The sequence below is a fragment of the Bos taurus genome, chromosome 13 (assembly GCF_002263795.3).
Source record: "Bos taurus isolate L1 Dominette 01449 registration number 42190680 breed Hereford chromosome 13, ARS-UCD2.0, whole genome shotgun sequence".
Classification (NCBI taxonomy): domain Eukaryota; kingdom Metazoa; phylum Chordata; class Mammalia; order Artiodactyla; family Bovidae; genus Bos; species Bos taurus.
The window spans coordinates 58155752-58227840 of NC_037340.1; the positions used below are offsets into that span (position 1 = coordinate 58155752).

A 72089-nucleotide genomic window follows, 5' to 3' on the forward strand; every position below is an offset into this window, starting at 1 on the left:
CTGCTTATTTAACTTCTATACAGAGTACATCATGAGAAACGCTGGGCTGGAAGAAGCACAAACTGGAATCAAGATTGCCAGGAGAAATATCAATAACCTCAGATATGCAGATGATACCACCCTTATGGCAGAAAGTGAAGAGGAACTCAAAAGCCTCTTGATGAAAGTGAAAGAGGAGAGTGAAAAAGTTGGCTTAAAGCTCAACATTCAGAAAACTAAGATCATGGCATCCAGTCTCATCACTTCATGGGAAATAGTTGGGGAAACAGTGGAAACAGTATCAGACTTTATTTTTATGGGCTCCAAAATCACTGCAGATGGTGATTGCAGCCATGAAATTAAGACGCTTACTCCTTGGCAGGAAACTTATGACCAACCTAGATAGCATATTCAAAAGCAGAGACATTACTTTGCCAACAAAGGTCCGTCTAGTCAAGGCTATGGTTTTTCCAGTGGTCATGTATGGATGTGAGAGTTGGACTGTGAAGAAAGCTAAGCACTGAAGAACTAATGCTTTTGAACTGTGGTGTTGGAGAAGACTCTTGAGAGTCCCTTGGACTGCAAGGAGATCCAAAGGAGATCAGTCCTGGGTGTTCTTTGGAAGGACTGATGCTAAAGCTGAAACTCCAGTACTTTGGCCACCTCATGCAAAGAGTTGACTCATTGGAAAAGACTGATGCTGGGAGGGATTGGGGGCAGGAGAAGGGGACGACAGAGGATGAGATGGCTGGATGGCATCACCGACTCGATGGACGTGAGTTTGAGTGAATTCCACGAGTTGGTGATGGACAGGGAGGCCTGGTGTGCTGCAATTCATGGGGTCGCAGAGTCGGACACGACTGAGCGACTGAACTGACCACCTGTACTCATTTCTGACTTGGGGCGATCCTTTGCCAGGATCCCTTCCCTCAGCGCTCCCCAGCCAGTCAGCCCCTCCCTCTCTTCTTTAAGACATTAGTTGCCCCTAAAGAGAACCCAGAGCTCCGCAGGGTAGGCGCTTGGGACTCCAGCTCTGCAGCTTCATTCCTCAGGGATCCCAGGAGCCTTCAGCCTTGGGCTCTCTGCTCTTGCAACTCCACATCTGCCCAGAAGGGGGCGGCATGGGCACGTGCATTCCCAGCCTGAGACCTGGGGGCGTTTTTTTTTTTTTTCTTCCCACTTTTTTTTTTTTTCCCTTTTCACTTTCTTTTTTTTATTTTTTTTTTTTTTTTTTTTTATTTATTTTTTTTTCCTCTAATTTTATTTTATTTTTAAACTTTACATAATTGTATTAGTTTTGCCAAATATCAAAATGAATCCGCCACAGGTATACATGTGTTCCCCATCCCGAACCCTCCTCCCTCCTCCCTCCCCATACCATCCCTCTGGGCCGTCCCAGTGCACCAGCCCCAAGCATCCAGCATCATGCATCGAATCTGGACTGGCAACTCGTTTCCTACATGATATTTTACATGTTTCATTGCCATTCTCCCAAATCTTCCCACCCTCTCCCTCTCCCACAGAGTCCATAAGACTGTTCTATACATCAGTGTCTCTTTTGCTGTCTCGTACACCGGGTTATTGTTACCATCTTTCTAAATTCCATATATATGCGTTAGTATACTGTATTTATGTTTTTCCTTCTGGCTTACTTCACTCTGTATAATAGGCTCCAGTTTCATCCACCTCATTAGAACTGATTCAAATGTATTCTTTTTAATGGCTGAGTAATACTCCATTGTGTATATGTACCACAGCTTTCTTATCCATTCATCTGCTGATGGACATCTAGGTTGCTTCCATGTCTTGGCTATTATAAACAGTGCTGCGATGAACATTGGGGTACACGTGTCTCTTTCCCTTCTGGTTTTCTCAGTGTGTATGCCCAGCAGTGGGATTGCTGGATCATAAGGCAGTTCTATTTCCAGTTTTTTAAGGAATCTCCACACTGTTCTCCATAGTGGCTGTACTAGTTTGCATTCCCACCAACAGTGTAAGAGGGTTCCCTTTTCTCCACACCCTCTCCAGCATTTATTATTTGTAGACTTTTGGATCGCAGCCATTCTGACTGGTGTGAAATGGTACCTCATAGTGGTTTTGATTTGCATTTCTCTGATAATGAGTGATGTTGAGCATCTTTTCATGTGTTTGTTAGCCATCTGTATGTCTTTTTTGGAGAAATGTCTATTTAGTTCTTTGGCCCATTTTTTGATTGGGTCGTTTATTTTTCTGGAGTTGAGCTGTAGGAGTTGCTTGTATATTTTTGAGATTAGTTGTTTGTCAGTTGCTTCATTTGCTATTATTTTCTCCCATTCTGAAGGCTGTCTTTTCACCTTGCTAATAGTTTCCTTTGATGTGCAGAAGCTTTTAAGGTTAATTAGGTCCCATTTGTTTATTTTTGCTTTTATTTCCATTATTCTGGGAGGTGGGTCATAGAGGATCCTGCTGTGATATATGTCGGAGAGTGTTTTGCCTATGTTCTCCTCTAGGAGTTTTATAGTTTCTGGTCTTACGTTTAGATCTTTAATCCATTTTGAGTTTATTTTTGTGTATGGTGTTAGAAAGTGGTCCAGTTTCATTCTTTTACAAGTGGTTGACCAGATTTCCCAGCACCACTTGTTGAAGAGATTGTCTTTAATCCATTGTATATTCTTGCCTCCTTTGTCGAAGATAAGGTGTCCATATGTGCGTGGATTTATCTCTGGGCTTTCTATTTTATTCCATTGATCCATATTTCTGTCTTTGTGCCAGTACCATACTGTCTTGATAACTGTGGCTTTGTAGTAGAGCCTGAAGTCAGGTAGGTTGATTCCTCCAGCTCCATTCTTCTTTCTCAAGATCGCTTTGGCTATTCGAGGTTTTTTGTATTTCCATATAAATTGTGAAATTATTTGTTCTAGCTCTGTGAAGAATACTGTTGGTAGCTTGATAGGGATTGCGTTGAATCTATAAATTGCTTTGGGTAGTATACTCATTTTCACTATATTGATTCTTCCAATCCATGAACATGGTATATTTCTCCATCTATTAGTGTCCTCTTTGATTTCTTTCACCAGTGTTTTATAGTTTTCTAGATATAGGTCTTTAGTTTCTTTAGGTAGATATATTCCTAAGTATTTTATTCTTTCCGTTGCAATGGTGAATGGAATTGTTTCCTTAATTTCTCTTTCTGTTTTCTTATTATTAGTGTATAGGAATGCAAGGGATTTCTGTGTGTTGATTTTATATCCTGCAACTTTACTGTAGTCATTGATTATTTCTAGTAATTTTCTGGTGGACTCTTTAGGGTTTTCTATGTAGAGGATCATGTCATCTGCAAATAGTGAGAGTTTTACTTCTTCTTTTCCAATTTGGATTCCTTTTATTTCTTTTTCTGCTCTGATTGCTGTGGCCAAAACTTCCAATACTATGTTGAATAGTAATGGTGAAAGTGGGCACCCTTGTCTTGTTCCTGACTTTAGAGGAAATGCTTTCAATTTTTCACCATTGAGGATAATGTTCGCTGTGGGTTTGTCATATATAGCTTTTATTATGTTGAGGTATGTTCCTTCTATTCCTGCTTTCTGGAGAGTTTTTATCATAAATGGATGTTGAATTTTGTCAAAGGCTTTCTCTGCATCTATTGAGATAATCATATGGTTTTTATTTTTCAATTTGTTAATGTGGTGTATTACATTGATTGATTTGCGGATATTGAAGAATCCTTGCATCCCTGGGATAAAGCCCACTTGATCATGGTGTATGATCTTTTTAATGTGTTGTTGGATTCTGATTGCTAGAATTTTGTTAAGGATTTTTGCATCTATGTTCATCAGTGATATTGGCCTGTAGTTTTCTTTTTTTGTGGGATCTTTGTCAGGTTTTGGTATTAGGGTGATGGTGGCCTCATAGAATGAGTTTGGAAGTTTACCTTCCTCTGCAATTTTCTGGAAGAGTTTGAGCAGGATAGGTGTTAGCTCTTCTCTAAATTTTTGGTAGAATTCAGCTGTGAAGCCGTCTGGACCGGGGCTTTTGTTTGCTGAAAGATTTTTGATTACAGTTTCAATTTCCATGGTTGTGATGGGTCTGTTAAGATTTTCTATTTCTTCCTGGTCCAGTTTTGGAAAGTTGTACTTTTCTAAGAATTTGTCCATTTCTTCCACGTTGTCCATTTTATTGGCATATAATTGTTGATAGTAGTCTCTTATGATCCTTTGTATTTCTGTGTTGTCTGTTGTGATCTCTCCATTTTCGTTTCTAATTTTGTTGATTTGATTTTTCTCCCTTTGTTTCTTGATGAGTCTGGCTAATGGTTTGTCAATTTTATTTATCCTTTCAAAGAACCAGCTTTTGGTTTTGTTGATTTTTGCTATGGTCTCTTTTGTTTCTTTTGCATTTATTTCTGCTCTAATTTTTAAGATTTCTTTCCTTCTACTAACCCTGGGGTTCTTCATTTCTTCCTTTTCTAGTTGCTTTAGGTGTAGAGTTAGGTTATTTATTTGACTTCTTCCCACTTTTAGAGCTTTTCCTTCTTGGTGCAAACAGTCCCCAGTAACAGCACCCGAAAAGGCTGCTCTTTAATCCCTTGCTGACAGTCCCTCTCCCAGGTAAGGATGGTGAAAGGGAGGAACTTCTTTTGAGTTCTGTTTTGGTGAACAGCGTTTTCCCCCTTGGGTTTGAAATGAAAAGAAATCTACACGTTCAGACAGACAAAATAAGTATGAATGCTGACTATGTGCCAGACTCTTCTCTCCCTGACTGCACAGCAGCCCCAAGAGGCGGTCACTACTGTAATCCCCTCTTTGGAGATGTGCAGGCTACCCGGGCTTAGTGGGGCTTAGAGATCTCCCTGTGGCTCCAGCTGGGTGTCCTGTCCGCTCCCTCTCAGCACTCACCAAGTGCCGAGGAGCTCATGGCCGCCCAGAGCAGCCCCCAGCCAAGGCGGTGGGAGTGGAGGATGAACACCCAGCTCTCTGTCTGCAGGTGAGACGAGCAGTGGATGCTGGGTGCCCCTCCCCTAGTTTTTAGGTGGGCTTGAGTGGGACTCCCTGGTGGTTGTTGGCCTTGATAACACCACCCTTGTCCATCATATGGCCACCAGAAATAACATTATTGGTGCTGTTAATTGAGCACTTAATGTATGCCAGGAGCTGTGTCGAGGGCTCTTGCAGAGTTTGACTTATTTGTTCCTTCGGCAGACCCATTTTATGCATGAAGAAAGGTCCCAGGTCCCAGGGTCACAGGATTCAGACCCAGGTGTGATGGCCTTAGCTAGCCGCATGAACCAGAGAGTGAAGCAATGGCAGGTGGAGTTTTTCCGGGTGTGAAGAATGAATGGATGCTCCCAGGACAGTCACTTTGGATGGCTCCAGGAAGCCTGATGTCTCGGGTGTTGGTGTGTCTGCAGGAAGCTGGGACGCATCCCAGGCTCTGAGAGTCACACCTGGAGCTGGAGGATTCCACCCCCACTCCATGCCAACTGTGGTGGAGGGACTTTTGTTCATCTTTCTGCATTTTTTCTGCATTTACTTACTTTTTTTTTTTAACCATAGGTGAGTAGGCATTGCTTCTCATAATTTGAAAAGAAAACCATAAAAAATCAAGACTTTCAGATGAGAGCACATTTAGAGATATATTAACTGAGAAAATGTAGCTAAAATGAGCTCTTAGCAGGATGCTTGGTCAAAAGTGGTTTCTGAGATGAAGACAAGTGGATGGCTGAGGGGTTGGATCTGGTTGATCAGTGCCTGCCCACTGTCCCCTCCAAAGGGCAGAGTGTGTTGCTCCCCTCTGAAAAGTCACACCCTCAAGGACCCAATAGTTACTGACATACTGTGCTGATCACATGTTATTAATCCTTTTACTTCCCACAGTAACCCCATAAGGCAGGTATTACTATTATTCCCATTTCTCATCAAGATGGAGGCCCAGAGGAGTTAAGTAATTTGCCAAAGGTCACACAGCACAAAGGAGTGGATCAGGATTCTAGCACCAGAATTTGGCCCCAGAGGCAGCTCCCGACCCCTTGGGGAAGGTGCCCCCTCTGACTGCCTGACACCCCCCTCGATTGGTTCTCCAGCATGATCAGCACAAAAAGCAGACATTTCCAGAGTTGATAAATTCCCTGTGGGCCAATCAGAGACTTCGAGGTCCACAGAGAGAGCATGATGTCCTCCAAAGCAAGGGTTCAGGGTCAGCAGACCCAGGTGTGTGAGACATTGCTGCTCTACCCCTGCCTCTACCTGCAGCCTCGGATGGGGAAACTGGGGCACAGAGGTGCCAAGCTCTTGTCTAGAGCCAGCTGCCAAGGGGCAGGCCTCCTGCACCTGCTGGATGTGGACCCCGGGCCCACAGGTGAGTGCTCCGTGGCCAGCCTCTGAGTTATGGTAACAGGAGCTGGCAGGGGTGCTGGCAAGCTCCCGGCTCTCTGGAGCACCCACCCAAGCCCCACTTCCACCCCCTCCCTCTGCCCCAGTCCCTCTCTCCTGGCCAAACTCCCGGCATCGCTGTGACCTTCTCAGGTGTCTCAGAGCCCTGGTCCCAACTGGCTAGTTCTCCCTCTGGATCCGTGGCTGTTGGGGTGACATCTTCACGAGACGATCAACCCCAAGGGGCTAGGATGCCTGGCCTGGCTCAGTGCAGCCCTGGCACAGAGCAAGTGCTCACCCAAGTACGTGCTGATGAATGAAGAAAAAGAGAACAAATGAATGTGGTGAGCCCTCGGCCTGGAGGTGTCACAGGGTGGCTGAGGGGTAGGGAGGCAGAGTCGTCAGCTGCAGCCAGGATTTGGTTCCATTTTCTCATAGAAGGCGGAGAAGGCAATGGCACCCCACTCCAGTACTCTTGCCTGGAAAATCCAATGGACGGAGGAGCCTGGTAGGCTGCAGTCCATGGGGTCGCTAGGAGTCGGACATGACTGAGCGACTTGACTCACTCACTTCACTTCTCATAGAAGGAAAACAAAGAATGCGTGCTGATCACGGAAGAGGCTTTTGGATTTCTCTCCCCAGGAAAAGCGGCTGATTCCTTATATTCAGCTGTCCTGGCCCACAGGTCTGTCTGGGAGAAGAACTTTCCTCCCCCTGGTGGGTGGGGGGCTGGCTGTGACGCCTTGTCTTGGACAACCTCTGTCCCTCCCTCGACCTGAAGCACTGGGGAGGGGTTGGTGGCGGTTTAGTTGCTAAGTTGTGTCTGACTCTCACGACCCCATGGACTGTAGCCTGCCAGGCTCCTGTGGCCATGCAGGCAGATTTGTTACTGACTGAGCCACCAGGGAAGCCGGATGGGGGAATGGTGGGGGTTGCAATCCAGTCTCTCAGCCCTGGGCCCCGCACTTTGAATAGTGTGGCCAAGTGGCTGAGGCTCACAGACTGCCTGAATGGAGCCAGGCTTGTGACAGCTGCTCTCCATTTCTGTGGCGAAGGAGGAAGTAGCATGGATCTGCAGTTGCTGTGCTTTCATGAACAATTTCCTCCTCAGGGCGTGGGGCTATCACCTGGCTCAGGGGCCCCAGCATCTCCAGGTGAAGGGAAAGAGCCTCGTAGGGAAGCCCACCCGTCTGACCCCAGGGGCTTCCTGGTCCTCAGGAGAGGGCACAAGCGTTTTTTGCTGCCACCTCCAGAGGCTGTTGCGGGGAAGGGCAGAAGTCAAGAGGGTGATGATCCTGGCAGGTGGGGGCCCTGGCTGGTGCCCTCCCGCCTGTGCCGGGCTCTACAAGCCAGACAGGTGGGGGAGGAGACGGAGGTGGAGAAAGACGATGGGTGGCGGGGGGTCCCCAGATGGGTGGCAGTGGCGGCTGGCTTTTCTGTGCGTGTCTGGCTGGTGACCTTTCTGAGGAGTGGATTCAGAAGCGACTGCTGTTTGTCGAGGCCCAATTCAGAAACATCCTCAGTGTTAAATGTCAGGCCCCCACTGTCACCAGGAAGCAGGAGGTGCCTCTTAGTAGGAGGCAGACTGGCTGACACCAACAGGGTGAACGGACGCCCCCCGCTCTGCCAGCCCAGGGTTGGGGATTTGAGGTGCTCCTTGGGGATTGGAGCAGAGCGTGGGTTGCAAGCATCTGGAGTGTCTAGGAATCGGCAGGCTCCCCGCCCTGCTCTGTGGGAGGCTGCCCACCTGGTGTGTGTGTGTGTGCGTGCGTGTGGATGTGCGTGGTGCCTCCAAGCATAACCTGATAATTGCCTCTCCCCCAACCCTGAGGGCACCCACTCTGCATGTCACCCCTCATGCTGACAGGGCCTGGGCTGAAGTGGTAAGATCTCTTCACAGGGTCAGGCGTGCTGGGCCTCGCTTGAGGTTGACAGGGGGCATCTGAAAGGCCATTTTGGGGGGCCAGTCCCTGGTGCCTGCAAGCCTAAGGAGGGGAGGTGGGGGCCAGCAGCTTCTCCAAGGACTTAGTAACAGTCCTATGCATTTGGATTCTTTCCGAAGAAATTAGAGAAGTGTTTGCCCTCTGTGAGTCCACGTTTATTTCCCTAACTCTAAGCCCAGGAATAGTTTGGTCTGGGATGGTAACGTCCCAGTCCCCCGCTTCATATCCCACATCTCAGGGTCCGTGAGAGTGGCTTTGGACCCTCTGCTCCCTGTGCTGGGTGGGGCTGAAGTGATAAATTGCAGGCACTTAGCTCTTAATCTCCAGAGGGGACCCTGAGCTTCTTGGCCTTCTGGCTAAGATTAAGTGCAGAGAGGACCCTGAGCAGGGGATAAGACACACTCCTGTTTGCACAAGAGAGAAGTTGTAATAAGCATTTTCCATCCACCTCCTGAGCGTTGATTTCCTTAAATGGCATCTGAACAGCATCCCAGGGCCTGGAGGACTGGAGCCACAAACCTGCCTGTCTTGGAGCTTGCCACCTGAAGCCAAGCCCCTGGCCAGTGTTTCAAAAGTTTGGCAGGAAATTAAATGTATCTCCTAAATGAATCTCCTAAATGTATCCAATGGATTTATGCATTTATTATTTACTTTTAAACTTTTTAATACTGAAGTCTATCATAATACATTCTTCCCTGGTGGGTCAGATGGTAGAGAATCTGCCCACAGTGTGGGAGACCTGGGTTTGATCCCTGGGTTGGGAAGATCCCCTGGCGAAGGGAATGGATACCCACTCCAGTATTCTTGCCTGGAGAATCCCATGGACAGAGGAGTCTGATGGGAATATGCATGCATCATAAGTGCTCAGCCTGATGTGTTTTCACCAACAGAACATGCCTGTGTCACTGGCATCCAGACTGAGACCTGAAATGTGACCACCCTCTCCTGTTGCCTGTCCCAGCCCCAAAAAGATGCTACCATGCTGACTTCTCTCAGCATCCATTCGGTTTGTCTGTTTTTGCACTTTATATAAATGGAATCATACAACACGTTCTCTTCTGTATCTGGCTTCTCTGGCCCAGCATCCTGCAGATTTATTTTTATCTCTGATCCCACCAGAACTGTTTTCCTGAGGCTGGGAAAGATCCCACTAAACAGGTCCATGGGGCGGAGATGGCCAACAGAGGCAGTGACCACATGGCCTCCATGAATGACTGAGATCTGACGTGGCAAACTGGTGGCTTGAGGGCTGGTTGTACTCAGCTTGCCCTCTGCAGTGGGAAATATATGTCTCTGTGTTATCTATGTCGGGTATATAAAAATATATATATAAAAGAGTAATTTCATGCACATTACCCAGAATTGACAACTTAATATAACTTTCAGTCATTTTAAGAAAAATTGAGCTGAACTCACATTACGTAAAAAGAACCATTTTAAAGAGTATAGCTCAGTGTTGTTTCATGGATTCACCACGTTGTACAATCATTGCCTCTGTCTAGTCCCAAAGCTTCTTTATTGCCCCAAGAGGAAACCCTGTACCCATTAGCTGGCGATCCTCAAGCCCCCTTTCTCCAGACCCTGGTAGCCACAGATCTACTTTCTGTCCCTGTTTATTTGCCTAATCTGGACGTTTTGTGCAAATGGGAGCATATAATGGGCGATCTATGTTTGGCTTTTTTCACTTGCATCACATTTCTGAAGTTCTTCCATGTTGTAGTACGTCTCAGTAACTTCTTCCTTTTTATGTCACTTTTGCTCAAACTCACTTTTTTCTGTATTTTTAACTGAAGGATAATTGTGTTGGTTTCTGCCATACACAAACATGACCGAGTCATTTTTTTTTAAAGCAGAGGAAACAGCTTTTATTGATGAGTTATTTCCAAAAACCACACAAATGGTGTTAGCTTCTGCTGTGTAACAAATTACCCTCAAACTGAGCGGCTTAAAACACCATTTGTGACCTCCCAGCTTCTGGGGGCCAGGAGCCTGGGTGCAGCCTGTCTGGGTCCTCTGGGTGGGGGTCTCTCGCAGGCTGTGGCCATCGCAAAGCTCCATAGGGAAGGATCGGGTTCAGGCTTGTTCATGGGATCACTGGCAGGATTCAGTTCCTCATGGGCCATAGGGTCAAGGCCGTATGAACTGTTGGACAGTGGTTTCCCTCAGTTTCTTGGCATGTGAGCATCTCCACCAGGCATTTCATGACATGGCAGCCAGCCTCATCAGGGGGAGAGAGAGAGAGAGAGAGAGAAAGAAAGAGAGAAACAGGAAGGAGACGGAGAGGAGAACACAGCTGGGCCTGGAGTCATAGCCTGTTGTAAGCTCATCTGGGAAGTGGTGACAATATTTTATGTCCAAGACAGATGACTTACCAATTCCAAACTCCAAAACACTTCCAGGTCCAGAAATACTCATTTGACAGCAAAGTTCATTTGGTAGCAAAATCTGAACCAAGAATCTTTAGAGTCTTGATTCCTTTCAGTGTGAGCATTCATACATTTTACAACAAAAATACAAATGGATTTCATTTGGTGGGGCTGCCCTAGATCATACCAGAAAGTCAAAGTGAAAGAGTTAGTCGCTCAGTCGTGTCTGACTCTTTGTGAACCCATGGACTATAGCCCGCCAGGCTCCTCAGTCCATGTTATTCTCCAGGCAAGAATACTGGAATGGGCTGTCATTTCCTTCTCCAGGGGATCTTCCCAACCCAGGGATCAAACTTGGGTCTCCCACTTTGCAGATGGATTCTTTACTGTCTGAGCCATCAAGGAAGCCCCAGACCTTAGCAGAAGGGTTATGTAATACATAATATATGCACCATCTAAAATCTACAAAGCTCTAAATTCTCAGATACCTCTGGTCCCATGCTGTGGATGCTGAAAGCCCAGGGTCCATTGGGTGGGTACTCGGGTGTGTTTGAACACGTAAGAGCAAGAGATGTGTTTTCCACTAGCTTTACTTCCTTCGATCATGTCATTTTCTTGAAACTCAAGCATCAGAGTTTCTAATTTGTCTTGGATGAGCTGTGTTTGTGACAGCATCCATTCCGAGTCCTTGGCCCGATTATGTTTTGCTTCATTTCCGAGGTCTCTCATTTAGACTGAGGCCGTCTGGATGGTCATTGCTGTGATGTATTTCAGCATCTTGTATCCAGGTTTGCCAGCCTCGTCTTGACCTTGGAAATGTGGTGACATTTATGAGGTCATTTGGACACCCACAAAGAGGTTGATTTCCATAGATTAAATGTCAGTTTGAGACGGTCCAGGGTGATGGACTCCTTGATGCTGTCCACTCCCATTCTCAAATGTCCTTTGGCTGGACATTTCTGCTCCATTACAAGCCCACGAGTGCCAACCAAATTACTCAGGTCGTCTGAATCCAGGGGGTTGGGGTGGGGAGGCTCCGGGCAGTGTCAAGTGAGACGGGCAGGAACGTTGTCTCATTTTTATTTTTCAAATAAAATGTATATGTGGTTAGTTGGTGAATATATTACTGGAGGCAGGAAAAAAAATCCTACCAACTGAGGTTTCTGAGATGTTAGTTCGTTTATAAAACCTAACTACCTGTGTATTGACCAGCACAAAAGGGTAAAAAAGAATCTCTGTACATCAATGTTTTAAGTAGAAGTAGTTTAATGGGGTGTTAGACACATGGACATAAATTGGAGTAAGCATTATCTAAATTAAGTAGCAAAGAGCATTAAATCGTCTTCTGGAAATTTAAATGTGTTTGTGTTCTCATTGTCTGGAGGACGTGTGTCTTCAGATTTTGATTTGAGTCTCTCCCTCTCTTTAAAGAAATCTTAGAGTTTATGGTCACCATGCTGAATGTTACATACAATTGTACATGCCGTACGATTCATCTACCTTATAACTGAAAGTTTGTACGTTTGACCTCCTTCACCCATTTTCACCACCCCCCACGTCTGACAACCATCAATCTGTGCTCTGTCTCTAAGAGACTGCATTTTTTTTTAAGATTTCACATAGAAGTGAAATCATACAGCATTTGTCTTTCTCTGAGTTAGCATTGTGTTCTCTGTCTATCTGTGTTGTTGCAAATGCAGGGTTTCCTTCCTTTTGATGGTGAATGGCATTTCTTTGTATATACACACACCACATTTTCTTGTGTTCATCCATCGATGGGCACTTAGCTTGTTTCCAAACCTAGACCCTGTGCAAAATGCTACAGTGAACACGGAGGTGTAGATATTTCTTCCAAATAGGGATTTCATATCCTTCAGATAAATGCCCAAACGTGGAACTGCTGGATCATATGACAGTTCTATTTTAAACTTTTAGAGGAATCTTCATGACTGTTTCCTATAGCAGCATGTCAATTTACATTCCCACCGACAGCACATAGGGTTGATCTGAATCTCTTGAATTTCTATTCCCTCAAGGAACTGAAGTCCACCAGATCTAAGTATGGATGCGCCCATTTCCTCTGCTGGTACACAGTGGGCACCAGGGCCAGGAGAGCCCTGAAAACCTTTAGAACCCAGACTTCTGGTCTTTCTGAAGGTCCAGCTGTTCAGCCACGGCGTGGTCTGCTCTACTTCTCCAGATCATTTCCTTTGACAGTACTGACCAGTCTCCCTACAGCCTGGCTACTGATTAACACAGACCAACGAATTAAAGTGAGAATTAAAGTTTTAGAAGAAGGATGTCCCTGGTGATACAGAGGATAAGAATCTGTCTGCTAATACAGGGGGCACAGGTTCAATCCCTGGTCTGGGAGGATCTCACATGCTGCAGGGCAGCTAAGCCCATATGCCGCGACTACGGAAGCCCATGTGCCTTAAAGCCTGTGCTCTGAAATAAGAGAAGCCACTGCAATGAGAACCCCACACACTGCAGTGAAAAGCAGCCCCCGCTCGCCACAACTAGAGAGGAGTGAAGGAGTGAAAGGTGCTCAGTCGTGTCCGACTCTGACGTTATGGACTGTTGCCTGCCAGGCTCCTCTATCCATGGAATTCTCAAGGCAAGAATACAGGTGGGTAGCCATTCCCTTCTCCAGGGGATCCTTCCAATCAGGGATCAAATCCAGGTCTCCCACACTGTGGGTAGATTCTTTACTGTCTGAGCCACCAGGGAAGCCCACAACTAGAGTAGCCTGTGTAAAGCAACAAAGACTCAGCACAGCCAAAAAAAAGTTTCAGAAGAGTCAAACCAGATATACTGAATTGGGGTCCAGACAAAAGGGAGCCCATCCATTTTGCTAGACATTTTTGTTGACAAACTGTCATGGAAGATGGCTCTCAGATTCATTTTATGATCAGAAATTAGAACAAAAACAAAAATCAGAATCACATTTGGGCCGCAGGGATGTGCTGTGTCACGCACAGCAGTCAGACGGGAATGTGGTCCTGGTGGGGTCGAGACGAAGCTGGCAGACAGAAGAGTCTGGCTGCTCCGCTCGACTGCAGCGGCATCTGATCACAACAAGGGACATGGGTTTCTTCAAGGGTAGATGCCTTGCCTGCAGCAATGACCGAGATGCCAAAACATTAGGATTTAAGTGGGGAGGACTTGGCCGAGCATCCTGGTGTTTAGTCTACATCGGGCTCAACATCTGGGTGATTGGAGACATCTTTGGAGGTGAATGAGCCACATGACCTGGTCTCATGTGAACACAGCCTGGATCAAGAGCAGTGAAAGACAAATGCTCCGAAGACAGTGTTTTCTGAGCAGGGAGAGGAGGCAGTGAAATCTACTCCAGACTCTGCCTGGCTCCGGCATGGCTGTAACCAAGGACTACAAGCCGGGTGACTTAAGCAACAGGAGTTGGTCCTCTCCCAGGGCAATCCAGGTGTCGGCGGGGCCATGGTCCCTCTGCAGCCTGTAGGGTGGAATCCTGCCTTGTCTATTCCCAGCTTCTGGTGATTTGCTGGCGATTCTCAGCATCCTTGGCTTATAGATTGCTGCTGTTTAATCACTCAGTCATGTCTGACTCTTTGCGACCCCACGAACTCTAACCCACCAGTTTCCTCTGTCCATGGGATTATCCAGGCAAGAACACTGGAGTGGGTTGCCATTTCCTCCTCCAGGGAATCTTCCTGACCTAGGGATTGAACCTACGTCTCCTGCGTTGGCAAGCAGATTCTTTATCATCAAGCCACCAGGGAAGCTTGTGGATACATCACTCCAATTTCTGCCTCATCACATGGCTTCTTCCCCATGTGTCTGTGTCTCCACCTGGCTGTCTCCTCCCTGTGTCTCTGCTCTTCTTACAAGGACACCAGTCATATTGGATTAAGTCTCCCCGCCCCAACTCCAGTATGACTTCATCCTAATTTAACTAATTCCCTCTGCAATGACCCTGTTTCTAAATCAGGCCACATTCACAAGTGCTGGAGGTTAGAACTACGACAGATCTTTCTTGGGGGGTACACGGTTCATCCCGTAATACCTTGGCCGTCTGTTTCTCAGGACCTGAAGAGCTGTGGCATCTCTCCTTTGTATGTGTGGCCCCTGGGATATCAGCAGGATGACTGAGGGATTTCCTGGCGGCCGTGGTCCATGTGATCCACGCGGCAGGCGATAAGGGCAGGCACCATGCTCAGAGGGAATGACCAGGCATCTTGAAGGGCTGATTCTCTTGTGTTCTGGCTCTTTCAGGCCAGGTAGCCTGTGAGAGCCCGAGTTGCCTTCTCTGGTTTGGAGGCAAGCCTTGGGGGGCAGAGAACCATCGAGAAGGCTGGGAGGAGGCTCTGTGCTGTGCCTCTGTTCTCAGTGTCTGATCAGCTGGCTCCGCAGCTGTCTGCGGCCAGGCCCCATCCCCCACCCCCAGGGTAGTAGGGAGACCGATCCCTCAGGGAACATCCTGCAGACTTTATAGAGAACCACTCCCCGAACAAGAGCAATTCTCCCCCAGGGCCTGTGGGGTTCCGACACTGAGCCCAGAACTTGGAGGGGATGGTGGCCCAGACTCAGCAATAATCCTCTCCCCCTAGCACTGGGTGCCCCAGAGTCACAGAGCCCCTTTAGAAGTGTGCTAGTTGAGGCCTAGCATGCTAGGGTCAGGGGACGTTTCTAGATGAGGGAATCTTGGGTTGGTAAAGCATACCCACCACACCTGATCAGGAAGGTGAGCAGGAGGATGGGTGGGCCTCGCAGGTGGGTTCCACCAGGTACAAGTGCTTGCAGCCCACCTCGGTCAAGCAAACCCAGGGAGGAACCCACCCCATAAACAGTGACACTGGGACCACCAAGAGGAGGAAGGAGCGTGACGTCAGGGAGGGCAGGTAACTGATGTTGCTGCCCCTGCCCTGCCCACCCCGGGGCTGAAGGAGACACCATCCTCTGCTACTCAGAAACGAAACACAGGCCTCCACAGGCCACGTGTAAACTCTCCCCCTCCGGCTCCCTGGGGTCCAGCTGGTGGGGCCCAAGGGCCTGTTGGCTGCTCCTCTTGGTCCTCTTGCACCAACTGGATGCCCCACTCCCCACGTCCACCCCCATTTGTAGGAACTGGAGCCAAGCCTCAGAGATGGCAGTGAACTCAAATGCTGACCACAGGGTGGATGTCAAAGGCCCCCAGGGGAAGGACGCTGGCCAGCTCAGCTGCTGTCTTTGCTGTAGTGGGTGGGAGGGTGGTTGGGTGGGGGGCGGACCAGGTCAGGATGGGGTTTCTAGGGAGCACTGGGAAACCCATCCTTCCTGGAAATCTGTGCTCACTGCTAATTTTGTGCTTGTTTCTGCTTTAAAGCTGTTGACATATTGCCGATATCCTGGGGAATGACTGGGGAGGGGTCCTCAGAGCACGTTATTCCTCCTGAAAAGCAGGCCCAGGGGTGCTGAGGTACAGAAACACCTGGCCAACCACCTCATCTTAACAAGGATGGTGAGAAAGGGGATGGAAGACGACAATAAGGATTTAGACAAATATTTAAAAATGAGATCACATTGTGTCTTTTAAAGCTATCCCTAAAATTTCTCAAGGTATGACAAAATATTCAGGGAGTCTATTTTGCCTTATTCATTGCATTAGCCAAGAATGAATGCATTACAAGAATGTTCCAGAAGGGAAGAACTGATGAAAACGTCTAAGGACTGTTTTGTGTTCTTTGCAACAGCATCCCATGAACACGTGTTGGGGGGAACTCTGACCTCGGGGGAGGCCTGGAGCTTGTCCTTTCCTGGGCACGGGCACTGGGGCTGGTGGTCTGCCCTTCCTTGCCCCAGGGGCCGGGGTCTCCATCTGGACTCAGTGTATGCCTTGTTTCGGCCAGTTTAGCTCCTTGGCATATGCCCCTTTGCAGCTTCTGATCTCATAGTCGTGCTCCAGACACTTGTTCAGGCCTGGCACCCCGGACCGCCAGCCGATGAAGCCCTGTGTGGTCTTCGGGACTGGGGGGGAGGGAAGCACCTGCAATAGAAGGACAGAGGATGAGTTGCCTTGGGCCACAGCCACAGGAGGTGTGTCTCCAGACGCATCAGGATCGGCGTGTGAGACCTGGTGTGGAGAAGACAGAAAGAACCCTGGTACAGGCCACCAACAGACACATGGGTCAATGGAATAGAACAGAGAGCCCAGAAATGAACTTGCACTTCTATGGGCCCTTAATCCACCTGAAAGGAGGCAGGATATATAATGGGGAAAAGACATCCTCTGGAAAACATGGTGTTGGGAAAACTGGACAGCTACTCAATGGCTCAATGTGTAAAGAATCTGCCTGCAATGGAGAAGACATGGGATACACAGGTTTGATCCTTGGGTGGGGAAGATCCCCTGGAGGAGGAAGTGGCGACCCACACTTCAGTATTCTTGCCTGGATAATCCCATGGACAGAGGAGCCAGGCGGGCTATAGTCCATGGGGTCACAAGAGTCGGACGTGACTTGGTAGCGAAACAACAGCATGGGAAAGAAGCAAACTGGTCTACTTCTCACATCATGCACAGAAATGAACTCAAATGGATTAAAGACTTAAAGCTAAGATCTGAAATAATAAAACTTCCAGAAGAAAACATTGGCAGCACACTTTTTGATGTTGGTCTTAGCAATAATTTTTTGGATATGTCTCCTAAGGCAAACGTAAACAAGTGGGTACTACATCAAATGGAAACTATCAATAGGACAAAAAAGGCCGCCTATTGACGGGGGAAGATATTTGCAAACGTATCCGATTAAGGGTTAATATCCAAAATGTACAAAGAACTCGTATAACTCAGCATCACAGAAACAAACAACTTAATTGAAAGGTAGGCAGAGCACCCGAGTAGACATTTTCCCAAGGAAGATATAGAGGCAGTTAATAGTCACACGAAAATGTTCAGTGTCACCAAACATCACATCTGTCAGAGTGGCCATCATCAAAAAGACAACAAGTAATGTGCTGGCAATGATGTGGAGGAAAGGGAACCCTCGTGCACTATTGCTGCTGCTGCTGCTAAGTCACTTCAGTCGTGTCCGACTCTGTGTGACCCCATAGACAGCAGCCCACCAGGCTCTGCCGTCCCTGGGATTCTCCAGGCAAGAACACCGGAGTGGGTTGCCATTTCCTTCTCCAATGCATGAAAGCGAAAAGTGAAAGTGAAGTCGCTCAGTCGTGTCTGACTCTTAGCGACCCCATGGACTGCAGCCTACCAGGCTTCTCCGTCCATGGGATTTTCCAGGCAAAAGTACTGGAGTGGGGTGCCATTGTTGGTGGGATGTAAACTGGTGCAGTCACTGTGGAAAACAGTTTGTTAGAAAAGTAAAAATAGAACTATTGTAGGATCTAACAATTCCACTCCTGGATATTTATCTAAAGTAAATGAAAGCACTAATTCAAAAAGATATATGCAACTCTATGTTAATTGAACATGTTAAAGAAAGCTGAGCGCCAAAGTGTTGATGCTTTTGAACTGTGGTGTTAGAGAAGACTCTTGAGAGTCCCTTGGACTGCAAGGAGGTCAAACCAGTCAATCCTAAAGGAAATCAACCCTGAATATTCATTGGAAGGACTGATGCTGAAGCTGAAGCTCCAATCCTTTGGCCACCTGATGCGAAGAGCCGATTCACTGGAAAAGACCCTGATGCTAGGAAAGATTGAGGGCAGGAGGAGAAGGGGATGACAGAGGATGAGATGGTTGGATGGCATCACCAACTCAATGGACATGAGTTTGAGTAAACTGTGGGATACAGTGGAGGACAGAGGAGCCTGGTGTGCTGCAGTTCATGTGGTCACAAAGAGTTGGACATGACTTAACGACTAAATGGCAATAAATGTTAACTGAACCATTATTTGCAATAGCCAAGATAAGGAAGCCATCTAAATGCCCATCAATAGGTGAATGAATAAAGATGTGGTCTGTACACACAACGGGATATTACTCAGCAATAAAACTAACGAAATCTTCCCACTGGTGACAACATAGGTGGGCCTAGAAGAATTCTTAGCAGTGAAATAAGTCAGACAGAGAAAGACAAATACTGCATGATTTCACTTACATATGGATTCTTAAAAAACAAATGAACAACAGAAACAGAGTCACAGAAACAGAGAGCACACAGGTAGTCGCCAGAGGGGAGGTGGAGGAGGAGAGAAATAGGTGGAGATTAGGAGGTACAGACTTCCAGCTACAAAATAAATGAGTCACGGTATGAAACGTAGTGTGGGGAATATAGTCAGTAATTATGTAATATCTTTGTATGGTGACAGATCATAACTAGACTTGTGATCATTTTGAAATGTTTAGAAACACTGAGTCACTATGCTGTATAACAGAAACCAACAGCATTGTAGGTCAATTATACTTCTAAAACAAACTCATAGGAAAAGAGATCAGTTTTGAGGTTACCAGAGGAAAGGCTGGAGAAGAGGGGGATAGGATGAAGGTGGTCAAAAGGTACAAGCTTCGAGTTATAAGATAAAAAATACCAGGGATGTAATGTACAACATGATAAATATAATGAATGCTGCTCTATGTTATATACAAAAACAGTTACGATTAAGAGAATAAATCCTAAGAATTCTCATCACAAGGAGGAATGTTTCTCTAGTTCTTAAATTTTGTATCTGTATGAGATGATATGCTAAGTCACACCCCACTCCAGTACTTTTGCCTGGAAAATCCCATGGATGGAGAAGCCTGGTAGGCTGCAGTCCATGGGGTCGCTGGAGTCAGACACGACTGAGCGACTTCACTTTCACTTTTCACTGTCATGCATTGGTGAAGGAAATGGCAACCCACTCCGGTGTTCTTGCCTGGAGAATCCCAGGGACAGGGGGAGCCTGGTGGGCTGCCGTCTATGGGGTCGCACAGAGTTGGACATGACTGAAGTGACTGATGGATCTTCACTAATCCTAGCGTGATAATCATTTCATGATGTACGTAAGTCAACTTCTGATGCTGTGTATTTTATACTTACTCAGTAATGTATGTCAATTATAGGTCAATAAAGTGAAGAAAAAAGTCAGAAAAGACAGAAAGAAGAGCCAGTGTCCCTAAGTAAGTTTCACTGAATGTAAGTACGCACTAACCCGCTGGACTCACAGATCACATGTTCCCTGAAAATAATGATCAATCATCAAACATGTCTTTTTATCTCATAACGTTTAACATATTTAATTCATGACCTCCAGTAAAATAACTTTCATTTGGTAAAAGAGCAAAAAAGAGAAACAAAAGCAAGGTGCAGATATATAGACTATTATAGTTCATAGTTGTTCAGTTGCTAAGTCGTGTCTGACTCTTTGAGACCCCATGGACTGTAACCTGCCAGGCTCCTCTGTCCGTGGGATTCTCCAGGCAAGAATACTCGAGTGGGTTGCCATTTCCTTCGCCAGGGGAGATTCCTGACCCAGGGATCAAACCTGTATCTCCTGTGTCTCCTGCATTGGCAGGCAGGTTCACTACCACTGAGGCACCAGGGGAGCCACAGTTTATAGTGCCCTTTATAAAATATATGGCAATATTGTCAGATGGTATCCTGGCAGTTATAGACCTTCCAGATTTGATTAGAAGGCTTTATGATACGTGTGTAAACACACACACACACACCAAACCATAGATACCACAGGAGTGAAAGAAATTGATTTTAATTAAAAACCAAAAAGGAAATGGGATTCTATCTGAAATGAAAAAATACAATTTCATTTGTCAATTCCTTGAAATTTGAAAAATTTTTGGAAAATGAGGGTGAATGCTTATGCGGGGTTTGCCTTTCTATTTGAAATAACCTTCTGTTCTGCTCTTATGGGGGGATTTGAACCAAGACAGCAGTGAGGAATATTCGTTCAAGCAGAAGAACTGAGATGAAGAGGTTTAATATGCTTGGGGTTATGAGTTCACGCTTAGCTCAAAGGATCTTTGAATGAGGCGGTGGCGAGAGGGGACAGTCCTGGTGGGCCAGCTGCCACTGGTGGCAGAAGCCCCTTAACATATGTTCTTGATGAACTATTAACATTAATCTCCTGAGAGGCCCCATGCAGGGAGGGTCATGAACAGATGCTGGCGGGGCCAGTTTCCTCCAGCCAGCAAGTTCTCCACAATGCTGGTCCAGACTGGCTGTCAGGCACACAGACTAGCTTTCAAGTCCAGCTTGTAAGAGAAATGCAGTCAGAATCCACCCCGGGAGCTCACACTTCACCCATCAGACTGGCAAAGAGATGAAGACACCACCGTCAACAAAGGTCTAGAGGGAAAATCTGTGAAGGGCAACATTACCGCCATCTATGAAAAAGGAAAACGCAAACATGTTTTGACCTGACAATCCACCTCTCAGCATTTATCCTAAGACATCCTAATACCTGCATGTGCATGCACCAAGATTATTGTGGGAGGCTGACTGCAGCCCTGCGTGTCACAGCAGGCGCCTGGACAGCCCACATGTCCATCCCCTGAAGACCCATTCAGTCACAGCCCCTCCACACCACGGAAAACTATACAGCAATGTAAAAGATGGAGGCAGCTGTGTGTTCTGAGATGGGATGACTTGGAAGATAAACCGCTAAGAGAAAAACGATGTATAAAATGTGTAAAATATGGTATAAATTGTGTATATTAGCTGCTCAGTTTGTCCGACTCTTTGTGACCCCTTGAACTAGAGCCACCAGGCTCCTCTGTCAATGGGATTTCCCAGGCAAGACTACTGGAGTGGATAGCCATTCCCTTCTCCAGGGGATCTTCCTGACCCAGGGATTGAAACCGGGTCTCCTGCATTGCATTCGTTACCAGCTGAGCCACCAGGGAAGCCCGTCCAGGGTTAAGGGAAGAGTTATATAAATTATGGTCAATTCGTACAATTAAGAAAAATGCAGTCATTAATATATTAATGATTCAGAATGCTATGGGTGACTGCATGGAAAGATAAATAGGCTATATTGTTGAATGAAAAAAGATTACAAAGCAGTCTGTGGAATTTTATTTTTAAATATGTATATATGCATGTATGAGTTTGTGTGTGTGTGTGTTGAAGGAGTAGCTGAGGATAGCACTTAAGAGCAGGGCTCTGAAATCAGATACACTTGACCTTGGAAAAGTTGTTCAGTCTTTGTCAGCTTCGGTTTCCTCAACTGCAAAATGGGTTTGATGGCAGTTATATCCATTCTCCAGGGATGTTGTGGAAATAAGATAATCATGTAAAGCACTCAGTATGGGGAGCAACTAAAGGGCAATAATAAAAGAATATGAGCCAGCATTTACTGGTGGTACATGAGGCGTAGAAGGCATCTGGAAGAACTCCCCAAAATGCTAACCATGGGTCAGTGTATGTATATGGATATTTTAATTTATGATTTATATTTTGCTGCATTTCTAGAAAAGTCAGCAAGTCTCTCTTGCTGTATAATCAGCAGAGGAACCCTCTCAATATCTCAGTGGAATGCATTCTTTCATTCATTCAGCTAATAGGTCGTACCCACTGAGCACCTAACTCAAACAAGCTGGCCATCCCATCTGACCCTGAGGGTGTCAGAGAAAGAAAATCCAGAATCGAACTCACCCATCCCTGGCCTCCTTCATCCTGAGTTTTCATCCCCCCTCCCCACTTCGGGACACGGAAGTGCCTGCTCCATAGGTGGATGGAGAGCAGAACCCAGGATTAAAATGACAGATAAGGCATGAGAAGGGCTTTCCTGATGGCTCAGACCATAAAGAATCTGCCTGCAAGGCAGGAGACCTGTGTTCGATCCCTGGGTTGGAAAGATCCCCTGAAGGAGGAAATGGGTACCGACTCCAGTATTCTTGACTGGAGAATGTTATGGACAGAGGAGCTTGGTGGGCTACAGTTTATGGGGTCGCAAAGAGTCAGACATGATTAAGCCACTAACACTTTCACTTTTCCCATGAGAGAAGACCAGGGATATACAGAGCTCAGCAACTTCTAGAGGCATCTACCCCACATCCACATCTGACTGGTCTTTGGTAGGAATACTATCTATGTCTTCTCCCCTCTGGATGACCCAGTCACTCACTCAGCAACAAGAGTGACATTTTAAGAAGGCAATTCTCAATATTCCGCAGCCCTGCTTCCCTCTGCAAATCAGGCTCAGATCCCAGTTCCTTCCTCTGGACTCTAAGGTCCTGCACATATAGGGACCAATAACCTGCTGTGTCTCCCATGTGTGGGCTTAGGAAGGACTGGAAACCCATGTCCCTGTGGCCTGGGCACTGCTGTGTCCTTACCTGTGCCCAAGGCTTGGCCCACCTGAAGCAACACTGTTTCTGGTGGGGTGGAGATTTCTTACTTAGGAAAACAAGTACTTAAAAAGATTTTGCGAACCTTGATGTATTTCTCCACTGGGGTCACCGGCCGGATGCGGAACCGCTCAGGAAGCTCGATTTTGGGCTTTGGGGTGGCTGGTTCTTCTTCACACTTGATCAGCTGAAACACAATCCCCAGAGGCAGGGCCCCACTGGTTGAGCTTTCGGGAGCTTCCTTTCGCAGTGCCCCCAGAACAAGACTCTTCTCAGTTGACAAAGGCGGGACTCAGGTCAATGTTAGAAAGGGGCAGAGTGGGGACCTGCCGGCAGCCCAGCTCAGGCCCAGGCTCTCCCAGACTGCCCATTTACTGCCCTACCCATGATGTGAGAACATGTTACAGCTTATGGACTCAAACTAAAAACCTGCCAGCAAGGTTCAGGACCAGCCTCTAAACTAGGAGGATAGCCTCCAACCCCCCAACTTTTAATTTTTAAAGCAATTTTGAGCTCTTCAAAATCCTGATTTAATTACACATGAAGACTATTAATACAGATTCCTTTATGCATATCATATTAATAAGGACTCATTTTATGCATAAAATTTCAAATTGTGTAACTCTCCAAGTATTAAGAAAGCTCATTAAGAATGGCATAATTTCAGAGCCAGTGGGACAGGGTGAATTACAAAGGGGGTTTATATGGTCTAGAATCAAGTACGTTTTGAATTATGCGGCCCTTGAGTGATTCTGCCTCACCTCTAGAGAAACGTGGTTTCCTCATGTTGTGTTCTAGGGATCTCATGGAAGTTTGCAAACCGCTGGCCACCATGCTGGTGAAGTCCACACAAGCCCACATATATGTGGGTCTTTATATGGTGTTTTATAAATGGAGCCACTATTCTAGACTCAGACATTTTCATTAAAGCATCTGAATTTCCAGACTCTCTTGAACAATCAGAAAATGCAGCTGAGTCTGTCTTGCCTGTGAACCCTCAGCAAGGCTGATCTTGGTGCCTCTGGCTGGGGTTAGAGGTCTCTGCTGATGTCCCCAATACTCCCTATTTATTATCTCTGGTCCCTTCCCTCATTTCTGGTGTAGGAAATACCAAGAGTTATTTTCCTAATAATCTTGCAGATATTCACTTGGCCTCTCCTTTCTTTCCCTCTGAACCTCACAGTCACCCAATGAGGCAGTGAGGACTATCACCCCATTTTACAGATGGCAAGTCCAAGGCTGAGTAGCCCTGGAATCAACCAGACCAGCATCTTCCTTTGGTGCCTTTCTTAGCTGTGTAACTTTGTACTTTTTAGAGCTCAAATTCCTCATTTGTAAAATGGGCCTCAAATAGCATCCTTCTCTGCACAGGGCTTGTCTTATGGATTCAACAAGCTGGTTTGGATGAAGCACCTAGAATGTGCCTGGCATGTAGTAAAACTCAATAAATTTTTAAATCAAAGGAACTTTCAGGTGTCAGCCATCTTCAACATGCTCTATAAATTTATTCCTTTGAATTAAACACTTCATAACCACTTATTCTTGGAAATGATTGGGTCTATAACCTCCAGGGTCATCAACTTTACATTTACCTCCTCGAAGGGTGTTGATAAAAATCCCCAATTCTGGGCCCAGTTTTGCCGTGCTTCGTTTTCAGCCTTCAGGCGATATTTCCTGGGGGGAGGCGGGGGGAAGAGTTCTTAAGTGATGTACAACATTTGAAAAGGGTTGACATAGCAAACCCTAAAAGCTGCCCTGGGGAGAATTTGACCTTCATTGATGCACCTGGACTGAGTGATGATTCCCAAACAGGGAGAGAGTGGGAGGCCCTGTCACTGGGGGATTGTCATTCATGAAAGGGAGACACGTGTCTTAGAACCAGAGATGCTGGTTGGATAGTACATCAAGGACCAGACAAGACTAGGGCTGCCTCTGCCCTAGGGGTCATCTCGATACTGGATCCCTTATTTTAGGGGCCCTTGGACCTGCAGTAATGGGGGAGTGTTAAATCATGATGGAGGTATAAGTAAAGTTCCTTTGTTTCCAGAGCAAGGACCAGGGCAGAGTGAGGTACTAGGGTGCAAAATTTAAGGAGGCACCCATTCCCAGTTCTTGCAAGGGCAGAGCCAGAACCTGCATGACCGTGACAGGGAGCCCTCCTTAAACACTGCACCCCAGGCCCCTCGTTTGTTCCACCCTAATCCTGGCCCTGCTTTTGCTGCACACGTGATATAATTTATACATAACTACCCACGAGCTGAGGTGAGTTTCAGTTGAAGTGCAGGTGTGTCTTTTACCAAAAAACTGATTAAACATTTATTCATTTGGATTTTCAAGTTTCCTTTCCTCTTTTGGAACCAGTGTCTGCACCCCAAGCCCCCTTTAATGTCTCAACAGTTTCTGAGGCCCAAGCTATTTCCCCGGGGGGGAGGGGCTGAGCACCTAAATCAGTTAAACCACTCAGTCATGTCGGATTCTTTGCGACCTCATGGATTGCATCATGCCAGGCTTCCCTGTCCATCACCAACACCTGGAGTTTGCTCAAACTCATGTCCATTGAGTTAGTGATGCCATCCAACCATCTCATCCTCTGTCGTCCCCTTCTTCTCCCACCTTCAATCTTTCCCAGCATCAGGGTCTTTCCCAATGAGTCAGTTCTTCACATCAGTAGCCAAAGTATTGGAGTTTCAGCTTCAGCATCAGTCCTTCCAAGGAATATTCAGGACTGATTTACTTTAGGATTGACTGGTTTGATCTCCTTGCAGTCAAGGGACTCTCAAGAGTCTTCTCCACACTGGTACGACCCAGAGGGATGGTATGGGGAGGGAGGAGGGAGGAGGGTTCAGGATGGGGAACACATGTATACCTGTGGTGGATTCATTTTGATATTTGGCAAAACTAATACAATTATGTAAAGTTTAAAAATAAAATAAAATTAATTTAAAAAATTAAAAAAAAAAAAAAGAGTCTTCTCCAACACCACAGTTCAAAAGCATCATTTCTTCAGTGCTCAGCTTTCTCTATGGTCCAACTCTCACAATCATACATGACTACTGGAAAAACCATAGCTTTGACTAGATGGACCTTTGTTGGAAAAATTATGTCTCTGTGATTCAATATGCTGTCTAGGTTGGCCATAGCTTTTCTTCCAACGAGCAAGCGTCTTTTAATTTCACGGCTGCAGTCACCATCTGCAATGATTTTGGAGCCCAGAAAAATAAAGTCTGATCTCACTGTTTCCATTGTTTCTCCATCTATTTGCCATGAAGTGATGGGACTGGATGTCATGATCTTAGTTTTCTGAATGTTGAGTTTTAAGCCAACTTTTTCACTCTCCTCTTTCACTTTCATCAAGAAAGTGATGAAAGCTCTTTAGTTCTTCTTCGCTTTCCTCCATAAGGGTGGTATCATCTGTATATCTGAGGTTACTGATATTTCTTCTAGTGATCTTGATTCCAGCTTGTGCTTCTTCCAGCCCAGCATTTTCGCATGATGTACTCTGCATATAAGTTAAATAAGCAGGGTGACAATATACAGCCTTGACGTACTCCTTTTCCTATTTGGAACCAGTCTGTCATTCCATGTTGAGTTCTAATTGTTGCTTCTTGACCTGCATACAGATTTCTCAGGAAGCAGGTCAGGTGGTCTGGTATTCCCAGAAATTCTGGTATCTCTTTCAGAATTTTCCACAGTTTGTTGTGATCCACCCAGTCAAAGGCTTTGGTATAGTCAATAAAACAGAAGTAGATGTTTTTCAGGAACTCTCTCGCTTTTTCAATGATCCAACAGATGTTGGCAATTTGATCTCTGGTTCCTCTGCCTTTTCTAAAACCAGCTTGAAAATCTGAAAGTTCACGGTTCATGTAACTGTTGAAGCCTGGCTTGGAGAATTTTGAGCGTTACTTTGCTAACATATGAGATGAGTGCAATTGTTCAGTAGTTTGAACATTCTTTGGCACTGCCTTTCTTTGGGATTGGAATGAAAACTGACCTTTTCCAGTCCTGTGGCCACTGCTGAGTTTTCCAAATTTGCTGGCATATTGAGTGCAGCACTTTCACAGCATCATCTTTCAGGATTTGAAATAGCTCAACTGGAATTCTGTCCTCTCCACTAGCTTTGTTTGTAGTGATGCTTCCTAAGGCCCACTTGACTTTGCATTCCAGGATGTCTGGCTCTAGGTGAGTGATCACACCATCATGGTTATCTGGGTTATGAAGATCTTTTTGTATAGTTCTTCTGTGTGTTCTTGACACCTCTTCTTTATATCTTCTGCTTCTGTTAGGTCCATACCATTTCTGTCCTTTATTGTGCCCATCTTTGCGTGAAATGTTCTCTTGGTATCTCTAATTTTCTTCAAGAGATCTCTAGTCTTTCACATTCTATTGTTTTTCTTTATTTCTTTGCATCAATCACTGAGGAAGGCTTTCTTATCTCTCCTGCTGTTCTTTGGAACTCTGCATTCAAACGGGTTTATCTTTCCTTTTCTCCTTTGCCTTTCACTTCTTTTCTTTTCTCAGCTGTTTGTAAGGCCTCCTCAGATAACCATTTTGTCTTTCTGCATTTCTTTTTCTTGGAGATGGTGTTGATTACTGCCTCCTGTACAATGTCATGAACCTCTGTCCACAGTTCTTCAGGTACTTGGTCTATCAGATACAACCCCTTGAAGCTATTTGTCACTTCTACTGTATAATTGTAAGGGATTTGATTTAGATCATGGTAAAGTATCTGTCTACAATGCAGGAGACCTGGGTTCAACCCTGGGTCAGGAAGATTCCCTGGAGAAGGAAATGGCAACCCAATCCAGTACTCTTGCCTAGAAAATCCTATGGATGGAGGAGCCTGGTGTCCATGGGGTCACAAAGAGTCAGACACGACTAAGAGACTTTACTTTCACTTTCTTTTCATACCTGAATGGTCTAGTGGTTTTCCCTACTTTCTTCAATTTAAGCCGGAATTTGGCAATAAGGAGTTCATGATCTGAGCCACAGTCAGCTCCGGGTCTTGTTTTTGCTGACTGTATAGAGCTTCTCCTTTGGCTGCAAAGAATATAATCTATCTGATTTTGGTATTGACCATCTGGTGATGTCCATGTGTAGAGTTTTCTCTTATGTTGTTGTAAGAGGGTGTTTGCTATGACCAGTGCATTCTCTTAGCAAAAACTCTGTTAGCCTTTGCCCTGCTTCATTTTGAACTCCAAGGCCAAATTTGCCTGTTACTCCAGGTATCTCTTAATTTCCTATTTTTGCATTTCATTCCCCTATAATGAAAAGGACATCTTTTTTGGATGAGCATGGACCTGCCCATCAGAACAAGACCCAGTTTTCCCTACAGTCAGTCTCTCCCAACAGGAAACTTCCATAAGCCTCTTATCCTTATCCCTCAGAGGGAAGACAGAATGAAAACCACAATCACAGGAAACTAACCAAACTGATCACATGGACCACAGCCTTGTCTAACTCAATAAAACTATGAGCCATGCCATGTAGAGATATCCAAGATGGGTGGGTCATGGTGGAGAGTTCTGACAAAATATGGTCCACTGGAGAGGGAACGGCAAACCACTTCAGTATTCTTGAGAATACCATGAACAGTATGAAAAGGCAAAAAGATAGGACACTGAAAGATGAACTCCCCAGGTCAGTAGGTGCCCAATATGCTACTGGAGAAGAGTGGAGAAATAACTCCAGAAAGAATGAAGAGACAGAGCCAAAACAAAAGCAACGCCCAGTTATGGATGTGACTGGTGATGGAAGTAAAGTCCAATGCTGTAAAGAACAATATTGCATAGGAACCTGGAATGTTAAGTCCACGAATCAAGGTAAATCAGAAGTGGTCAAACAGGAGATGGCAAGAGTGAACATTGACATTTTAGGAATCATTGAGCACCTAAAGCTGAGTCTATTTCCAAAGAAAGTGTAACATGAGACAGAAAGATGAGCCATATATGTACTTAAAATATTCTAGAGCCACATTTTTAAAAAAGCGAAAATAAACAGGTAAATTTAATTCTGGTGTCACTTTTTAGGGGCATGAAGTTTTTGAAATCTAGTGTTTTATATTTATGCTGCTGCTACTGCTAAGTCGCTTCAGTTGTATCCGACTCTGTGCGACCCCATAGACAGCAGCCCACCAGGCTTCCCTGTCCCTGGGATTCTCCAGTCAAGAACACTGGAGTGGGTTGCCATTTCCCTCTCCAATGCATGAAAGTGAAAAGTGAAAGTGAAGTCGCTCAGTTGTGTCTGACTCCAGCGACCCCATGGACTGCAGCCTACCAGGCTCCTCCATGCATGGGATTCTCCAGGCAAAAGTACTGGAGTGGGGTGCCATTATAGCTCATTCCAATTTGGAATAGTTACCTATCCAGTGCTCAACAGCCACTGTGACATGGGGCAGAACAGTCTAAGGGCTTAACTGGCTCTGTTCACCAACGAGGGGCCCTCTGATTTGGGTCTTGAAGGATAAGTAGGAGTTTGTTTGGTGGGGGAAGAGAGAAAAGGGCATTCTAAGCAGAGGAAACAGACCCTGCTATGGTAGTATAATATTTCCTACTGTGGGTACCTGGATAAAAATAAAGATTAAAAAAATAATAATAGCCTGTATTTATTGCAAATAACACTGGCTTTCCATTTTCAAGAGTGATATAAAGTTTTCTATAAAAAGAAGTTTATTAGGTCAAACAAAGCTAATTTAAAGAAAAATATGAAGTGACTATTACAGGATTTTCAAGGAAATGGTATAAGTCTTAAGAGATGAAAATAAGATAACTGAAGTTTAAGAGGTTAGCAATGATGGTTTGTTGTTGCTAAATATCCCCTGGTGAAGGGAAATGACTACCCAGTCAAGTATTCTTGCCTGGAGAATTACATGGACAGAGGAGCCTGGCAGATTACAGTCCACGGGGTTGCAAAGAGTTGGACACTACTGAGTGACTAACACTGCATTTATTTATTTGTATCTAAATTAGTAACTTTCCATATTGGTTAAAACTTCAAAGAGATGGGATATTACCTAGCAATGGGACAGAAAGGCAAATAGAAACATCCATTATAGATGTTTACTGAATATGAATTTTTTAGAAAATGAATTTAATTCTTTAAAACTTGTTGAAAAACCAGGATAAGCAAGAGTAAATATAAAGTGCTCTCTTTCGAACTGAACAAATACTCAGTTCAGTTCAGTCACTCAGTTGTGTCCGACTCTTTGTGACCCCATGAATCACAGCACGCCAGGCCTCCCTGTCCATCACCAACTTCCAGAGTTCACCCAAACTCATGTGCATCGAGTCGGTGAGGCCATCCAGCCATCTCATCCTCTGTCATCCCCTTCTCCTCCTGCCCCCAATCCCTCCCAGCATCAGGGTCTTTTCCAATGAGTCAGCTCTTCACATGAGGTGGCCAAAGTATTGGAGTTTCAGCCTCAACATCAGTCCTTCCAATGAACACCCAGGACTGGTCTCCTTTAGGATGGACTGGTTGGATCTCCTTGCAGTCCAAGGGACTCTCAAGAGTCTTCAACACCACAGTTCAAAAGCATCAATTCTTCGGCGCTCAGCTTTCTTTATAGTCCAACTCTCACATCCATACATGACCACTGGAAAAACCATAGCCTTGACTAGACAGACCTTTGTTGGCAAAGTAATATCTCTGCTTTTTAATATGCTGTCTAGGTTGGGCATAACTTTCCTTCTAAGGAGTAAGCATCTTTTAATTTCATGGCTGCAATCGCCATCTGCAGTGATTTTGGAGCCCAAAAAAATAAAGTCAGCCACTGTTTCCCCATCTATCTACCATGAAGTGATGGGACCGGATGCCATGATCTTAGTTATCTGAATGTTGAGCTTTAAGCCAAAATTTTCACTTTCCTCTCTCACTTTCATCAAGAGGCTTTTGAGTTCCTCTTCACTTTCTGCCATAAGGGTGGTGTCATCTGCATATCTGAGGTTATTGATATTTCTCCCGGCAATCTTGATTCCAGCTTGTGCTTCTTCCAGCCCAGCATTTCTCATGATGTATTCTGCATATAAGTTAAATAAGCAGGGTGACAACATACAGCCTTGACGTACTCCTTTTCCTATTTGGAACCAGTCTGTTGTTCCATGTCCAGTTCTAACTGTTGCTTCCTGACCTGCATATAGGTTTCTCAAGAGGCAGGTCAGGTGGTCTGGTATTCCCATCTCTTTCAGAATTTTCCACAGTTGATTGTGATCCACATGGTCAAAGGCTTTGGCATAGTCAATAAAGCAGAAATAGATGTTTTTCTTGAACTCTCTTGCTTTTTTGATGATCCAGAGGATGTTGGCAATGTGATCTCTGGTTCCTCTGCCTTTTCTAAAACCAGGACGAAGCTAGTGGAGGTGATGGAATTCCAGTTGAGCTATTTCAAACCCTGAAAGATGATGCTGTGAAAGTGCTGCACTCAATATGCCAGCAAATTTGGAAAACTCAGCAGTGGCCACAGGACTGGAAAAGGTCAGTTTTCATTCCAATCCCAAAGAAAGGCAATGGCAAAGAATGCTCAAACTACCACACAATTGCACTCATCTCACACGGTAGTAAAGTAATGCTCAAAATTCTCCAAGCTAGGCTTCAGCAGTACGTGAACCATGAACTTCCAGATATTCAAGCTGGTTTTAGAAAAGGCAGAGGAACCAGAGATCAAACTGCCAACATCCACTGGATCATGGAAAAAGCAAGAGAGTTCCAGAACAAATATTAAGATTTTTTAAAACATTGGGTAAATCTTAAAAATAAGCACTCAACCGTCGGCTCTCAACAAGCAAAGCTTTGCGGAGGGCTGTAGGGCCAGATGCAAAATGTTTCACGCCTCTGTGGTGGGCCAAAGAGAAGAGAAAGAGAAAGGCTCTTTCCGCAAGGCACCCCCACCACCTCCAGCACACACTCCTAGCGCCCAGAAGTCGACCACTTCCAGGACTTGGTGGGAAGACTGAGGCTGCCAGGTGTGCACACTTTGGGTGGGAACGGTCCAGCCCACTGGGTTACTGAGTCCCCGGCCTTACCAGATCTCATCCTGGGCCACGAGGTTCATGCGCTCGGCCGCAGCCGTGCTGATCGGTTTCTGCGCCATGGGGCCTGGGGTCTCGGCACGCCCCCGCGCGCTCAGGCCTCGGGCTCAGCGTCTCAAGTCTCCTTGGAGACCGGTTGCTGAGCAACGCGGGACGCGGAGGCGGAGCCGGGGCCGCACCTGGAGAGATTGGGGCAGCCGGGCTCTCCTCTCCAGGCGTCAGGGCGCCTACTGACAACCGCGGTCCACAGTCACGCTCTTCGCGCGCCTCCCTGCCCACCTGCTTTGTCCGGGGCTGCCACAGCCCTCCTCCTCTGGGGAAAACCTTGGGGAAACCTCAAAACCTTACACGCCCTCCTCCTTTTAGACCTGTCACGCAAGTATACTCGCCAGGTGTACCAAGCCTAAGCGTACCGAGCTTAATGGATTCCGTCATAGAGACTCCTGTAACCACCTCCTGGATTACGAAATAGGTCACCCCAGCCCACTTCTTTTGTCAACTGCTCTTAGCATCCTGGTGTCGTTTTTCTCTGGCTTCCTTGTTCCAGTGTTACGTTTGAGAGGTTCAGCCGTATTGCCGCGAGTACCCAGGGTGTGGTCACTTCCATGCAGACGGCACTGGGGCCAATCTTTGGGGCCTCCACGAAAGTGCTGCTGTGAATTTCAGCGCACGTGACTTTTGGCTACACATGCATGTGGCTATACATGCATTTCTTTGGCATCCACTCTTTATAATTATCTCCAAATGCAGCTCAAAGATAATACTGCCTTCCAACCCCACACCCCAACCTCTCTTTCATGCCCATCAACACTAATCCCTCATCACTGGGATGCTCATGGGGTGTTTGTTGACTGACCTATTGACCTCCCTGCCCTAGCTTCCATCCTACCATGTTGTCATTGGCCTGGGACTGAAAATGTGTCTAAAACAACAGAACATGCATCCACTTCCTAGGGCAGGGGAAGCTTCCTCTGCTTGAGCAGCCGCAGGGTACAGAGGTGTCCAGAACCTAGTGGTGCTGAGAGAAGGAGGCAGCAAGCTTCACTGACCGAAAGATCGTCTCCAGATGACTGAGAGCCTGTGAGTGCTTTCATCTCCTCACTGGAGATGGGGGATTCTCCCTGGCAGATAAGTCTCCCTCCCTCCCTATCCCTGACCTCCTGGGGTATTCACAGATTTGAGCATTTATCACAGTGTTTGGATGATGTATCTTCCCCTCTTGATGATGTTCCCCACAGTCAGCTGTGTGATGCTCCTCTCTGCTGCTGGAAATGCTGGGTGGAGGCCCAGGATTGGGTGGTCCCTACTGCTGCTTCAAATAAAATACTGAGGGGGCCAGGCAGGGGCTGGAATCAGAGCTGTGGGGATTCACCAGCTAATGGTTAGCACCCCATGGCCACAGCTGAGCGAGCCAGCCTGACAGGCTGAATTGCTGCAGGTGGACAGGGATGCAGGTGGGCCTGGAGTTTCCTGCCTAGCCTTGTCTCTGAGATCGCCATTCCTACGACGGGAGAGAAGGTGTCCTGGGAAGAACTGTGAATGGTGGATACTAGGAAGAGAAGAGGATCTGTTGTATAGGGGACAAAGTCTGCTACTCTCTTGGGAAGTTTCTAAGAGGATTTTGTTACAATGATTAATTAAGAATAAATTTGTTTGCTAAATGTCTGTATGCGAGACACCAAGGGTTCATTCATTCTTCAAATGTTTGCTGAGAGCCTCCATGTGCCTGGGGATCCAGGAAGGAAAAAGGCTGACAAAGTCATTGCCCTCCTGGGGCTGACTTGTCTGGAAGGAAGACACACAATGAAGCAAGTGAAGACGGATCAACAAATGTACTGTCACCCCGGACAGAGATGTGTGTTGCCAAGAAAGTTAAATCAGGGAAGAGGGCTCGAGGTGACAGGTCCAGTGAAGGGCCTATTCTAAGTGGGTGGTCAGGAAAGGCCTGTCCGAGGAAAGGATGACTGAGCACAGAACTGGGGAGGGAGGCCCCCATGCAAAGGGGTCAGAAGCCCACATTGTCCTTTCCATGGAGGACAGAGGTGCAAGACAAAGGTCTTGAGGCAGAACAAGCCCAGGGTGTTTGAAGGCCAGTGAGGAGGCCAGTGCACCTGGAGGGCTTCCTGGAAAACGTGGCCAGGTGCAGAAATGAGAAAACAAGCACAATGTCTTCCAGTTTTACTAAGTAAGCACACAGATGTGAATGCAGCCACGTGAGAATGAAGCCTGATAGATGAAATACCAATAAGAGGAGAGCACCCCAGATGAGGCAGGAAAGTATAGAGGAGGTGATGAGTGAGTGGGGTTTTGAAGGATGAATAAGAGTTTGCCAGTCTTGCCCATTCTCACCAGAGCGAGCCTTCTATTGGTAGGGTTGCATGTGGAAATACACAACACAACATAATTTCATGAAGCACACCTATACTATACTATATACTAAGACATTATGTATTTATTAAATATAGCTGGGCATCCATATCTTATATGACCACCCTACCCTTGGTGAGTTTCTTCACCAGTGTACCGACCACACTCAAACAAATACATGTGCATATATGAAATTCTATTTATTTTTTACTTCTGGTGGCCTGTGTTTCTTTGTTTTATACACATCCGCCTTCTGTCCTGGTTCAAGGGGTTGAAATCTCCTCCTTAGGATATTTGAAACAAAAGATTCATGGACCTCTGACAGACATAATTTATTCACCTATTGCTTTTATTTTATTGGAAAATGTGTTTTGCAGCACAGATTTTGAAGGGAGAGCTGAGAGATAAAAAGGCCATATTTGTTGATTAGATGTGGGAAATGGAGACAGTGTTTATAGCTTGCAGAGGCTTTGCCATGTTCCTGTATATCAATATTTTGGCCCTCTCTCAGCATTTCAGGATGGTTGATTTCTGATTTTTTATTTTTTTCATCTTGCTGTTGCTTTATAAAACATCCCAATAACTGGAGCCAACTGCTTCTTTTAGTGTTTTAAGCTTAAACAGTTTTCTTTTTTATTGTATGATTTTTTTTTTTTTTTTTTAACCAAAGAAGGCTTTGTGCGGGGAGCGGTCCCTGCCAGCCAGTGTGCCGTTTTTCTCAGCATGGCTGATTATTATCTCGACTGTACAACAAAGACGCGGAGGCTTGAACTGAAGGTGCCAATTTGCACGGAATGTACTTGATGGCTTACCGGAGCTTCAGCTTAAGGATCTTGAAAGTTCTCGCCTTCACACACCCATTATGCTCTCTTTAGTCCCAGCAGAAAGAACTCTTGTCTTCCTTCACAAATAGTCTACACTCCACACACCTAAAGTAGCAATTATTGTCATTCTCTGTGCCTTGTGGTGGAAGAAAAAAGCTGAGTTCCCCTTGCCACCCCCGCAGCACCCTAGAAGCCTCCCTCTGGAGCCTGTTCACCATCCGGCTTAATTATCAATTATTGCTCCAATTAGAGACCCCACCGCAGGCGAGGGTTCCATGTGTCCTGCTCTTTCTCCCCTGCCTCTCTTGTCACAGCCCTTATGATGTGAGAAAAGCCCAAGCCCTGTGTGAAAAGGAAAGTGAATTTGGATGTAAAGAAAAGAAACTAACTTTGATTTCCAGGTGTGAATGTGGCTGGAGGATCTGGGTCATTTAGTGTGGTAGGTGCCTGGACCCCCACCTTCTTCTGGTGGCTCTTAGGATTGGAAAGAGAAGGTATTTGTGCATTTGCAATGAAGGGCTTGGCAAGAATACAGCTTGGAGATGCATATGCTCTGAGGACAGGGGTGTCACCTCTGAAGGGTTTAGGCGTAGCTTCAAGTCACAAAAACTGAACTTGCATGGCACTGTAAGTACGGTAATTATCTATTATCCCAGAGGTATTTTATGGAGCTGGACTGGCCATGCAGAGGGCTCAGATCCCAGAGAGGACCTGCTGCCCTGTGTTCTGTTGACAGAGGGTCAAATGGGGTTTCTTTGTTTGTTTTATTTAACAATTTCATACTTTTTAAAAAATTGTTATTTGGCTTCACCGGGTCTTAGTTGCAGCATGCAGGATCTAGTTCCCTGGCCAGGGATCGAAGCTGGGGCCCCTGACTTCGTAGCTTGGAGTCTTAGCCACTAGACCACCAGGGAAGTCCCCAGACAGAGGCTTTTTATGGGAAAATGGATCACTGGGCAAGGAGGTGAGGAGGGAGCTGGTTTCCAGGCTCTATTCCCTAAGATTACAAACATAGGCATTTACCCACCAGGTGGCACCAGGCAAACTTCTCCCCTCCTCCACTGGTTGACGCTTAAGGCCAGATGACTTTGAATGACCACTCATTCATTCAACCAACTAATATCTAGTCATTTCTATGTGCTAGGCTTCCCTGGTGGCTCAGATGGTAAAGAATCTGCCTGCGGTGCAGGAGACCTGGGTTCGATCCCTGGGTCAGGAAGATCCCCTGGAAAAGGGAATGGCTGCCCACTCCAGTATTCTTGCCTGGAGAACCCCATGGACAGAGGAGCCTGGCAGGCTACAGTCCATAGTGTCACAAGGTCGGACATGACTGAGTGACTAACATTTTCACTTTGGGTTTCCCTGGTGGCTCAGACTTGGGGTGGGGAGTTTGGACCTTATTCTGACAAAGGTCCTGAGTGCCTTTGGGTAGCTCTGTCCAGCTAAACACACAGGCCTTCCTGTAGGAATGATGCTCATTGTTATTTTGCAGAAGCAGACACAGAATCAGAGAAGTTAGGTCACTTGTCCATGTCACACAGCTGTGAAGATAGAAAGCCAAGATCTAGGCGCCCTTCATCGTCAGTGTGGCAAATGCAAGAAGAGAGATCACCTGAAACACCTGTTCAGGCCTCTTAGATGGATAATCTTCAGGAACATGTCATTTCCCATGTTATAGTCTGGACAATCTTAACACCTATATAGGAAACCAACAGCATTGTGCATTTCTGCGTCTGCCCCCCACCACTCCCTACCCCTTGTTGAGTCCTGCCCCAGGCCGCAAGCGTGAGACCTTGCATGAAAGCCACAGAAGTGGAGCTGAAAACCAAGTTCACCTCCGAAGCTGACTGAGTCCCTTTGTAACCTTGCCAAAAGCCCCCTGATAGTCACTAACAAGCTTCCTGACTCCCAGTTAAGCAAAGAGGCCCACTCCAGTGAACACCCTATAGCGCCCCAACGAACCAGCTAACACCAACCTTCCAGCAGGAGTTTTTTATGTCTTGAGGCTAAAATTGGCTTTTAACTCATGAAAACTGTCGGCTTTCCCTGGTCTGTCAGGAGGTGGGCCCACTGTGCTCGCAGTGCCACATTATCTCTGCTCTTTGTTCTTAATAAACTCCCTCCCTTCTGAAATGCTTTGTGTCTGGAAATTCTTTTCCAGCCCACACTCAGACTGCCTCAACACCCCTTATCGCTACAACCCAGGCTTGAGTGGAGGCCCTCCCCATGAGCACCTGCAGGGCATTTATGGGGAACCCAGCACGTGCCAAGCTCTGGATGTGGGTGGTTAGGACTTAAGTCTCATTTCTCCCTCCAGACCCAGCCACTGTCGGGGCCCAGCACACAGTAGGCCCTCAGCAGACTCTTGATTGGTTGCATGAAGTCTGTTCCAGCCATCCGCAGTTAGAAGTCTCACCCAGGGCATGAAACGACAACACGAAAGGCTAAGAAATGTGTCAAGGAGAGGCCTTTCTTGTCATGGACATGGAGGCAGGACCCACTGGGATTTTTCAAATTTGATCTGAAAGGCAAGTTGATTTTGTGCATTGATCTCTCTTTGCATCCTTCACGCTGGTGTCTGGGGAGGCATCTCATGGAGGCGACTATTGTTCATGTTCAGATAACTTCATATAAAGTGGATTTTAAATGAAGGCTTGGGGGCTCTATGAAATCTGGAAGGCTAAGTTGGGAATATCTATCATTTCAGAGATTTGCTACCACTGTGATTCCTGAGGGGCTATGTGCATGCCAGGTCTTTTAAAGCTGGTTAATAAGAATAGCAGCTGCGGTGGCCCCCAGTTACTGCCCATCTATCTGATCACTGAAGAGCCTTAAAAGGGAGCATTCGGATGGGGATCCAGGGAGACCACCGTCTACAGTGGCACACAGCTGAGGAAGCCACCATCTATAGTCAGCCTCACCATCCTTCATTTCTTTTTCTGTGATTGAGGGACAGGGAGAGAGAGAGGACAAAAGAATCGGAGAAGACAAAAGATGGAGTTCATGAAGATTTTGTGGCCTTCTGATGCTGTACATTGTGGAGGGGAGATCTTAGGCTCTGAAATATGGGAATCTCCCAAACTCACTGGGGAACCTGAGGGTCCCCTTGGATGAGAGAGAGCTTGGAGCTTCCAAGAAAAAATAGAAACCCACTTCTGGAGACCCCTAAAGCCCAACTGACAAGTACAAGACACTCACATGCCCTGTAATCATCTTGGACTTTGTCCTAGGTTTTGTCCAGGGAAGAGCACACTGTGCCCGATATTGTTCAGGTTGCTCTGGTCTGGAGAATGGACTGTATAGCAACCTTGGAGGCCAGGGGGCCAGTTGGGAGGTTGATAATGATACCTAGACAAGTGGTGATGAGGCCTGAGCCCTGAGAGTTGGCATTTGGGGTGGGGAGAAAGAGTTAGATATGGTGGGATGGGGGGAAATTAGGAGGATGTATTTGCCAGGACTTTTGCATGAGTAAAAAAGGGGGATAGTTTAGTTTCTGTATTTGAAGAGTTGAGAAGCTTCAGGTAAGTCTGTATCCAGGAGCTAGAGTGATGCCCTCAGGACCTGGTCTCCTCCACCTCTGGGCTCTGCGCATCCACCTGCTGGTTCATCTTGGGTAGGCTCTTGTGTCAGTGTTCATCAGAAGCTCCAGGCTCCCAGTGGATGGAGGCTGCTTCTTACCCCGTGGCTCCTGCACCAGACTCAGCATTGTAACTGGACTGTCACAGGCATTTGCCCATCTCTGACTGGATCACCATGGCCAGCAGACAGAATGAGATAAATAACAGGCTGGAGCTACATGTCTACTTTAGCATCTGGATGGGCAGGGAGGCATGTTGGTTCCTGGAGAAAAGGTCAAGGTACAGGTAGGTAATCCTGGCAGTGGTCCCTGCACAGGGCGTGGAGGCCTGGTGGATGTTGGGAGGAAGTGGACGTCATAGTTGACTCTGAGCATCATGCTGACCAGGGGCTGGCGCTGGGTCCCGTGAACTGAGCCCGCTGACAAGGGGGTAGGGGAGCGACAAAGACAACAGTGACACTGGAACCAAATTAAAGCAAAATAACCCTCTGGCTCTGGACTTCCCTGGCGGCTCAGTGGTGAAGAACCCACGCACCTGCCAGTGCAGGAGACTCGGGTCCCATCCCTGGGTTGGGAAGATCCCCTGGAGAAGGAAATGGCAACCCACTGCAGTATTCTTGCCTGGCAAATCCCATGGACAGAGCAGCCTGGCGGGCTGTGGTCCATGGAGTCGCAAAAGAGTCAGATATGACTTAGTAGCTAAACAAAACAAGCAAGCTGTTAAAAACAACCCTCTGCCTCAACCCAACTAAGGTGTCCCTGATGTATAAATTTGTGACTTTGTTTGCTGGTAACTCAACTGTCATTTTCACTTTATCTCTCAGTTAAGATCTTGTCACCCTACAATATGTTTACTGTCCTTTGTTCAGGAAAAAAGGATGAACCAGTTCCATTTTGCTTTTTTATCTCCAAGAACGATCGGTTTATCACAATGATGATAATCAGGATGAGTGTTATAGGAAAAGCATATATTTGGGTCCAATACAAAGAACATTTTGCAAACAGGTCTATTGGGGAGGACTGTTGGAGCCTGGGTTCAGGGGTTTCTTCAGGTGTGTTGGGGGGCTCTAGCTGTGTGGTTAAACTGTTAGGCTCGCTCCCCACCCAGCTTGGGGGGCTCTAACCCGCCTTTGGCCTTTTCCTTAGGCTGCAGGGTCTTCTCCCATCCTTGTGCTTCTTGCACAGAACTGTTGCAGAGGGGAGCTCACACAGGTTGCTGAGATTTCAGGCTGCTCTGAGGATCTTCCCTGAAATGTCTGCCTGAAATGCTAATGTTTCCATGTACCTGCCCAGCTGGGTACAGGAAACATCTCAAATTGCTCCTGGCTTTGTTGTGTAATTCATTTGACTTATAATATGGCTACGCATTGGGCTTCCCAGGTGGCACTAGTGGTAAAGAATTTGCCTGCAAATACGGAAGACACAAGAGACTCTCGGGATCTATTCTTAGGTTGGGAAGATCCCCTAGAGGAGGAAATGGCAACCCACTCCAGTATTCCTGCCTGGGAAATCCCATGGACAGAGGAACCTGGCGGGCTACAGTCCATGGGGTCGCAAAGAGTCAGACACGACTGAGCACCACCACCACCACCATGGCTACATATTAGCCCTCTTTAGAACTTTCCCAGGAAACAGGGATTTCAGGAAAATTTTGGAGAAGGACTGGGGAAAAAAAATAAAACTGACTTTTTCTAGATGTGATTGCAAATTTTAATCAATGCTTCCAAAGTTATAAAAGAGCTACATTATCTTCATAAGAGGTTGTCGGTGTTTATCAGGCACTTTACTATATGCTGGTATTGTGCACAGATAATACTATACTGAGCTTCTGCATTCATCCCGAAAGATAGATATTGTTATCCCATTGTGCAGATAAGAAAACTAAGGCTCAGAGTGGCTATACTACCAGCCCAGGTCAGCTGACTGTTACCAAGTCCAAGTTCCTATTGTTCTCTGCATGACAGGCCTGTAAACCAAGAGACAAGTTGTTAGGACAAGGAATAGCAACTTTATTAGGAAAGCCAGCAGACTGAGATGATGCTAGGCTAAATACCCAAAAGAACCATCTTAGCCCAGTTAGAATTCAGGCTTCTTTAATACTAAAAGGGCAGGGGATGTCATTGGTTGTTGAAACTTGGCGTCAGAATCCTTTGTTATTGCGGCCCTCCATGTAGGTCAGGTCACAATATTCCCATAAACCTTCCAGACAAACATTATTTTCTGTTCTGCAAGTTTTAATCTCTATATGAATGGGAAAGTGGTGTACCCTTAAAGGTCAGAGTCTTGGGAATGGACTCTCATATATTTCAGGCTCTAGGCAACATTCTTAACTTGTAGCAAAAGCAACAGAACAGCAAAATATAAAGTAAAAGAAATATCGGATATGATGTCAGATTTGTTCTTCTCTGTTACACTGAGGGCAGGAGGAGATGGGCACAACAGAGGATGAGATGGTTGGATGGCCTCACTAACTCAATGGATGCAAGTCTGAGCAAGCTCCAGGAGATAATGAAGGACAGGGAAGCCTGAAGTGCTACAGTCCATGGGGTTGCAAAGAGTCAGACACGACTAAGTGACTGAACAGCAACATTTCATAACTACTGTATGTAATGAAATCTAAAATGCCTTTGATTGTTAGATGCCCTGTTATTTCATGTGCCATAAACACACATACAGTCTAATTTGCTGCTGAGAGACTGAGCCCAGAAGTAGCTGAGCGTGCTCGGTTCCTGAGCTCTAGCTGTCGCCTGGAAGATGTGTTTGGCTCGCCGTGGATGGATGGGGTATAGCTCAGTAAAATCCTGGGCAGAAGGATCCTGTCCTTGTCACGCTTTTCCCATGGACAGGGGTAGAGACCAGGGAAGAACATCCGACAGCTATCGGAGGCCTCACTGGAAACAGACAGCCTCCAGAGCCTTGCAGCTGGATCGTCCTGCTCTTCACAAAGGAAACTCAGACCTGCAGGGCCAGCTCCTTGCTTAGCTCTCAAAAGAGGGAGAGATCAAACCGCCAGCACCCTCTGGGTGTCACTTCTCTCTGCCCATTAAGTCTGACATCCATCAAACATAAGTTGTGCCTCAGTTTCAAAGATGTTAACATGTGAAATAATGTACATTTAGAATCAGCAAAATACAGGGCCTCGAGCCCAGGTTTGGTAAGAACAGAGCGCGCGTCCAGCATGAAGAGCCCAGATGGGTAATGCCCCTCTTCAGCCCTGTGCCTGGCCTTTCCTCCAGACCACACTCTGCGTTTGCACAGGGCTCTACTGCTGCTTCCTTCCAGGTCACGCACAGGGTGTATTTCATCTCTGTCTTCATGAGGAGCTAGTACTGATAGGGACTTTCAAGGTGTTAGCGGCAGGGGCATGGGGACAGGAGATGAAATGTCCCTGCCAAAGATTTGCTGAAACTCTGGACACTCAGGGACTTGGGCCATGAGTAGAGAGGGGGATGTGTTCCTGGTTGCGGGGTTGGCAGGGGGGTCGGGGGGCAGGTAATCTCAGGTGGCTGATGACATAGCAGTTACCCGATGACATAGCAGTTGCCTAGAATCTCAGCTTTTTATCAGAGAAGTGACAGAAATCCATGCTGTCATCAATTTCGGAAGACTTCAAAGTTCCTGACCACGTGGTTTGTCCAGTTTAGTTCAGTTGGTGCGGAAATTCACTCAACAGAAGTTTACAAGTGTCCTGTGTGCGGATGGTGAGGAGGGCAAGGCTGTGTGGTCCCTACCTTCCTGTGACCCCTGCTTGGGGGCAGGCCTGTGGTGGATGAGGGCAGGCAGTGGTGAGTAAACCCCGAGCATTCAGGAGCCCCTGGCCTGCAGGGTGGATGGCAGAGGGGAGGGTCCAGTCCTTGGGACAGTGAGGGCAGGAGAGCAGGGCTTCACTGGGCACCTGGCACAGCATGGTCATGGCACGTCCTACCACGGCTGAGTCACCAGGGAATGAGAGGAATGAGCAGGTGGGGACCAGGAGGAGGAACCACTGACTCAGCACTGGGGTGGGAAGTGGCATGTTCATGGCCCCCCCAGCCATGGCCCCCTCTGGTGTCGCCTAATCAGCCCCCAGCAGGCCCCTCCCACTCCTCTCCACCGGCAGCCACAGTGGGCTGGACTCTCACAGACTGGCTGTGGTCCCCCTCCCTCCCTACGTTAAACCCTGGTGGCTCCCTCATTCCCAGTGGTGATGTTGCAGTGTGGTGAGGCATGGACCGCTGAGCGAGGCCCCCCAGGTTCAAATCCTCTTCTGTTTACTGGTTGAGCAGATTCTTTCTTCATCTGTAGAATGGAGATCATGATGACACCCACCTAGACCACTGTTCTGAGGAAGGAATGAAAGAACACCATCCTGAAAGTCCCCACATGTGCAGAGGACAATGAAAGTCCCTGCTTTTAGGGCCAGTTTGAGGCTTTTCATGATGGACACAGGCCCTGCCTGGGCTGACCTGTTACCTCGACCTTCACCTCCACTCTCTCTCAACTCCTCCCCACAATCTGTGCTCCTGCCACATCATCCTGGTTTCCCTCTAGGAAACCCTTGCAGGCAAATTCCTACCTCAGGGCCTTTGCACTTGCTGTTCCCGGGCCTGGCATGCACCTTCCCTCTCCTCCTCTTCCCTTAGAACATATCTCTGCTGTAACTTAGTCCAGGAAGACTTCTCAGACCAGGCCAGATGGTCTCCCCACCCTTTCATAGCTTCATGTCCTTTCTCAAGTGTGGTCCCCATTGTTTCTATAGTTGAGTTTTGCTCAACACTGAGCTGGCACAGTGGTAAAGAATCTGCCTGCCAGGGCAGGAGATGTGGGTTCTATCCCTGGGTTGGGAAGATCCCCTGGAGTAGGAAATGGCAACCCACTCCAGTATTGTTGCCTGAAAAATCACATGGACAGAGGAGCCTGGTGGTCCATAGGGTTGCAAAACTGTCAAATTGACTGAGCACACACAGCACAGAACTCTCAGGATCTAGGATGGTGGTGGCTCTTGGTTGACAATGAATATTTGTTAAATAGATGATTGGGATGATGATAAGAGGATATCCATCCACTGTTCTTAGCACACACTCACACCAGCTGGCTCCAAAGACCAACCAGGTTGATGAGTGTTTGCAGAAATCAGGAAAAAGCAGGAGCAAACCAAGATTGTCTTTGCCCTTCTGTCTTCCTCCTTTCTTTGGGGTTCCATGTGCCCAGCTCTGAGCACTGCAGGTGCCCAGCTCTGAGCACCAGAGAAGGTGCACATCTTGTTGGGTTTCCCCATGCCCCCACTGACCAACTCTCGGCTCTGCCAGGCACACTGGGGCAGAAGTCCCAAGGCCCAACCTGAGTTCCTTGGCTCCTGTGGGTTTAAGTCAAGCTCTTAGTGTAATTTTAAAGTAAGTTGCTTTTTTTCTTTTCCTTTTGGGTATATTTTATAGAGAGTGTGTTTCAAATCAAAGAGAGAGAACATTTTCCTCTCTTCTTCTCGTGAAAGGCAGGGGGTCTAAGACATTTTAATAGCTTTCATATTCCTTGCTCCAAATATATTATTTCAGCACAATAGTTTCTTTGCGGGAGAATTGCTTAAATGATTCAAAATGGATTTAAAAATATATTTCAAGTTTTAATTTTATGCACAGAACATTAATGAGCGGAGTGCCTTAGAGACTGCCTGTCAGTTTAACGTATTCACAATATTCTCAACACAGATGTTATTCCATCTAAATCCTTTTAGAGGAAAGAAACCAGTAATTTTTTTTTTCCTTGGGGGATGTCAGAAAATACATTATTTTTGAAGTTGTATTTTGATCCCAGAATTCTGCACAAAATATCATTGTTAGGGTCTGGGTTTGTCAAGGCACTCGGACGCCAAACTTTTAAAAAGTCAAGAAAGGAGTAGCAGCTGAGAAATTTTTATTTATGTTATTTGTGTTCTCTCATGAGGACTTTGAGCATTGACAAATGAAGGTGAAATATTGACGATATTACTGAGCTGTGCATTTGAAAGTTTCGACACCCTGTAAGCAATGGCAAGGGGTTGAACAGATATTGGGTTTGAGGCAAAAACACTTAGAGTGATTCTCTCTCTTTTTTTTTTGGTCTACTCGAAGATGCTGGCTTCCAGTATCAATAATGCTGTATCTCTTTGCTTCTCAGATGATGATTCTCCTCCAGATATGAGCATGTGCTTGAAAGGCCCTGCAAACAAGTCAGGTTTTGTGCAGGGGGCAGAAAGTGCCTTTATGACTCAGATGGTATCTGCAGAAAAAGCCGATGGCATAGTTCAGTTATCAGGAGGCAGGACTGACCCACTGACAAGTAGGAGTAAAAGAAAATGAACCCAGTCGACCACCACATACAGAAATAAATTCTAGAAGGATTAACAATGTGCAAGTAATAAATTAATAGTATACTACTGCAGGAAATTTATGGTACTATATGCAACAATCTAGGGTCTGAGGAGACCTTCTTAACCAAGACCTAGGAGCTATAAAGAAGAGATTGATTTTTTTTAATCTATAAAATTAACAAGTTTTTCATGCCAAAGATATCACAAAGACACTATCCACATGACCATTCTGGAAAAAAAAAAAATGTTTGCAAACGAGATGTTAGATCAAAGGGTTAATTTCTAGGCAACAGAAAAGTTCCAAACAACCCACATATGTTTAAAGTAAAAAATGAATGTTTTTTCCTCTGCCCCCATACCCTTTCCCTAGGGGGAATCGCTTTTAACAGTTTAGTGAATTTCCTTCTGGCCGCTCTTTCTCCTCCGTCACCCTGCAAAGGGAATTAATTTCAGTTTTTGTTGGAGCTGCAGCGATGGGAAAGCAGGAGACTCAAGTTGGATTTTCTTTTTATTGATTGTACTCTGTCCCAGACCTGTCATTGGCACCCCACCTACCACATCTGTGCTATTATTTACTTAATCTTTTACATTTTTACACACTTTTGAGAACATACAATTATTCACAACGGAAACTTTAAATCATTACCATCCACAGAAAACCAGTGTTATTTGCCACATGTAGAAGGCAGTCATAAAAGTAACGTAAGCCGATGTTATTAAATTCCAGTTTGATGCTGTAGCTGCTCACTCTTTATTAAAAAGGGTGGTGGCACCATTCGGGATGTATTAAATATTGGCCTGTCCCCCGGTGGAGGCTGTCCTTGGTCCAGCCAGGAGGATTACAAAGGAATAAGTTTGTCAGTGAGTGTTTCTGTGCTTTGTGAAGCCACTTTACCTCCAAAGTTACCTTGTGAGCTCCCTTTGGGATGTGTCCCCTCCGGGCACTGCAAATTTGGTGGCACCAGGTGGAAGGAGATGGCAGGGCTCCTTGAAATCAGCACAGCCTGCAATTCAGTCTTCTGTTTTCCAAATACAACAACTTATACTTACAAAGAGCGTGTCTTCACAGGAGGCCTCACGTGGAAGGAAAACTCGCATAGTCTTACCAGTGCATTTTCAATCTCCCAGTGCAGACTTTGATGACTTGAACTTGTCTGTGCAGTATTCTGAGCTGCAGTGAAATATTTAGAGAAATTTTGTTGTAGCCAAGGACAACTAAATACCCTTGCCTTTCTTTTTTTTTTTTTCCTTTTAATACAGGAAGGAATAATCATTTGGTGAAGTTTTCAAAGTGGTTGCCAGTCACTGCTGGAAAAGATATCATTTGGTTCTGGCAAGTCAGAAGAGAACGAAGAAACTGATCTTGAGATTTTTTTTTTTCTTTTTCATGTCTGTACTTTTCTTCCTGACACCGAAAGGTTTGTCTTTTTGACAAGTTGATGTAGAAAGCAGCACATCTGTGACCCAAGGAGGAACTGGAAAATATGCCTAATTACAGAGAGTTCAGATATTGCTGCTTTCATGTGGATTTCAGAAGTGAACTCCCTAAAAGATGCCACTTCTGAGCGTATCCTGTGGCCGACTCGAAGGTGGACACTAAGGGACCAGAGGATGCAGTCTGTGAATAAGAAGAATATCTGAGCCCACCACTGGCTATGGTGAAGAACAGTTGATTTCAAACAGAATATTTTTAAAAAGCAGAGTTTAACTCTCGTCTGAAAGGTGTGTTCCCATTCGCTGTCTTCCAAAGAACTCCAGAGGGAAGGCAGTATTCCAAAGTACTATTTCTTCCTGGCATTCTTTGCGCCCTGTAATTACATGTTTCTCTGTGTTACTATTTGTTAATGCCTGTGTTCCCAGCTGCTCTCCATAAATGCAGCCCTCATCTCCTGCCCCTGGTATCTTGCTCACTGCCGGGCATAAAAAGGCAGAACTAAAGAAAATGGAAATGAAGGTTTACATCCCAAGATATAAATAGATACAACAAGTGAGCATGTTCTGAGCATCAGACCGTCCTCTGGTCTCCTGAGGAGTGTTCAGTATCTGAAAATCTCCCAGCATTGTCAAAAGCAAGTGGCCTAATTAAATTAATTCAACTCAAGCAAAGAAGGGAGGAGAATAAGACGGCTTCAGTTTGTTGGGAAGGAATCAAGGAGGATGAAAATAAGGCAAGAATTCACTAGAGGGACAAAACTGCAAACCCATCCTAACAAGGTTCTCATTTGCTCGTACAGGCTTGCCCCTGAGAGGCCAAGTTCAAAGCCATCAGCAAAACGATTCCTTAGCATTCACTGGACAGATCAGAGAAGACTGGGAGTGGGGCGAGGGAAATGGAGGAAAGTGAATTGACATCAGTACCCACTCACCCACCCACCCACTCTATTTGACAAGCCCAGAAGGATTTGACTTCCTGGTATGAAGCTGTAGAGGAAGAAAGTTGAGAAAGCCTTCAAAAATGTTCAGAAATTGCCCTAAGCCTGAATTTTAAATATTGCTTTTAATTTTCACAAGATGCAGCATCTTATAGTTTCAGTCCATGCCAGTCATTCTTCCTGCTTCCTGGGGGCTCCCCCCAGATCTCAGCTTGCACTGGGTTTCACCTTTTATTTATCAGTGGAGGGATTCTGGTTATGTTCTCTTCCCATTTGGGCCTCAGTGTGCTCAGCTGTACAGTGGTGATGTGAGAGCCCTTTCCTGGCTCTTGCAGGATTCGGTGAGTGATGCTACAAAGCCCTTAACAGAGCCTGGGATCTGCCATTCCTGAGCCGGGACGACTGCAGCAGCCTGAAACTTCTGGTGATTGATACACATTGACCTCTCAGAGGATGTGACTGAGGAGGGGGGCTCCAGAGAAACAGAAAGTGAAAAATACTCTGATTTTCTGTTGTCAATTATAGCACTAATGTGTGTATGCTAGTTGCTCAGTCGTGTCCAACTCTTTGTAACACCATGGACTGGAGCCCGTTGGGCTCCTCTGTCCATGAGATTTCCCAGGTTAGAATACTGCACTGGGTAGCCATTCCCTTCTCCAGGGCATCTTCCTGACCCAGGGATTGAACCCGGGTCTCCTGAATTGCAGGCAAATTCTTTATCCTCTGAGCCACCAGGGAATCCCACTAATAGGTCATATCTATTCTCTGCCTCATATTACAAAGGGCTATGACCCATGATCTCAGGCATGTCTGTGTACTCATTCCCACTTTATACACCACAGCACTCAGGCTCAGAGAGGTTAAGTTTCTTGCCTGAGGCCCTATAGCTAGTGAGCTGTAAAAAGAGTAGCCTGGACCAGCTTTCCTGGCATGAATTCCTGCAGACCTCAGGCTGTTCCTTATGAGGATGGTGGTCCAGTTTCCTGAAGATGAGAGCTCAGAGGGGAATTTCATTTGCTTTAAAGAAAAGAAAAGGAAACTGATAGTTTGGGGGCCCCAGAATTTGTGGCTGCCAATTTATATTTGATACACAAGCCTGTAGGCGACTGGCTTACATATCCAGGGAGCACTTATGGATGATCTACAGAGCGAAAGGACAAAGATCTCAGGGCCCGCACCGCGGAGCTCTGTGTGGGTGCGGGGAGGAGAAGGGTGTGGTCATGGAGGCAACAGGGGAGCCAGGTGAGGAGCCAATAGATCACTTTGAGAATGCAGCTGGGTGATAAGTGCCAGTGTGAACTCAAGGAGGACAGGCTTTCTGCTGCTGGGGGCACAGGTCTGAAATGGGCAGCGTGACAACATGAAGTTAGAGAGGGAGGGCTGGGCTGGGGGTGGAGAGGGAAGAGGTGGACATGTCTGTGTGGGCTGCAGTCTCTCCACTTACTTTTGGCTGGCTTCTGAAGTTCCATGGCAACCTTAAAGTCTGCACATGATCCCCTGTGAGTGCAGCAGAAAAACTTACAGAACTTTTGGCTCCCTGAAATCCTTACTAACAGCTCAAAAGTCAAAACTTGAGTTGGAGAGAGGTTGAAGGGAAGAGCTGTACTTTTACTTTTTGTTTTTAGAGATGCACTTTTGTTTTCTTTAAAAAATTAAAAAAAATTTTATTGAAGTATAATTGCTTTACAATGTTGTGTTAGTTTCTACTGTACAACAGAGCAAATCAGCTATATGTATACATATATCGCCTTCCTCCCGCCATCTGACCCCACTCCTCTAGGTCATCACAGAGCACTGAGCTGAGCTCCCTGTGCTATACAGCACCTTCCCACAAGCTCTCTATTTTATACATGGTCATGTATATATGTCAATGCTATTCTCCCAATTCACCTCACCCTCCCCTTCCCCCACTGTGTCCACATGTCCATTTTCTACTTCTGCATCTCTTTTAAAGTCACTTGCACTTACCCTGCATTTCTAGTGATGGAATGTGGAGGCAGTTGGGGTAATTTTGACCTGACACTGTGGGAAAACAGGCTTGCCTGTCAACCAAACATGTCACCAATATTGAAGCTGGAGCTTGAAAGAGGAGCAATCTTGACAACAGGGTTGATGGAGTGGAGTGTTTTTTGGTTGGAATCCATGACTTTTGGTTCCCGCCAATTAAACGGAAAAGAAAAATTTTGAGCAGGTTCCAACCCTTGGCTCAATGCAGCTGCTCCGTCAATGGATGGAGACACTCAGTATTGAGGCCATTCTGCTGTAACATGGGAGTAGAATTTTGGGGGTACCCACTTGCTTTGATTATTTTGCTTTTAAAGACAAGAATGGGTTTCTCTTTAAAATAATTTTTTTAAACTTTTGGCTGCTTTGGGTCTCCATTGCTGTGTGGAATTTCTCTAGTTATGGTGGGGTGGTCTCTGGCTGTGACTTCTCATTTTGGTGGCTTCTCGTGTTGCAGAGCACAGGCTCTAGGCCATGTGTGCTTCAGAAGTTGCAGCATGTAGGTTCAGTGGTTGTGGCACACGGGCTTAGCTGATCTGTGGCATGTGGCATCTTCTTGGACCAGGGATCAAACCTGTGTCCCCTGCACTGAAAGGCAGATTCTTAAGCACTGGGCCACCAAGGAAGCCCAAGAGTGGATTTCATGGCGGCGGGTCTGCCCTAGCTTTTCTAGAAAGTATTACATTTACGAGGTGGCCTTGAATTGGACCCAGGTTGGGCAGGTCTGATCACTGACTGGCCCTGGACTGATGTGTACCTGGCAAGGCACACATGTACACAGGGAAGGAGAGGACTCACTAAAGGGGCGGGTGTACCCATGAGGGGGTGGCTATGCAGAAATGCAATATGTGAAGGCTGAAGACATGTATGTTCAGCCAAGCAGGGTATGGATGACGAAATGGGGGTGACCATGAAGAGATGGGTCCTCTGGAGTGTGCCCACTTGTGGATGTGCTAAAGCAGAGGAAGCCCTCTCAAGTTGGGGGACACCAAGAAGGACCCACATCTGGCTGCACCCTGGTTATCTGATTGCCAGTTCCCTCTGAGACTTAACCTCTAAGCACTGCAGATTCCTTGTAGACCTTGTGAGGGCTTTGGTACAGGCTTCCTTAGGGAAGTTCCAGAGTAGGCCCTACTCTGTGGTGTGGTTCTTCCTCTTGAGAATCATGAGATGTCTCAGCTGGAAGCCAGGTGTGTTAATGAGATGTTAGTAAGATCTTCTCATGATGGTGAGGGTCAGAACTATATCTCCAGTACTGTTCAACCTCTCATATGCCTATACCTTTTTAGTATAGCAGCCACTGCCTAGTAGAACTCAGATGGTCTACAGCTTATCCTCAAATAAGGAGGGGTCCCCAACATGGACCTGTGGGGCCCTTTGTTGGCACAGTTGCTGTAATTCTGATACCCTAATACAGTGGTACTGTTTTCTATGTACTGGATTGCATCTCCCCTTCCTAACTCCACGTGTTGAAGCCCTAAAACTCAGTATCACTGTATTTGGGTCAAGGCCTTATAAGGAGATGAGAAAAGTTAAATAAGGTCATAGTAAGGTTGTCACCCTGCTTATTTAACTTATATGCAGAATACATCATGAGAAACGCTGGGCTGGAAGAAGCACAAGCTGGAATCAAGATTGCCAGGAGAACTATCAATAACCTCAGATATGCAGATGACACCACCCTTATGGCAGAAAGTGAAGAGGAACTCAAAAGCCTCTTGATGAAAGTGAAAGAGGAGAGTGAAAAAGTTGGCTTAAAGCTCAACATCCAGAAAACTAAGATCATGGCATCTAGTCCCATCACTTCATGGCAAATAGATGGGGAAACAGTGGAAACAGTGTCAGACTTTATTTTTCTGGGCTCCAAAATCACTGCAAATGGCGATTGCAGCCACGAAATTAAAAGACGCTTACTCCTTGGAAGGAAAGTTATGACCAACCTAGATAGCATATTCAAAAGCAGAGACATTACTTTGCCAACAAAGGTCCGTCTAGTCAAGATTATGGTTTTTCCAGTGGTCACGTATGGATGTGAGAGTTGGACTGTGAAGAAAGCTGAGTGCTGAAGAATTGATGCTTTTGAACTGTGGTGTTGGAGAAGACTCTTGAGAGTCCCTTGGACTGCAAGGAGATCCAACCATTCCATTCTAAAGGAGACCAGTCCTGGGTGTTCTTTGGAAGGACTGATGCTAAAGCTGAAACTCCAGTACTTTGGCCACCTCATGCGAAGAGTTGACTCATTGGAAAAGACCCTGATGCTGGGAGGGATTGGGGGCAGGAGGAGAAGGGGATGACAGAGGATGAGATGGCTGGATGGCATCACTGACTCGATGGACGTGAGTCTGAGTGAACTCCGGGAGTTGGTGATGGACAGGAAGGCCTGGTGTGCTGCAGTTCATGGGGTCGCAAAGAGTTGGACACGAGTGAGCGACTGCACTGAACTGCACTTAACTGAACTGAAGGTCCACCAGGATTAGTGTTCTTGTAAGAAGAGACATCAGAAGGGCTTCTCATGCTCTCTCTGTGCTAATACAGCAAAGAAAGGCCATGTGAGGACAAAATGGCCATCTGCAAGCCAGGAAGAGGGCCCTCACCCAAAACCAAATTGGTTAGAGCCTTGATCTTGGACTTCCCAAACTCCAGAATGGTGCAAAAATAGATGTCTGTTATTTAAGCCACCCATGTGGTGGCATTTTGTTGTGGCAGTCTGAGCAAACTAAGAAATGATTTTTACTTTAGACAGTTACCTTTACATTTGAGTACAAATATGAAAAATAAAAGATTTTATTTTCATTTACATCTCCTCTGATGCTTTTTCCTTTAAAAAAAATGTACATTAAAATTTTGGGGGAACTTTTATGGTGGTCCAGGGATTAAGACTCTGCACTTTCAATGTGAGGGACTTGGGTTTGATCCCTGGTCAAGGAACCAGCATCCTTCATGCTGCATGGTGCAGTCAAAAATTAAAAAAAAAAAAAAAAATTTGACCTTTATTCTTTTCATTTTGCCTGAGACAATCTCCCAACATTTCTTGCAGAGCACATCTACAAACAATATTTTTCCTTAGTTTTTACTTGTCTGAGAAAGTCTTTATTTCTCTTTTATTTTGAAGGATAATTTATCTGGAGATAGAATTCTAAGTTGGTCCTATTGTTTTTGTGATTCAATATTTTAAAATATTTCACTCCACCTGTCTTGGTTGCACAATTTCTGATGGGAATTCTGCTGTAATTCTTATCTTTGTTCCTTTAGAGGTGAGGTTTTTTCATCCCCTCTGGCTTCATTCAAAAACTTATCTTTATTTTTGGTTTTCTGTAGTTTGAGTGGGATGTGCCCCCAAGTGCAGCTTATTGGTATTCTGAGACTTCTGGATCTGTAGTTTGATATCTGTCATTAATTTGGGAGAGTTTTCAGCCATCATTTCTCCAAATATTTTTCTCCATTCTCTTTCTCCTCCTTTTGGCATTCTGATAATGCCAGAACACCCCATACTTCTTGGGTGTTCTGTTTTGATCATTCTTTTTTCTCTTTGCTTTTCAGTTTGGGGTGTTTCTATTGATGTATCCTGAAGCTCACTAATTCTTTCCTCAGTCATGTCCAACCTGCTGACGAGCCCATCAAAGGCATTCTTCCTTTCTGTTAGAATGTTTTTGATCTCTAGGATTTCCTTTTGATTATTTCTTAGAATTTTTATTTTTCTGGTTTTATTACCCACCAGTATTGCATGTTTTTCCATGCACATCCTTAATATATTAATCATAGTTACTTTAAACTCTCTGTCTGATGATTTCAACATCTGTGTCATATCTGAGTCTGATTCTGATGCTTGCTTTGTCTCTTCAGACTCCTTTTCCCCCTTTTGGTATGCTTTGTAATTTTTGTTGCAAGCCAAACATGTTCTCAAGTAATGTGCTTTCAGCTGTAATCCCCTGCTATTATACTGGAGTCCTGTTGGTGTAGTGGTCAGCAGTGGGAAAAGGGGAGTGCTCTATAATCTTTAGATTGAAACTGTCTTTTAGTGGGCCTGTGGATCTTGTTTGTGACCTTCACCAGTGTCTCAATAAAACTTTATTTGTGGACCCTAAAATCTGAATTTTCTTTAGTTTCCGCACCTCACTCAATAATAGTCTTCTGTAGGAAAAGTCTATTTATCTCTATTAAAAAATGTTAAAACTGTTATATAGTTCAACAGGTGTACCAAACAGGTGGCAAGCGGAGGATTTGGCCCACAGGCTGTAGCTTGCCTTTACTGTCACAGACAGTACCAGGTTTAGGATGGGGTGCTGAGGGCTGCGTTTGAAGGGACAGTGTAAGCTTTAAAAGTATCTTTTACACTAGTCACAAAGACATGCTGCTGCTGCTAGGTTTTGAAGAGACACACAAGTGATAAGTCCTTTACATACATTTGCTCCCTCAGTTCTCTCTTTGCCCTAAGACGTAGCCATTATTTTTATACCCATTTCACAGATGAGAAGGGGCTTCACTGGTGATTCAGTGACACCAAATCCACCTGCCAATGCAGGAGACACAGGGTCAATCCCTGGGTCAGGAAGACCCCCTGAAGAAGGAAATGACAACCCACCCCAGTATTCTTGCCTGGGGAATCCCATGGACAGAGGAGCCTGGCGGGCTGCAGTCCATGGGGTCGCAAAAGAGTTGGACACAGCACAGCAATTAAATAACAACAGATGAGAAAGTTGAAGCTCAGAGTGGCAAACTTACCAAGCAAGAAAGTGGACAGTCAGGCTGTCCTAATGGCTCTAGTCAGTTCCATGCTGGGTGGGGTGAGTTGGGGATTAACTGGTGTATGAAATCTGAGGCTTATCTCTGGTTCAGGAGATGGGACAACCCCATTTTTCAGGTTTCATGGACTCCTCTTTCCCTGGTGACTCCAGGGCTGTGTGAATCATACCACTCACCATCCCCAAGGTGGTCCGTTCTCTCTGAGTGACCCCTCCTGTACCACCACATTGGATATTTTCCTTAGACATGTGTTGGTGTAAGAGGCACATTGTGATCTCTGGACATCGCTATGAACTTTGGCATGACCATGCCTTATTACTCTGAAATGATGGTTAAGTTGACAGAGCAGGCGGATGTATCATTCAACCTATAACATAATTTAATGAAAGCCTGCCTCTCGGTACCTTAGCCTGTGGAACAGCTTTGTGCCTTTGTACAAGGCACTTTGCACATTAAAGTAATTGCAAAAACTTATGAGGACGACAGGAAAGTTTACTCTTCCTCTTTATGGAGAAAACAAATGTGTTTTTCTGCAGACTCTGCCAAGGCTGAGTTTTAATGATTTAGCAGATGGAGCCAGCACATGTGAGCCTGCCGGGCGCAGCTGTCTGCTTTTTCCAGTCTGAGGGGTTTGTGGCTGCACCCGTAGAACAGACGTGGGCAAAAGAGCATCTCTCTGGGCAGCTCCACTCTGCTAACCTGCGATATCACTTAAGGTGTGGGTGGGGACCTATTGGGAGACTAGGGTAAAAACAAGGGCAGAATCTTAGCAATTGGAAACATTGGCTGATTGCATTCATTGTTTTACCTGCATTAGGACTGAAGCCTCTTGGTATCTTCTGCTCCTGCTGGGATGGGTGGCCCTGGATGGCCATGAACTAGAAGCTCAAGGCAGAACTACTGCATTTTTCCAAAAGCCCTGATGTTTTGCTAACACAACCTACATCAAATAAACCATCTGAGTGTGAGAGACAGCAAGAGGAAGGATTGGGGAATTTGCTTTTGAAGATTCATGTGGTTGTGAGGCTTCAAACTACTTTGACAAATGTGAAACCATTCTTTCCATTAATTGCTTCTTGTTTGGAATTCAACTAGAATTCAGAACCCAGGTGCATCCTTTGATTGACTCATCTTCCATATGAATAGTTGAGGGGAAAAAGAAACAAGAATTTAAACAAGTTCAGGGGCTGGGTTTAGGAAGAGTACACTAATCGAAGTTGTATTGCTTTCCTACTGCTGCTTTACAGATTAATATAAATTTAGTGACTTTAAATGACATACATTTATTGTAGTTCTAGAGGTCAATCAAGGTGTTAGCAAGGCTGCTCTCCTGGGGCCTCTGGGGGAGAATCCATTTCCTTGCCTTTCCCAGCTTCTTAGAGGTACCTGGCATTCCTTGGCTTGTGGCCCCTTCCTTCATCTTTGAAGCTAACAGCAGAGCATCTTCCAATCTGTCTGGCTCTTCTGTTTCCCTTTTCCCCTTACGAAACCTTTGTGATTATATTGGGTTGACTTCAGCAATTCAAAATAATTCAGGATAGTCTCCCCATCTCCAGAATTTTAAGGTAATCACCTCACAAAACCCCTTTGCAAAAGGGATACCTAAAGAGAACCTACTATATAGCACAGGGGATTCTACTCAATGCTCTGTGTGTGTGTGTTAGTCGCTCAGTTGTGTCTGACTCTTTGCGACCCCATGGATTCTACCTGCCAGGCTCCTCTGTCCATGGAATTCTTCAGGCAAGAATACTGGAGTGGGTTGCCATTCCATTTTCCAGGGGCTCTTCCTGACCCAGGGATTAAACCCAGGTATCCTGCATTGATGGTGGATTCTTTACCATCTGAACCACCAGAGGAGCTCCTCAAAATACTGGAGTGGGTTGCCATGCTCTCTTCTATGGGATCTTCCCAACCTGGGGGTTGAACCCACATCTCTTTTGTCTCCTGCATTGCCAGGTGGATTCTTTACCACTAGGGCCACCTGGGAAGCCCACTCGGTGCTCTGTGGTGACATAAATAGGAAGTAAGTCTAAAAGAGAGAGGATATATGTACAAGTATGGCTGATTCACCTTGCTGTAGAGCAGGAACTGACATAGCAGTGTAAAGCAATTGTACTCCAATTGAAAAAAAAGCAAGCGGGAACTTGATTAAGATGATAGATTAAAAACTCAGAATTTTTGACCATGCTGATTGTTTTCTCCCTTTCATTTTTATGTTTATTTTTTAATTAAAACATATACATAGATGCAAAAAAAAAAATCCCTTTGCCATACACGGGAGCATACTTACAGGTCTCGTGGAGTAGGATGTGGCTATCTTGGGAGGCCATTATTCTGTCTACCACAGAAGTGTTTTGCATTAAATGTCTCTTTTCTAATGGGCTAAGGACATTCATAGGAATAAGGTCTCTGGGTCGTGGTCAGAATCATGAAACCAAATTATGTGGTTAAGGCTGCTTTGGTTGAAAGTAAGTTTAGCATGAGAATTGTTCCCGTTCAGTTGCTAAGTCGTGTCCAACTCTGTGACCCCATAGACTGCAGCATGCCAGACTCCTCTGTCCTTCACTATCTCCCAGATTTTGCTCAAACTCATGCCATCCAACCATCTCATCCTCTGTCACCCCCTTCTCCTCCTGATTTCAATCTTTCCCAGCATCAGGATCTTTAGCAAGAGAGAGGAATTTGTTATTCCTGAGATCTGAAGGCCAGTAGTAGAGTCAAGTCCCATGAAACTCTGTCTCTCTCCCTGGAATCCATGACTCCCAGCTCTGCCTCACCTTCAGGCTCCTCTTCTCTGCTGACCAGTTACCATCATCAGCTCTGGCCACCAAAGCAAAAGACCACAGACTGAGAAGCATAGAAGAGAAATGAATTTCCTTCCAGTTCTGGAGACTAGAAATTTCAGATCACGTGTGGGTAGGGTTGGTTTCTCCTGCGGCCTCTCTGCGTGGCTTGCAGATGGCTGTCTTTTCCTTGTCTTCACACAGTCTTTCCTCCGTGCACGTCTGTGCTCTAGATCTCCTTTTCTAATGAGAACAGTGATCGTATTGGATTGTTATTTGTTGTTTAATTGCTCAGTCGTGTTTCAACTCTTTTGACACCTCATGGGCTGTAGCCTGCTGGACTGCTCTGTCCATGTATTTTTCCAGGCAAGAATACTGGAGTGGGTTGCCATTTCCTTCTCCAGGGGATCTTCCCAACCAAGGGATCGAACCTATGTCTCCTGAATTGGCAAGAGGATTCTTTACACTGAGCCACCAGGGAAGCTGTACTGGATTAGGGCCACCTTATCGAACTTATTCCAACTTGGTTACCTCTGGAAGGGCTCTATCTTCTAATATAGTTGCATTCTCAGGTACTGGGGGTCAGGATTTCCACATAAGCATTTGGGACACAACTCAGCCCTAACACCAGCTTTCTCCTCCCTTCTGAGCCCCGGACCACCTGATGGCTCCTACTCAGATTTATCTTCAAGTGGCCAGTGGAAACCGTTTAGGGCCCTGAGCACTGAATCCAAACTCCTCGGAGAGGAAGTCTGCTCCTGCTGCTGCTGCTAAGTCGCTTCAGTCACGTCCGACTCTGTGCAACCTCATAGATGGCAGCCCACCAGGCTTCCCCGTCCCTGGGATTCTCCAGGCAAGAACACTGGAGTGGGTTGCCATTTCCTTCTCCAATGCATGAAAGTGAAAAGTTAAAGTGAAGTCACTCAGTCGTGTCCGACTCCAGCGACGCCATGGACTGCAGCCCACCAGGCTCCTCCGTCCATGGGATTTTCTAGGCAAGAGTACTGGAGTGGGGTGCCATTGCCTTCTCTGAGAGGAAGTCTGGTGGGTCTAATTGAGTGGTATAATCACCCTCATGCCAGGTGCTGCTGGCCACAAAGGCAGGAGTCCCCTGGGGTATCAGTCAGAATTGGCCAAATATTGTGATAAAACCCACAAATCTCACTGGCTACACGTTATCAGAATGGGTCCTGGTTCATGGCATAGCCCAGTGTGGGTGGTGAGGAGGCTGCTCCACACCATCACTCAGGGACCCAGGCTCTCCCAGCAGTTCTGTGAAGATACCTGGGAGACTGGACAGGCTCTGAAGGGACAGGTTTGCTCAGCTTAGATTCCACAAAGTGAAGGTCAGAAGAAGTGAGGTCTGACCTTGAGTCTGAGTGGCGTGGTCCCCGTTGTGGCCACGATTACTCCTCAAAGGGTCTTGTCCCTTTTCAGACTCACAGACTTCCATGTGGACATGGCCAGATGACTTACTGAGTGTCTCTTTGTTTGGGTGACCAACTGTCCTGTTTTTCCTGGTCTCGAGGACTCTGTGGGATGCAGGACTTTCAGTTTTAAAACTGGGACTCCCTAGGCAAACTGGGACGAGTTGGTTACTTTGTTTGTTCAAATACACCCTGGAATTAATGAGAAACATAGGAATCCTACACAGAGTCACAACCAGCCATGCTGCTGACAAATGCCTGTTTTCCAAATCTCACTGATCGAGGCCTTTTGTTTCATATCCGGCCTGGGGCAGAATCCAGTCTGAGACCCACTCAGCATCTCTCCAAATTCTTTCTTTGTTTATTTTTTGGCCATGCCAGGCAGCATGCAGGGTCTTAGTTTCCTGACCAGGGATTGAACCCAGGCCCCCTACAGTGGAAGCTCTGAGTCCTAACCACTGGACCACCAGGCAAGTCCCCAAATCCTTTTTTAAAACTGTGAATTGTTCACATTTTTAAAATCCAAATCATTGTGGAAGATTTGGATTTTAAATACAGGTATTTAATTTCTGTTGAAAAATCAAGAGGTCTGGGGACTGTATTCTCATGCTATGTGGAGGGGTCAAGTGAGATGGGTCCAGCTTCCCGGCTTCCACAACTGTCCCCATTCTCTGATCTCTTCTGTCCACAGACTGTGAGGTCAGTGGCTAGCTGCTCAAGCAGTTGGGTTTGTCACAGGTGCTGCTTTGTTTCTTGACATTAAGCCAATCAATCTTGGAAGACGAAATCTCAGTCTAGATTTCTTCTTGTGAAACTCTAATCTCTTCAGAATAGTTGTAAACTCCAAACTTCAACCCCCATCTCAGTTGCTAGGATATCTGTTACTTTCATGAGGAGAGAGAGGTCGGGAGAAAGGCAGCTGGCTGGGTACAGGTTTAGAAACTCTTTTTCCTGGAGTGATTTGGAGTCAATCAAGCCCACTGCCTGCATCTGCCCGCATCCTGACATCCCCTTAGTAACACCCAGACATGCAGCCAGCCCTGAGAGGGGTGCTCAGGATGTGGGGGAGCTCAAAGCAGAGCCCTTCACCTGCCATTTTTTCTTAGCAACGGGGCCTCCCCTGCCTTTTGGGCTTGTCTGAGAGAGTCAGGAGTTTCTATTTACCAGCCAAAAAGGAGCCTGAAGGTTTTGACTCTTGCTTTGAAATTGGTACCTGGGGTTTGGATTGCGCTCTAAGTCAGCTAGTGTGTCTCCCTTTCTCTCTGAATCAAAAGCAAGAGGAAAAAAGGGTAGACTGGAGGAACACACACTGGTGAGATTCAGAAAATGCTGTCCTAGTTTATGTCTAAAGGATATGAACTCAGTCCTTCCGAGAGTGCAGAAATTCACCGCAACCATTCCTAGCTCCAATGGACCCTTAAGAAATTAGGGGACAAGGGTGGTCAAGGGAGCTTTGAGACGTATTTATTCACTGGGCATGGGTGTTGGGTAGGACAAGGTAGGGGAGGGAGGGAACACCCGATAGCAGCAACTCCTCAACCGGCCTGGGATTTAGTGTGCTCAGAACGGCTACCAATGGCTTCTAGAAAGAATCCAAAAGCCGAGATTAATTCCTCTTTTCCAATGAAATTTCAGAGAAGGCAATGGCACCCCACTCCAGTACTCTTGCCTGGAAAATCCCATGGATGGAGGAGCCTGGTGGGCTACAGTCCATGGGATCACTACGAGTCGGACACGACTGAGTGGCTTCACTTTCACTTTTCACTTTCATGCATTGAGGAAGGAAATGGCAACCCACTCCAGTGTTCTTGCCTGGAGCATCCCAGGGACGGGGGAGCCTGGTGGGCTGCCGTCTATGGGGTCACACAGAGTCGGACACGACTGAAGCAACTTAGCAGCAGCAGCAGCAGCAGTGAAATTTACCTGGACTGGTGCTCCAATGCTCCCCAGAAGGTTCCCTCCAATACAGAGAAGGTGAAAATTCCTGGAAGGGAAAGAGAGGGCCAGAAAGAAACAGAGGCAGTCCCATGAGAAAACTCTTCCTTTCTTTTCTTGAAGACTTGAGGCTGGAGCTCCTATCCTGTGGCTGTGGCCATGCCAGAGGGTCAGAGATGCCTGGATAATACTGTGTCCCTCCCTTCCTTTCCTCCTTGCTCTCCCCTTCCACCGTCCCTCTTTTTCCTATCATCTGCCTTCACTTCCTCCTTTCCTGCCTTCTTTCCAAACATCTACCACGCACCTATGGGCCCCCATGCTCTGTGCTGGGCATTTGGTTACTGTTGGACTTTCTTATTCATGGGTTTTCATGTCCGTAGATTCAAGCAACCAAGGATTGAAAATATTCAGGGGAAAAATTCCAGAAAGTTTCAAAAAGCAAAATTTGAATTTGCTATACAAAGGAAACTATTTTACGTGCATTCCCATTGTGTTAACTATTATGAGTCATCTAGGGATAATTTAAAATATATGGGAAAATAATGCAATTTATTAAGTTGTTGTTGTTGTGGTCCAGTGGCTAAATCATGTCAGACTCTGAGACGCCATGGACTGTAGCCCGCCAGGCTCCTCTGTCCATGGGCTTTTCCAGGCAAGAATACTGGATTGGGTGGCCATCCCCTCCTCCAGGAGATCTTTCCAGACTAGGAATTGAACCCGAGTCTCCTGCATTGGCAGGTAGATTCTTTACCACTGAGCCACCAGGGAAGCCCATATAATTTACACAATACTGTATAATTATATGGTGTATATATTTAAAGTATTTTCGTAGGTTATATGCAAATACTACTCCATTTTGTATAAGCGACTCGAGCATCCGCAGACTTTGATGTCTGTGGGGGTTTCTGGAACCAAACCCCTATGGATGCCAAGGGATGCCTGTAATTCCCAGGCAAACAAGACAAGACCCAATTTCTCGTGGGGAGACAGACTGTCCCCCACTGAAGGCCAAGCAATGTGCTCTAAGAGATGTATATATGAGGTCGCCTGGAAAACAGATCAACACCTGCCTCTTGTTCTGTGCTGGCTGCCTGGCAGGTTTTGTTCCAAATGACACTATGTGTGTACCCGTCTCCCTTGAACATTTGAACGGTTCCAATAAAATCCGATTCATCTAACTGCCAGTTGATGAAAATTCATCAATTAAAGCGGATTCAGATGGTGCACCTCGCAGCCAACGTTTTGGCCGCAGGTTGAGGCGTCCTCTGCCACCTTCTGGGGTGAGAGCTTGTTCTGTCTCTCTCCCGATGTGCTCCACTGCTAGCCAGCAGGGCGCTATGCTTCAGAGGAACACAGGCTTTGGCATCGTGCTCTGAAGCGGCCCCCAACATGGTCTGAACAAAAGTCCTCATTGTCTGGCAGTAGCTGGGGCTGCCCGGGGATATGCTTAGCACTGTCGGGGGCAACTGTGAACCTTCTTGCTGTACCTGGTGGGGACAGTGGCTGCTGCTGTTCTGGCTGAGGTCAATGAAGATGGCAAGTGGTCTCTCCTACCTTGGGCCCCGGATGGGCTCTTGTCACTGTCCACGTGGGCTGCCCATCAGGAGGGGGCTGTGGAGCAGGGACTACTTTCATGGAAGCTGGTGGGATATTAGAATAGCATTACCCAAACTGCTCTGAGTTTTGTTCTTTTAAGTGAAACTCAGTGAAAGATGATCTGTCCCAAGGCCTAATGTCACACGTTGCATTTCTCTTCTAGGGGAAGTGAACGCTGCTGGGCATCTCCTGTAATTCACACCCCTTATTTACCTGCCTAAACACACCTGGATTCTCCCTGGAGTCCCTGTGGTCATGGTGGAGTTGACATCACCCATCTATCTGCAGGGGTGGCAGGAGACTACAGTCCAAATCCATCAGCCGGGATCCATTACTTTGCCTACTGTGATTGGCTCAGGGGTGTACATGTGACCAGGTTCTGGCCAATGAGAGCTTAGAAATGAACTTTCTAAGTTAGAACTTTCTAAATTCAGCTTAGAAACCTGAACTTTCACGGGTGCTGTTGGGAAAGAAATATTCTTTCCTCTGGGCACCAGACATTAGAATGTTTCTTTTCTCTCTAAGCATCATGGAATTCATATTTCACAACTCTTGATGTGTCAATCAAATATGGATTAAAAAACCTCCCTTGAATTCCCTGTTCTCAGTAATTTCTAAGTGGGCAGTCAATGACTTTCCATTCTCGGCTGCCATGACCCCTCTCAATCTTTTCTCATGTGTCATAAGTGGTCTCGCCCCATTCTTTTGGTCTCCATCTGCTAAAAAACATGTAGTCGTTTGAGCATCTTCTTCAATTTCTTGGCTTCTTCAATCACCACGGGTTGTCTAAGTTCATCAACTACAGCACCAGCAGCCACATCACCCCCTCCTGGTCTGGTGTCCACTGATGATCTCCAACTGTCTTTGACCCTGGAGTGTGAACTTGCTTGTGAACACTGCCTGCTGTGCACCAGGTGGTACCACCCCAGCCCCTTTGTTTGTGTTGATGCCAATGTCCTGAGCATCTTTGGTATCAATACTTAACTATTTGTCCTCCAAATCAGTCCTTACGTCCTTCAGAGGATCACATCATCTTTTTCTACTTTGCTTCTGCCCCAACTTTAATAATTATCTTTCTTCTCTGGCCCTGTAGTGACAGCTACAGCTTCACACTTCAAAGCATTAGAACTCAGACATCTGCCCCGAATTTTAAGTCTTTGGCATAAGTCCAAGTGTTGGGGGCAGGGAACGGATGGTGGCCGCATCTGATGAAGAATTGTGGGTGGTCAAAGCATTTTGTGGGGAGGCCGGCTGGGTGTTGGTGTGGCCAGCAGCCTGTGAGGAGGAGAGACAGAGCTCAGGGTGCCCAGGACAATAAGTCCCTGTCCACCCACTCCTCCATCCCCCACTCCTGAGCCACATACATGGAGCCCCACCCTCCTTTTCATCCAGATTCCCTCATTATCCTACTTTTCAAAACTTTTTATTTTCCTGTACATTTGCTTTCCTAGGAAAACTTTATGATACTTGTCAAAACCTGCCTCTCTCTGACCCCTTGTGATTGAAATTATATTAAATTCACTTACTAATTTAGGAAGGACTGCTACGTTTACAAATATTGCATCTCCTCTTCCAGAAGCACCGTTTGTTTCTTTGTGTATTTAGATCTTCTAGAAAGTTCTTTAGTAAGATGTTGGGGTTTTCTGATTTTCTTCCTATTGATTTTGCAGAGCTATTCCTTAATTTACTCCTAGATATTTTATAGTTTTTTTTTTTCCAGAAAGCAATTGTGAGGAGTCTATATCTTGATGTTTATATGTTGAGTTTTCCAAATGCATGTTGACTTTATTTGCCTTCCAAAGAACACATTCTTGAATATGTCTATAAAGTCTATGTTTTGTTATGTGTTCTAATTTCTTAACTTTTATTTTATCTTTATTAATTCTCTCCTTCTGCTCTTCTTAGCTTTGTTTGTTCTTTTTTTTAGTTCCTTGCTTTGACTGCTTTCTTCATTTAGTTTAGTTATTTCTTGTTCAAATATGAAAACATTTCAATCTCTCATTTTTTCCCTTTGAGTGCAGACTTGGCCACCTCCCATACATTTTTTATGTGGATTGTTGCTTGTATCATATTTTATAAATAACTTCTAATTTCAGTTTTTATTTCCTCCTTGACTGGAGTCATTTCATATTTAATTTCTGACAAGTTGGAATTTTCTGTTTGTTTATTTTTATTTATCCTTTTGCTATCAGGTCAGAGTTATCTGTACAGAGTCTACATTTTGAGGTTTATTAAAGTTTTATTTTTGTTTATCCTTTTGCTATCAGATCAGAGTTATCTGTACAGCTTTTACATTTTGAAGTTTATTAAAGTTTTCTTTTGGCTGAATGTATATAATGGACTTTTATAAAAATCCATCAACTGGGAGAGTGGAATATGTCACTAGCCAGTGAGCATCAGGCTGAACATTGAAGTCCTAGAGCAAGAGAGACAGTCTGAGACCACCTCTACCCTCCACTACCCCCACCCAGGGGTAATGCTACCCCCACTGGGCTTAAACGCTAGTGGAGTGGGGGAGGGGCAGTTAAACAAGTAATTGCAAACACTGACCATAAAGGTTGTGATGAGACAAGTGTTCTACAGAGATCTTGAGGTTACCCTTGAAGATTTTCTGCAGGAAAAAATATAAGCTTAATGATGTCTTAAATCCATTTGCTTCATATATTTTAGCACATTGTTTTTTCATGCATAAAGGTCATGACTGTTACATCAGCCTTGTGGAAGTTAGCATATATATGTAACAAAAATTATATATGTGTGTGTGTATTTATACATCCAAACTAAACCTCTTTGTCATGTTTTATGCCTTGAATTCCATTGCTAATATTTCCAACAGACCTTTTTGTGGTTGTTTCTTTGGGTTTGGTGTGTATATATATATATACACACACACATACACACACACATACACAAACATACGTCATATACATTTGTATATGTATATACATATTTGCATATCTTTTTTGCATATTGGGGGGTGTGTGATTTGTTTTTAAGTGTATCTCTTATAAGCTGTGTTTGAGCAGATGGTTTTTGACCCCAAGTAAAATAATCTTAAATGTCCTTGACTGATGTTCATTATAGGAAAAAAGAGGGCTTGGACCATTTGCATGACTACTTAAAAAAGTCATTAATTGTGAAGAGCTATTGCATCCACCGCCTTGTGTTGGTCAGTTCTGAGCGATGTATATACATCAGATCAGCTGATCCCAGAAGCATCCCTCTGAGGTGGGAACCTTCTAACGTCCACTTTGTGAAGGAAGAAGCCAAGGCACAGAGAAGCAGGGGGCTGCCAGTCCTGCGTCCCGCAGCTCTGAGGTGGGCAGCGGGGACCTGGCCCCTGCAAGCATGCCTGTCAACTCTGCTCCCACTGACTGGACAGGAGGCCTTAGCACTCAGGAAGTGGGAGCCACCTGGTAGGGTGGCTGAGGGCTCGGTTGAGACTCTCAACCCCCCCAGGGCTGAGGGGGTTCTGGGTGGCGGAGGAGGGACTTTAAATGTTAAAACTGTCACTCTGAAGTGGGGACTCTGCCTCTGGCCTGGTGCTCTCTCCCCACTGGCCTTGGACCTCCACCTCCTCCTTCCTTCTGCCTGCAGAGTCCGGTAAAGACAGTGGGACGTAGAGGAGGAGAAATATGGGGAACTGTCTGGAATCTAGGGGACATGCGATGACTGATAGCAAACGAAGGGACTAGTCAGTTCATAGCCCCTTTGATGATGCCCTCTGCTTTCTCCCCAAACAAAGAAGTCCTGTGAGCCTCAGACTACAATAGGGCCCTTCAGGGGGGGAGAAAGGGCCCTTTTATGCCTCTGCTGGGACTTCGGACCTTTAAGGGACCCTCCTTGTCCTGGGGGTCGGGCCATGGGAGGATCAGAGCTGTGATGAGAACAGGGTTGGGGTGGCCATCAGGACTGCCTGTGTCTGAAACTGGGGGTGTGGGGTCCCTGTGGGGAGTGAAGTGGGGGCCATCCCAGGAGGCTGCCCACCCAGGCAGTACCCACCTGAAAGCAGGTTATAGGGGCAGGAGGGGAAGCACCTTGTCCCCAGTGACCCCCTGCTGGATGGACCCTTTCTGCCTTTCTTCCAGGTAGAACCGCCCCCACCTTCTTTGAGGCTATCCCCTCAAAACTTGGCAGGGGGGGGCGGTCCTGTCACCCCACCCAAGGGAGGGCTACGGGAACCTTAATTGTGTTTGTCTACCAGACTGCTAGCAGAAAGCTGGCTCAGCCCCTCCCTCTCCTCTCCTCCTTTCCTTGAGAAGATTGAAACAGTTTAACTGTGACCGGTGACCCAAGGACTAGCCAACTGCAGCCGAGGTATAACCTAGCTGACCAGCTCTCTGGTCCCGTAGGGTAATGGAGTGTCACTCCTTTGGGAAGGGGTTGGGGAGGAGACCTCTCTGCTGTTTCTCCTGGGCTGTTCCCCAGGTCCTTCTGCCCGTGCCTGGGAGGGTGTGTCTGATGCTGGCTGATAGCAAGGCTGGGGTGACAGGCCCACTCCAGGGACCTGATCAGCTGGCGATCCAGTGGTCAGGACAGCCCCTCTTCTAGCTTGTTTGTCTCTCTCCTCACCCACTTTCTGGGACAACTTCCTGTAGGGGGGCCTTGCACCCCCTTTTCCTTGAACCTCCTGCTCCTCCCTCACAAATTGTAAATCTTATCATATGGTGTCTCGTGTCTGGTAAGCTTTCACAGCCTCGGCTGCTCTGGGAAAGTAAAACCTGTCTTTTAACCTGGAGTTTCTGCTGCTGGAGGCAGAGGTCATGTCTCACGAGAGGGGGAAAGTTTGGGCGGCCGGGGGACAGCCTCACCAAAACCTCAGGGCTGCACCTGGCTTGCCTCGGTCCTGATGATGGCACCTGCCCCCTTCTAAATTCTTGGGTTTCTTTCTTCTCCATTTGGGGGCTGATTTCCTCAAAGATGGTACTAGTGGCCAATGCAGGAGACTTGGGTTCGGTCCTTGGTCTGGGAAGATGCCCTGGAGCAGGGCATGGCAACCCACTCCAGTATCCTTGCCTGGAGAATCCCATGAACAGAAGAGCCAGGCAGGCTACAGTCCATGGTGTCACAGAGAGTTGGACACAACTGAGCATGCACGCGTGCACACACACACACACACACCCCGGGAGTTAGGACTGAATGCATGAACAGCTGGAGCAGGCCAGGCAGGGTGGGGCTGCCTTCCCTCTGTCAGAGGAGAGAGGACATTGTGAGTTTTCCTCAATAGCCAGGGCTCCCCAGCTTCAGCAATGAGTTCCCTCCACCTCAAAGCTGGGGTGACCTCTCGCTGGGCATGTTCTGAGACATTCAGCACCCTGCTCTTCAAGCTTGGCTAGTTCTCAGAATCGCAAAGCAGCTGGGACTGAACCCAGAGGCTGAATCAATCTGTCTGGGTGCAGCCGGGGGCTGATATTTCTAGGAAATTTCCCAGCCAGGTCTGGAAACCAGTGCCTTAGTGTAAAATGATGGCTCTATCAGACTAGGGTTGTCAGGAAAAACACAGGATTCCCAGTTAAGTCTGCATTTCAGATGAACAATAAATACGTTTCTGGTACAAATATGTCCCAAATATTGCAGAGGACATACTTATACTAGAAGAGCTAGTAATTGTTTATTTGAATTTGAAATATTCGAAATTCAAATTAAACTGGTATATTTACTTTTTTTTCCCCCTGAAATGTGCAATCCTATACTAGATGGTGTTTTGAATTTCTTCTAACTTGAAGAGTCCTGGAAGCGTCGAGTTTATTGAGCACTTACTGTGTTCCAAGCAATGCTCTGGGGCAGGGGGAAAGCAGAAGTGAGGGACCCTGGCCCTCAAAGACCCCACATTCCAGTTGGAGGAAGAGAGTGGGGGCAGAGCTGACAAAATCAGGTAAATCCACAAACCAACTGTAGCTGGCAAAGGAGCCAAAAGGAAAATAAGACTGAGGAATGGAGAGTGAGGAGAGTAGGCGGGAATATGGGGCTAGAGTGGGTGGAGATACGAACTGCAGTGGGCAGGGCAACACAAGCCAGATATGGAAGGTGGCTTTTTTTGTTGTTGTTGTTAACTTTTATTTTTCAAAATTATGGAAGTATGATAACACACTTACAGGAGACTTGAAAAATACAGAACAAAGTTACAAGCTCAGTCGCTTCAGTTGTATCCGACTCTTTTGAGACCCTATGGACTGTAGCCCATCAGGCTCCTCTGTCCATGGGGATTCTCCAGGCAAGAATACTGGAGTGGGTTGCCATGCCCTCCTCTAGGGGATCTTCCCCACCCAGGGATCGAACCCACGTCTCCTGTGTCTCTTGCACTGCTGGTGGATTTTTTTTACTTGCTGAGCTACCTGGGAAGCCCAAGGTTATATATAGTTTCACTATACATGGAGGAGGAAATGGCAACCCACTCCAGTGTTCTTGCCTGGAGAATCCCAGGGACGGGGGAGCCTGGTGGGCTGCTGTCTATGGGGTTGTTAAGTCGGACTGAAGTGACTTAGCAGCAGCAGCAGCAGCATACATTATAATTATTTTTTTAAGTAGATAAATTAGGATTTTTGGTTGAAGTTTCAATATCAAGCTCTCAAAAATTCACAGAATGAATATACAGAGAATATTAATATAGTAGACCTGAAAAGCACTGTAAGCCCATTCAGCATAATTAAGATTTATACAATTTTCATGCAATGGTAGGATACAAATGCTTTTCAAGTTCCCGTAGACTATAAACCAGGGGAAAGTAGAACATATCCAGGGATATAAAACAGGTACAAAAATTTCATGGCCTAAAGGTATTGAAATCATACAGAGTTTGTTCTCTTATCAAAGTGGAATTATGTTAGAAATCAGTATCAAAAGATATTGAAAATAACTCACCTATTTACAATGTGACATTTTACCAAGAGAGATGTCCAACTTAGCCATCAAAAGTCTCAATAAATTTAGACTGTAAAAGACACAGAGGGGGCTTGCGGAGAAGAAAGCATTTAAATGAGAAATTAGTACCAAAATGAGAAATTAATATTAAAGATACTTTAAGCAAAATCTCATGTATTTGTAAATTAAATGTCCACTTTTAAATGGTCTGTGTTTCTACGAGGCCATAACAAGGAAAATTAGAAGATCTTTGTCATAGAATAAAAATGAAGAGATAATTTACCAGAATTTTTTGCACACAGCTAAAGCTGCTCAATGAAATTAAATACAATGTGGAGTCTTGTATAAGATATGAAAACAAATAATGAACACTAGCATAAAACTTAGTTAAATTTGAACAAAATCTGTACTTTAGTAACCAATACTGTGTCACTTGTTAACTTCCGTTTTTTTTCTTTTTTTTTAAAACAAAATAGTATTTCCTTATATTCTCAAAGCTGGATTAGAAGATTCAAGCTTCATTCAAATTTTTTTTTAAATCACAAGATAATAAAGTTTCTAGACTTTTAGCAATACTACTAGATGCCAAAATACCTGGAACTATACCAAAGTTTTGAGTGAATATAAATTATATATCTAGCATTCTATTCATACTAAGTCAAACAAGTGGAATCAAAATGTCATAATTCTTTTTTTTAGCTTGACTGAGACCTGTAGGAGGTGGAGCCACCAGTCCTGCAAAGGCGGTGCAGGCACAGGGGAGAGTAAGCTGGAAGGCTGGAGGGCTAGAGTGACCCCCTTGCATCCCAGGAAAAGAAAGGAGGCCAGTGAAGTCGGAGAAGAATGAACAAAGGTGACCGAAGGCAGGAGTCAGGCTACCTAGGGAAGCGTGAACTCAGACACCTGAATTTTCTGTGCAGTGGAAGCCACAGGGCTTTGGCAAGGGAGAAAAATCAGGTCTGAGTTATGCAAAGGTCACTGTGGCTTCTGCGGCGGGGGGAGTGGTGGGGTGGGAAGCAGGGCCGAATGTCCTGCGTCTACCTGCAGATGAGCTCTTCCTGCAGGTAAGCATGGCTGGTGCAGGAGAGGCAGAGCTCCTGAGAAGCTGGAAGTCTCAGCGGATGTTTTTGGGTATAATGGGCAGGACTGATATTGAATTGGCTGCAGGGGACAAAGGAAACAGCGCTCGGGAACAACTTCTGGGTGGTGGATGCTAGTGCCAATTACTGTGATGGAGGGCTGGAGAGGGGAGGATTTGGGATTGGGGTGGGGGTCAAGAATTCTGTACCTACAGCCTAGCACAGCTAAGTGGAGTAAGGAGGACAAGGGCACCCTGGCTGATGTGTCCAGGAAATTGTGACCATCATGCAGGGCAGGTTCGAGTGTGTGCAAACTAAGGAGATGGGAGAGATGTGGCTGCTCTTTGGGACACGCCAACCCTTTTTACCCTTAAGTATGAAAACAGTAAAATTACTTCAACATGCCACCCCACCCCCAATCCTCATCCCAGCTCTAGGAATTTTGCAGCTCATGTGGCTTGGCCAACCACCATGACTTTTTAATAATAATAAACAAAAACCCTGAGCAAAAGCTGATGAGCCCGTCACTAGGGGTAGATGGGAATCGGGGACCCCGTAGCTTCCCAGAATTCTTTTCTAGGGTCACTGAGTCTGCTGTGTGTTTTCAATCAGGGATCTTGGTGAGGGGAGGCTGAGAACATGTTATTTAATTGCCCTGATAGCTTCCTGCAGGCTGACCCAATGCAGGCCATGGGAAGGAAGAAAAATATCTAGACTGTTAGATTTCCTTTTGATAAAAGATCTCTTCTTTTTAGTAGTTAGTTCACTGTCTGGACAAACAGACAAGCCCACCCTTCCCATCTGGCTTGAACCTAGCCCCAGGAGGGAAGGGCTACTCTCAGTGAAGTCTCTGAGATGAGAGGTGGTACTTGTGGTTCATGCAAAGCAAATCAATGAAGGATACATTCAGCTGCAGGTTGCATAAAATCCATCTGCCCAGAGTTCCTTGTAAACAAGGAGTGGGTTAGTGGGTTGTTGGTTCTGGGCTCAACTGTCAACTGTGACCTCAGGGATTCAGCCTTTTCTAGTTTTCTGTTTCACCATTCCTAGCATGTTGACTATCTTCCTTATGCTTTTGCCTCATGGTCACAAAAGGTGGCTGTAGCTCCAGGTATTGCATTTCAGTTTTAGGCAAGAAGAAAGGATAAAGGTGTTGCAAGCTACATGACTCATTTATCGGGAAAAGAAAAGCTTTCCCAGAAAATCCATCATCAAACTGCCACTTGGAACAAAGCCACATGACCACTCCTAGCTGCAAGGGAGGCCGGAAAAGTAAGAAGGTGGATTTCTGAATCACCTTTGATGTTTCATGATCCACAGCTGGCTGCTGATGCCCAGGTCCATCCTGGGATCTGTTCACAAAGAAGAGGGTGGAAGTTGGGCAGGGATCTGACAGTGTCATACATGGCATTGTCCTCGACACTGACCTGCCACTGTTCAGGAAAACAGAGATGACTGCTGTGAACCTTCCTGTGAACAGGATGGAATCTGTGTGCATGCATGCTAAGTTGCTTCAGTCATGTCCAATTCTTTGCAACTCTATGAACTGTAGCCTGCCAGTCTCTTCTGCCCATGGGGATTCTCCAGGTGAGAATACTGGAGTGGGTTGCTGTGCCCTCCTCCAGCAGATCTTTCCCACCAGGGACTGAACCCGTGTCTCCTGCATCTCCTGCATTGCAGCTGGATCTTTTACCTCTGAGCTACTGGGGAAGACCAGAATGGAATCTACCTGCACATAAATTCCTATCGGTCACTTGTGAAGGGTTTAGACCCAGCTTCAATCACTGTGCACACACATAAATGAAACAGGGTGTGCATTTAAGTTTACTATATGCCCAGTACTAGATGTTAAAAATACAATTTTATTTTCTATTCTCAAGTGCCCTATGAAAAGGGCACAACTATTATTTTCATTATGCAAATGAGGAAACCCAGACTTTTCACAGTAATTTGTCCAAGGTCAAATAATTTTCAAAGGCAGAGTGAGGCCCCAAATCGCTTGTTTCCTGAATGTGGGCCCTGAACCGCTTGGTACTGACCTCTCCTGAGAAGAGGTCAGAAGTCTGGTCACACTTTAGTATCCTTGAGTCTGAGAGGACATCATGGAGCACAGGACATCATGACTCAGGGCCATGATGACGTCAATGGCTTTCTGTACCAGACGGCGGGCTTCACAGCCCGTGATCAATGAGTGTGTTCATTTCTGGGATTATTGATAAGTGTCTGTTTTCCCCACTAACATGTTCACTCATGGATACAGGGAATACGTCTGCCCCATT

General features: G+C 46.0%; 1 protein-coding gene and 1 long non-coding RNA gene across 2 annotated transcripts; one reads left to right on the forward strand and one right to left on the reverse strand.

The window, feature by feature from the left end:
• Nucleotides 1-16238: 16238 nt before the first annotated feature.
• C13H20orf85 (chromosome 13 C20orf85 homolog) lies at nt 16239-32034 on the reverse strand. Its single transcript, NM_001075198.2, is given in 4 exon segments — nt 16239-16639; nt 22980-23081; nt 24487-24568; nt 31912-32034. Coding segments are annotated over 4 exon segments (375 nt in total). The 5' UTR covers nt 31941-32034; the 3' UTR covers nt 16239-16477.
• Nucleotides 32035-32207: 173 nt separating this feature from the next.
• Nucleotides 32208-33582, forward strand: LOC132346938 (uncharacterized). Its single transcript, XR_009496965.1, has 2 exons — nt 32208-32997; nt 33356-33582. It is a non-coding gene; the product is annotated as an uncharacterized lncRNA (long non-coding RNA).
• Nucleotides 33583-72089: the final 38507 nt, after the last annotated feature.